Source organism: Lissotriton vulgaris, unplaced genomic scaffold (assembly GCF_964263255.1).
Source record: "Lissotriton vulgaris unplaced genomic scaffold, aLisVul1.2 SCAFFOLD_5210, whole genome shotgun sequence".
Lineage (NCBI taxonomy): Eukaryota > Metazoa > Chordata > Amphibia > Caudata > Salamandridae > Lissotriton > Lissotriton vulgaris.
In genome coordinates this window covers 293-72,381 of record NW_028253113.1, presented here as the reverse complement: position 1 = coordinate 72,381, position 72,089 = coordinate 293, and the positions used below count along the sequence as shown (strand labels likewise).

General features: G+C 44.0%; 1 pseudogene; it reads right to left on the bottom strand.

Moving 5' to 3' along the window:
* Positions 1-25,017: 25,017 nt before the first annotated feature.
* LOC147661162 (uncharacterized) lies at positions 25,018-68,928 on the bottom strand (annotated as a pseudogene).
* Between the last annotated feature and the right edge of the window lie 3,161 nt (positions 68,929-72,089).

Genomic DNA, 72,089 nt, shown 5'->3' with positions numbered 1-72,089 from the left:
TCATCCAGATGCCGTTGTTTATCACCCCCCACCCTGCCCCTCCCCCGCCCCGCCTGTCCCACCGCAACTCCCTCCGCAGGCCGCGTCTGTGCTTGATAATATGCCCTTGTTAATTCCCATAGAAGCCCATGTTAACACCAGAACATGGGCTTCAATAAAAATTAACAAGGGCGTTATATCAAGACCATTTTCACCATTTTATCAGCAGTTTCCTGCCCATACAACATCGATAATTATAACACCGCTCCTTGATAATATGCCCGTCAGTGCCATATTATCAGTAAAGGACAATACATTATCGCCGCTTTTATTGGCAGGAAACTGCCGCTAAAGCGGCGATAATGGTCCTGATAATAGGCCCTTGTAAATTCCCATAGCAGCCCAGGTTCTAGCGTGAACCTGGGCTTCTGAGGCAATTCACAAGAGTATGTTATCAAGACCATTATCACCGCTTTACCTACAGTTTCCTGACGATAAAAGCGGCAATAATGTATATCCCTTTTTTCATACTATGGCCCATAATCCCATAATGTACAGAGATGCACAAACTGATATTAAACAAAAAAACATAACAGCATGCATTATAGCAAAAGACATTTACTACTATAAAACGTTTAACAACGGACGAATATAGGGGCATAGAGGGGCATATTATCAAGACAGGCGATAACATTATTGCCGCATTATCGGCAGTTTTCTAACAATAAAGCGGTAACAATATTATCGCGTGTCTTGATATACCCCATATTTCCTTAATGTAAATGATGCACCACACACACTCCCATACAACTTATCAACTCACCTTTCAAATTGATTTGTAGATTAAGAAGAATACCAATCACACAGTGGATATTCTTGTACAGAATCTCTCTAGTTCCGTGATTGCAGCAGAACCATCAAATGGAACATTTTCCCTCTCATTTTACCCTTACATACATATAAATAACCAATTAAAATCCTGCACACATTAATTCAAAACAAAACACACATTTCTATTGATTTAACATTCCAAACATTTCCAACTGACATAACTTTCCACCCTACCCCCAACAGATCATGCAAAAGTCAACTGTCAACAGAGGTCAAAAGTTCAGCACTGTATAAAACACTGCTCCTCAACTAATTTAGACTATGCATAAGCACTTGCTTATAAGTACCAATAAAAAAAACGTCTCATTACAAGCAACAAAGATATAAGCACATAAACTTGATAAATATCTGTAAAAGATGTATTTCATTTTTCTTGCTTACGTACGCTTATAGAACAACTTTCAAAATTTGCACTGTACGCGCACAATAAATATACCGTAAAAAAAAAAAATAGCATACAGCACTCATTTTTTACAATCACTGGACACCCCATCCACCAAGCCTCAAATATAAGGTTCAAGTACCGTAGGTAGAGCCCCAAATCCACCCCGGTACCAGCCGGCTCCCTGCATCATTCGGGAGCCGGAATTTCTTTTGGTCAGAGAAACTACCTTACATACCGCCCTACCATACCAAACAGCAGACTCCCATGAATAGGCACCCTATAACACTACAAGAGCTGACCCTTGGAGACGGTGCTTCACAGGGCCATCAAAGGCTCAACAAAGCCCATCAAAGATTTTGAACTTGGACATCATTGTAAATCCCCCTAAGCAGTCCTACGGGATCAGAAAGTCCTATAGCAAATAGCAAACTTTTCCGATCAAACTACACACTCAATCTACACACATATACAAATAAATCAAAAATCACATTTATTCCCACATTTAGGGGCCGATTATGATTGCGGTTTTTCCGCATCCTCGGGGCCGGCGGAAGCCACCGCCGGCCCAGAGGATGCGGAAAAACCGCAGCGGACTGACCAAGGACCCACCGCCACATTAGGATGGCTGGTGGGTACTGGTTTCCGTCCGCAGCTTTTCCGCTGCGGTCGGCTTACAACCGCGGCGGAAAAGCTCTGATATGGTGACGGTGTCTCTCAGACACCGTCCGCCATATCAGGATGGGCTTTAAAAAGTGCTTTTACGCGGCGGGTTTTCCGCCGTGGAAAAGCATACGGATCTTCACTGCGGGGGCCCGTTGCGGGCCCCCTAGGTGAAGGGGGGGTGGGGGGTGCACATGGGGGGTACCTATGGTACCCCCCTGCATTTGCATGCAGAAAGCAGCAGGCACCGCGCGGTGCCTGCCTCTTTCTGCATGTAAATGCAATGCGTGCATTTTTAACATTGCCACGGGTGCAGCTTGAAGCTGCGCCCGCTGCAATGTTAAAAATAGAGGATGTGACCGCCAGGGTGGCGGTCACATCCTAATTGCACAGGAGGGAACTCTGCATGCCATGCAGAGGTTCCCTCCTGCTCTGGGGTCGCGGACGGACGCAAGTCCGTCCGCGATCCTAATCGACCCCTAAATTCAAAACGAAACACACATTTATATTGCTTGAACTTTTGCACCCTTTCCAACTGACAAAACTTTCAACCCTTCCTCCATTCCACAGTCTGGCAGTTACCATAGAAACACTTCAGGGAACACCTAACTCAGCACACAGATGGAATGTTCATCATACATTGTTGCAAATTAAAACAGCAAGTATGCTTCACTTGAGAATATATCAGCTTATTTTATGTAATGCTCTTTGCTAACACTTATTCTTAACCAATAAAAATCAGCCTTTTAAAACACAGAAACATTCATCGTAGCTTAGTGCAGAATGTTCTCGAACAACTAATCAATCCTTTTCTTTTTTCAAAACTGCATGTTGTCCACCATTTTAGAAAAAAATCTCACTTTTCAAACTGCCATTTCAATTACAGAGACCTTCAGAGTGCATCCAGACCTCTCTTCAAGATGCTTACAGTGTGTATTGTGGGACACAGCTATATTTTCTGGAGTCAAAGGTACGCAGACCAGAAAGGAATTCACAAAGACCTACGTTTACCAAATGTAGACATTAAATGGATTGAACAGAGAGGGTCAAAGTGGCACCAATTGATTCTCTTGGTGAAATCCTTTTTGCATCTCCAACACCCTGACCTCATAATTGTGCATTGTGGTGGCAATGACCTAGGCACTTTGACAGGGGGAGGTCTGGAAATGCTTATGAAGGACACCTTTGGACAATTGATGACACTGTTCCCCAAAACTGCCTTTGTATATTCCAATATATGCCAAAGGGAGAAATGGCACTGGTCCAACCACTATTGTCAACGGATTGAAAAAGCTAGGAAACATGTGAATAAATCTGTTTCTGCCTTTCTCCGAGACTATCAAATGGGGTCCATTTACAACAACAATCTGCGTTACAATATGCATGACATCTATAGGAGAGACAGTGTAGATTTTACAGATGAGGGGAACATAGTCTTCCTCATAAACTTAAGACTCTGTATCGGTACTTACTTGTAGGTACTGAAATCTCCCAATAAAGACAACAGCTCTTTTTATAGCCACACAACACATAAACAAATACACTTCATAAATATCTAAAAAAAAAAAAAAAATGTTTTTGCTTAGGTACGCTTACAGGACGACTTCTAATATTCCAGCTGCACGTCGTCCATAAGTGCTTGGTACACGTAGGATAAATCTACCATGAAGAAAAAAAGCCTTTATCACGAATATTCTATAATTCCTGAGGACCCCATCCCCCGGGGCTCAAATCTAACGCTGCGGACCGTGGGAACAGCCGCAAGGCCTCCACGATCCCATCTGGCTCCCCACTCCTTGCGGGAGCCGGCATTGCTATTCCTCACAGAGAGCAGCTTACATGCTTACATTCTAATTTCAAACATGATTTCAACAGTTTGTTATACATTTTATAAAATAATATAGTACTGCTCGCTAATGCAGAAAAGTCAGCACAATTATGATAGAATACAAAATAGAAAAAATATATATATACTTCTACACTCAACAAATTCGTAACCAGAGTACACAGTTTATTTTAAAAAACACCCTACCACAACTAGTTTTTCAAACGCAAATTTACAATAAAATGCGTCAAAATATAGGTTACATACATGGTGAGTCTATAACGTCACTTAGAAAAAAGAAGGCCACTCTTAGGCTACCAGGAAAACACAACAAAAGTACAAGGCCCAAACTTCCATTGTAGTGATTTCTTAGTTGCAGATCTAGTTGTCAGATGGACACACACACTCCCTCATGGCTGGTATACACCCACACCACACCTGTTCAGCGCATCCGTCACTACACACGTGACACTATCTATAAAAAAAGACGAAGCGCAAGTGTTGTACGCCATTTTAGAGTTGTTCCCAAAGCACCGAACATACGCCCACTACCACATGAGTGGCCTCTTTGGTCACTGAGTTAGTGGTGCACGAAGCACTGAGCGGGTGAAGAACCTGCAATGATGACAATGATGGGAGCACGAGTATGTCGTGAGCCATAGAGGTATCAAGACTCTGCAACAAGTATGAGACTTCTTTGTTGAAGATTGTGACTACATCATGAAGAAACTAATTTCCATAAAAGGAGAGCAGTGACACTTGAGTACGCATCAGAAGGAGTCAAAGGGTTGTAGATGACTACATACAAAAATGCGACTTAATATTTTAGAGAAACGCACTCCTATATAATGTATTAATTTACATTTTTTTTCCCAATAGCAGTAATGTTTTTATAATCGCTGAAATGTCCCGAATATATTTACAATACAAACAGACATATTATCAAGGACCAGTGTTCAAATTATCGCCGTTTTATCGGCAGGAAACTGGGACGATAATGGGCTTGATAATATGCCCTTTTGAATTCCCATAGCACCCCCGATTCTTGTGTTAACCAGAGCTGCTATAGGAATTCACAAAGGCATACTACCAAGCCCAATATCGCTGCTTTATTGGCAGTTTCCTGTCGATAGAAGTGGCGATAACAGCTGCGGCCGGTAGGTGGGAGTACCGGCCGGGCGGTGATGTGGGGAAGGGGAGGGGCAGGGTGGGGGGTAGTAATGTATGAAATACGGACTTTAAGAGGTAAGTAAACATAAAAATAAATAAAACAAATCTTGTTGCTTGCACTGCATCGCATTTGGTGATGCAGTGTGCGCAATGAAATTTGTTTTATTTATTATTATGCTTACTTACCTGTTAAAGTCCATATTCCATACATTACTACCCCCCACCCTGCCCCTCCCCCTCCCCACGTCACTGCCCGGCCGGTACTCCTACTACCGGCCGTGGCTGGAGCTGCAACAGTCTAACTACGGAATATTAAGAACCCACATTAAAATTCACTTTTGACAGTAGCTACGCAACTCAGTTTACAATGACTAATCAAAATGTCCTTTTGTTTCCTTCACCAAACATCCTTCAGAAGCAACCACGGCCTATCGAGCAACAGCAATGGAATTGTCTGCAACGTACTGAATATACTTTGACGTATAGAAGCAGAGTTAAAGTCGAGTTGTGAACTCCGGTGGCTACACTGTTTATACAAGGTAAGCACAGCAGCCTACATATACAATGCCTTCATAGCAATGCATTAGAAATAAATCGGCATATTTACAATGCCGTTATGCCACTTTTGCATCAGTAACGCAGTAGGCACTTCCAAATAGATACCACTTGAACGTGGCACTATAACAAGTGAAATGTTACAGGTACACTGCACTCATAAAACTATAGTGTTACCTTTATTTGTGAAAGGAGAGAGGGCCATATTATCAAGCCTTGGCGACAAAATTATCGCCACTTTATCGGCAGGAAAGTGCCGCTAAAGTGGCGATAATGGGTTTGATAATATGCTCTATGGAATTCCAATCGAAGCTCATGTTAGATGAGAAGGACATCTAACATGAGCTTCGATCAGAATTCCATAGAGCATACTTCTTTATTTTGTGGGGGAGGGGTATAACGGTCCACAATAAAAATAATGTTGAAATACTATAGTAAGATATTCAAGACTAGGATTGAAAACTACTTAGTTCTAAGTAACAGATATAATAAAAATAACAGTAAAAATCTACTAAAATGGCAGTGGACGGAGGTCGTAATCAACATTTGGCGCCTCGGCACTACCTTTCAAATAAATATAGAAAAAATATGATTATTAATATATTACAAAAGTACAGCAGCAGATATAACACACGACCAGGGAAAAGAAAGCAACACATTTACTACCTGAAATAAAGAAAGGTTTGCTTGTTGAACTTGAAGAAAAAGAAAAAAACGTGGGCTTCGAGAGTACAACTGCTACACAAAAAAATAGAAAGTTTTACATACTATCATAGAAATGAAGGGGCATATTATCAACAAAATGCGATACATTATCGCCGCTTTTATCGGCAGGAAACTGCCGATAAAGCGGCGATAATGGGCTTGATAATAGGCCCTTGTAAATTCCCATAGCAGCCCAGGTTCTGATGTTAACCTGGGCTCCTATGGTTATTCACAAGGGCATATTATCAAGCCTATTATCGCTGCTTTATAGGCAGTTTCCTGCCGATAAAAGCGGCGATAATGTATCGCCTTTTGTTGATAATATGGCCCATTGCTCTTTTTTTTTTACCAGAAAACTTAGTTGCATATTATCAAGAACCGATGTTAAAATTATTGCTGTTTTATTGTCAGGAAACTGCCGATAAAACGGCGATAATGAGCTTGATAATACGGCCTTGTTATTTCCCATAAAACCCCAGACAATGCAGGTACCCGGATCTGTAAGGTCATTTTACGCAATACTGCCCTAGAAAGGTGGCGTTCCCCGCAACGTGTACTGGGAGAGAGAGAGAGAGAGAGCTCAAAACATATTTTTTTTTAAAAGACCCGAGGGGTGCCGCTCCCCGAGACTGCGGGGAGTAGGACCGTAACCCCCCCCGCATACTTCAAAATAAAACCAGAGGAGTGCCGTTTTCCAGTGCTCAGGGCACCTTACAAGCCCCCATTATGCAAAAAAATTGCCCCCATAATATGCCCCCTTGGGACCTAATGAATAAAATGGACTTCTAGGTTTTTTTCACCTTTTCCACAGCGTACAAGTACTGCACGAGTACCCCACCATTTATTATTTAAAAAAAAATAAAAATTGAGCCTAAAGATTCGTGTACCACTCCCTGACCAAGACTATAGGGTCAGAATGTTTCTACCCAGCCCCCTTTCCTTATTTCTCAACTTTGTTTTACTGTTATCTTGTGACTTTGCTCTCCCAACAAACAAGATGGCTGCCAACACTTCCTGGTTTGGAGTATTGACAGCCAATCAGCATGCAGCTCCTGCTTGTAATTGTACGTATTTCCATAGGCGTTCGCCGCGATTTTTCTTTAAAAAAAATAGAGCCTAAACATCCATGTACGACCACCTGAGCAAGCCTAGAGGTTCAGAATGTTTCTAACCTGCCCCCTTCCCTTATTTCTCAACTTTGTTTTACTGTTTTCTTGTGACTCGGTTCTCCAAGACCAAGTTCCCCTCCTAAGGAAAAGAACAAGCCACACCAGTTCAGCAGGTCAAAATCGCACTTTATTCAGAATTTCGTGTATTTTCTTGCCCTTAGGTGTGGTATTATTTGAAAAGTAACTGGTTATATTTATTTTATTAATTTCACTTCTTTGAAAACGGAGGCACATATAAGTAGAGATGCGGCGTTTTCGCTGAGGTCTAGTTTAGTTGTCTCTAATCATGGATTGAGACATGAGGCACTCAAGAGAGTTCTCGTGCAGTGGTTGTCTGCATTCCCCTTCGAGTGATGCAAGCAGTTTTTAGCCGTAGTCTGATTTCTATGTTCATGCCAAAATGCTGCGGTCACGTGGGGCGTGACGTACTCAGCTCCCTATAGAGGAAGTACGGGTGTGTGTTGGTCTAGTTGATCCCGACCATGATGGCGGCCCCGTGCGTTGTTGATTAGAGGATCCACACGTATAGCTGAGGTAAAGTAAGCGCGTTGACGTGCTCTATATTTCATCTAAGCTTTGGTGTATTCCTGATTCTCTACGGTGGAAATATGAGACTCACCTTTATGGTGGGATTTGTATTATTTATTTATTTGTAGTAACCTTTGGAAAGTTTACAGTTTAGAGAAGAGACGGACTAGGATGCGAATGAAAACGCACCACAGCCAGGTGTTCAAAAGGTAGGAGACTCTGAACATGTTTTATGTGTTTGCACATGGGAACTTTTACAAAGTGTGGGTTGGAACAGGACAACTAGGTGTTTGTGCTAGTGCTTTCTGGCTTGTTCGCATTGCCTTACAGAAGTAGTGGTTGTACCCTAAGGGACTGGTTTCTTGCTGGTGCCAGATTGAGCTTGTTTGTAAGTACATTGGTGTATAAGATTTGCATGTCATTGGTGTGACAGTGAATTGCACTAATTTTGTTTTTTTCATTCACTTTGTGGGTGTTTTTTGTTTCTCTACAAGCATGTAGAATTGGTGATTGGGTCACTTGCTCATTCAGCTTTATTGTGTGAGCCGGTTGGGATTTAGTGAAGATAAGTTGAATTTCTCATTCTTCTTTCTTTTATCTGCTGTGTTTTTGTTCTGTTCTGGACACATGCTGCTCTATGTTTAACTCCCAGGGCACAGTGGGTGCTGGATATGGATCGTGTAAGGAGGGTTAGAGGGCACAGAGTATATGACCGGATCTTTAAATCTAGACTTTTACATTGGATTATATGTAATTTTAGGTTCTTTATCGCCCTGTCCTGAAGAGGCCAGACTTACTGGAAGGCCGAAATGCGACCGCGTCGACACTTTCCATATGGAAGAGTCCTTGTATGAAAATTGATTTTCGAAATTAATGCCTTGTGAAACAATTTTTGATTTCCAGCTTGAAATTCATGGAAGTGTCTAGCCATGGGGTATGCCTGGTTGTTGTTTTTAATAGCTTGGATATGCTGTAGGATCTGTTGGTGTACTGGTAGGATCATACTACCTATGTACATCTTAGAATAGCTACAACGCAGAATGTACACCACAAATTGACTTTTACAAGTAAGAGGCTTCAGGATCTGCCACTTTGTGTCAGAAAATGGCAAGGGCACCTGCGTGATATTCTCTTCGTAATTGCACGCCTTGCATTTCAGGCATTTCCTGAAGCCTTTACTCTCTCCAAGCCATGTTGTTGGTTGTGGCAAGCCAAGGGTCTTGGTAGCGAGAGCCTGTTGCAATGATCTCGCTGTGCAAAAAGTAATAAGCGGCCCATTACCCAATTTTTGACCAAGGATTGCATCTCCCCGTAGAAGATGCCAATGTTTTTGCATAATACTCCATATGTTCTTATGGTGTCTGTTGTACCCATTAATGAATCACAATTGCGGTTTCACATCAGAAATCTCCCTGGGCCTTGCACCTGCTTTAGTTCTAGCTGTCTTCAGGACCTGTGGACTTTATCCCCTCTGTTTAAATCTCTGATCTAGCTCTTCCTGCTCCTGATGTAATTGTTTAGGGTAGCTATAGTTACACTTCATTTTTAAGTTCTCAGCATAAGGTATGATGTTCACCAGTCTCTGAGGGTGGAAACTTTGCGCATGGAGAATGGGGTTCCCTGCTGTTTTTTTTCTAAAAAAAATTGTGTTGATCTCTCCTCCTTCAATGTACGCTGTCAAATCCAAGAATTGGTCCTCTTTTCCACTTATGTGTGATGTAAACCTTCAGATTTAATCATTGTTATTCAAGTCAAAGTCAAGAAGATCTTTATTTCGGCAGTGTGCCATAAAAGAAGCAAATATATAAAAACAGTGCAAAATAGATGACAATCAAAGTTCAAAATGTAAATACCAATTGCAGCAAAATTTTTCCACATAAACAATTGTTCAGATTTCATTAATATTAAACACAGTTAAAATTGTTAAAACAATAAATAGATTTCATATACCACTTTAAGAACATGTACAAAACAAAACAATGTGCCACAGGCTAAAAATGCAGGCTTATGTTCATGCAATGAATACCCTGCCTTTAGGTCACATAGCAGCCAAATATTTTGAGACGGCAAATACAATCGGACCAGTTGTGTCAGTTTTTAGTATTCTGAATGCCTGCATGCATTGTCGAAAGCCTGCGTTTTTACATAAGGGAACAAGCCAATAGTTCCTAGCCTTATGGTATCCTGAACAAAAAAACTGTACGTGTAGTTCAGTTTCGGTATCATATTTACATGCTGGGCAATTTTTCGAGGCAGAGGGTGACCTCCTGCTGGTGAGCGCTCGCAGTGGTAATACACCATGCCTCCATTGGACATATAGTTTTTTTGCTGGGAGAGGGTAGATGTCATCAAAAATTGCTCAAATAGATACATATCTTTGACCAAGAGGAAAGAGGCTGTTGTAGACCCAATTTGTGGATTGCATTGTACAGCATTACGTCTGTCGGTATGGAATATGTTCGTGAGCTGGGTGTGCTAGAGTTTTTTACAGCCCCGGTCTGGATCAGACCATAGGTCGTAGATTTCTAACCTCATAAATTCTTTCCTTATATATGCAAGCCATGGAAAGTCAGGATCTCCTTAAGTTCTTCTCTATATTGCGACAACTCCGGGGTAACCCAGAGCCTGCACCAAAATCTCAGGGGTTTTAGTGCTAACTCTTCATTAATCGGTCTAATGCCAAGATCAAGCCTTAAACGGACAAGTGGGGTACTAGACGGTAATGCTACTAACCCTTGTAGGAATGTATTTTCAGTTGCTGTGATTTCGGGCCTAACGGAGTAACCACAGAGTTCACCCCCATACATAATGGCACCTCTAGCTTGTGCGCTTGTAGACCTCCATAGGGGGGCCCAGATGTTTAATTGTGGATTTGTTGGATAGTTTAAGAATGCCGCCCGAGAGTTGGCCCAGTTTTAACTGTGACTTAATCTGCTGGGGGCCCCATGTAAGATTTTTAATAATTGTGACCCTGAGATTGTCAAACGTGGTTACCCTTTCCAAAAATGTGGCCCCTAGGCTAGGGTTTGGCCGAGTAGTTCTCGGAGGGTTGAAGATCATAAATTTAGTTTTTAAAGAATTTATCTCCAAACCTCAAATAGTACAGAATTCCTGAAAACCATCCAATATTCTCTGTACCCCCATGGAGGTTTAGACAGCAAAAGGGTATAGTCGGCAAACATAATTGCTGGGACCCTATTGCCTGCCAACTTTGGGGCATCATTATGAGAAACTCCATTAAGGTGCTTGATGACTCCATTGACATAGAGGCAGAACAGGGTTGGTGCGAGCACACAACCCTGCCTTACCCCCCTGTCAACTGGGAATCTGGATGAGAGTGTGCCGTTTGTCCCACATCTTACTTGGCCAAAATTGGCCTCACGAAGCCTCATAAAAATAGACAAAAGGTCCATGGGAATACCCAGATCGTGAAGGACTGCCCAGAGTTTACCCCTGGGAACAAGGTCAAAGGCGGAGCGGAGGTCGACGAATACCATATAGAGGCTGCCACCCTCTATTCTCACTGTTTTCCAAAAAAGAAGTTGTAGACGAAAGATTTGGTCCACAGTGGAGGTATTCATCCTAAACCCCGCCTGGTAGGGGCTAAGAATTGCAGACTCCTCTATCCACTTCTGCAACCAGTCCAGAATCAGTCTAGCAACAATCTTTCGAGGGACATCAATGAGGCTGATCGGTCTGTAGTAGGATGGGAGCAGAGGAGAGCCCTTTTTAAATATGGGCACTATCTCTGCGCCCAGCCAAGTACGAGGGACCGCCATGCCTCTCAAAATCGCATTGAACAAGATCTGGAAATATGGGCCCCAGATTTTCGGTTTCTGCTTAAAGAGAAGTTTGTCCAAGCCTGGAGCTTTACCTGAGGCAAGTTTGGAGATGAGATTACAGACTTCTGGTACCGTGAACTCAATCATCTCATGACGCAATGTCGATGCAACCTGGGCGACTGAGTCCTGAATATGGTCAGTGAGTACCTCAGTAGAATATAAAGCACGATAATGACCTTCCCAAACTTCTGGGGCTAAGTTTGATTCTATTGCTTGTTTCAGCTCGCTGCTATCGTTGTTTATTATAGTCTAGAATTTACGGGAATCTCTCACTTTAAGCGCCTGGGATAAGCTAGACCATTTTTCGTGGTCCCACTCTTCCTTGGCACAGTTATTCAGCCGTTTATATTGCACCCTCCTAATTTTTATTCTGGTCCTGTTGTTTTCTTTCATGGCCTGCAATAGCTCTTTTTTGGCTTTCCTGCAAGCTGGATTATACCAAGAGCAGTGCGGCCCCTTTTTCTCCTCCCCGACACCCGAAGATTGAGTAGCTCAGCCAGGTTTAGCAGGACGCCCTCGTTGTATGCCTCCAGTTCAGATAGATAGTCATATGATGGTGGTTGGCTAATCAGAATTTCAATCTCACTGAACAAGGAAATTATTGAGCTGTAAAGTTTCCCCAGTTGTTCCGGGTGTTCAACTAGTTTGTGCCAACTGACTCTGCGCCTAACGTTAGAGACGGTAAGATTGCCGTCATTGGCGTCAGAGGATAGGACATCACTCCCACTACTATAGGGTATACCCAGTTTTAGAATAAGGACATTATGGTCACTGTCTGCTCTTATAACAACATTGAAGTCAATGACCAGTGGCCATAGCCTTGTCTCAGCCAAAATATAGTCAAGAAGAGACGTTTGTCCTGGTTTGTTATAGGTGCATTTGGCTGGGATATCGGAAGGAGTACGGCCGTTGCATGCTCGTGAAGAGTGGTTTAACGTAAGTGCCATAATTTGAATGGTCAACGGGGACCATGCCTTGGGAGCAGGAGCCTGGGTCACGGGAATAGACCAATGTTCATCCTCTGCGGTTAGTGCTTCATTGTTAAGGCCCTTGAGGGGTTCGTAGTGGCAGTTTAGGTCACCGCCCATCAGCAAGTGGGTGCCAGTCAGGATTGTTGGAATAAAGAGGGATAAGTCCTCAATGGTACTCGACTCGCAGGTTGGGCTTACAGGGTGGTAATATACAATAATCAAGGCAAGTTTAAACACGTTAGGCCAAGTAAGAACCACACACTGTATGTCTTTAGAATGAGTATTTAAAACTTTAGTTGTTGCAGCCAAGGTGGGTACCAACCCAAATAGTAAGGCCCCCAGATGGGTGCCCTTTCCCTCCCAAAACAGCCGGTATATAAAATGTAGCAAAGCCTGTCCGATGTAGCTCAGTGCGGGCCCATGTCTCCTGAAAGAGGCAAACATCACTTTCGTCCACAAAGGATCCCCAGTCAGAACAGGTCAGTTTACTTGGGAGCCCTGCCATATTCCACGATAGTATTTTAAATGAATCTGGCCCAGGACCTCCACCATTGGCCTTGGATGGAACCATGCTGCCTATGTTTGTCTGGGTCACTATGTGCACTAGGGGCAACAATGGATTATTAGCCTCAACTACGGAAGCACTAGACTTGCAGGTTCTGTCAGTGGGGAGACGGCTATTACTAGGAATGGATTGTGTTAGTGTAACCTCCCTAGTTCTTCCCACCATCGTAGCCTCACTGCCAGCCATATCAGTGTCAATCACTTCCCTCTGTATGGGCCACCGTCAATCCACCTGGTCCAAACTACTAAATCTGTTATGTAGGCTTATTGCCACTGGATCTGGAGAATCTCTGTACCTTCACTGGCTAATTCCGTCCGCCGTACGGCACCCTACCAAATTCCAGGGTTGCTCAAAACCTTTGCTGGAACACAAATGCCCGGAGGATAAAAGTAGGACACGGGGAGGGACTGTATAGCTGTGGCAGAGTGAGACTGACCCCATTGGCAAATGTGAGACACCGTCCGTGTGTCTCTAAAATGTATTAGTACACAGTCCCCAATTAGGTCCTTTACCCTATTGCCCACCCATGGCACCCTACGGACAAATAGGATTTCACTGGTCACAGTTGGCGGGAGTGAAGTGTGTGACTCCTCACTTTCATTGTTCAATACAGAGACCCCAGCAAGAACCACCACGTAGGGGCTAGATTTGTGTGGTAAATTAATTTGGATGAGCCTTAAATGTAGATGTGTTTGGATCATTGCGAGGTAAGGGTTTGTGTCGTGGATTTAGGCCCTGGCCAGCGGTGGGAGCATCCGCGGAACACCCTGTAGTGCCCATTGCCGCGCTGCCTGACCCTTGTGATTTTGGGTCAAATAGGGCTGTCCCGGTCGCACCTGCAGCACCAGCTGATTCGGTCGGACCCATAATATTTGAGCCGTTTTGGATAACAAGAGGATATTTGTCATTGACCCTTGGTCGTAACACTACAGCCCCTTCAAGCCGATTGGAAGCTTTAGTTAAAATTAATAGGTTGGCTTCAATTGCAGCTAGTCTGTGCTTAAGAGGAGACAGGACATCAGAAAAAAGAGCCCCCACTTTTGTCCAAAAGTCATTGTTCATAATAGGGTCTTGGACGTTTTGTGTGTCGATAGCAGTAAGTTCTACATCAGGTGGCATTTGTACGGGCTCTTCGTGGGGTTCCAGCACTTGTGGCTCAGCCTTCTCCAGCCTTCTTCTCTTTGGTTTGGTGAGGGACCTTTTCATTGGATAGCTCGTGTCCCTTTTCTTTTTAATGGCTCCTTGTGCCTTTGGTGAGTGAACATTTTTGCTCATTAGGGGGACAGTCATTGACCTTGTTTTCGGGTAGGATAGCTCAGCTGATGACCTTGACACTATTATGGGGCCTGTCAGATCGCTTGTCACCATATGGGTAGCCCTACGGGGGAGCAGTTACCACATGCCGAGCCCTGTGCATCTGAATTGGCCGGTATATGTCCATCACCCAGCTGACCAAAATGAGCGAGCGCATCAATTGATAACCGCTGTTCTGTTACTGCTATCTCTTGCGCAAGCACGTTTGACGCTTTGGTAAAAAAATAGTCCAATGTTCCCATCATGCCCCCACTTTTCATGCACATCTTGTCCTTGATGGGACCCTGCGCCATCTCTAGTAAACGGAAGATTTAAACCCCCTAATAGAAAAACTCAGGTGCTTGACTTACCAAACAGAGTTAAATGTCCATTTCTGAGGCCAGGAGTTAGAAAGTGGGCCCAGCCTGGCCTTCTACGGCCTTAAACGGGCTCAAACGGGCCCGCCCTTGGCCCGGGCTACACCCGGCACACGCCCGCGCGTGTCCCGCGTAGCGGTGGGTGTAGCCAGCAATATGGGCTGCCCGAAACAGGAGGAGGAGCGCGTTGGTGGTAAGTGCAGGGACTCCTGGGCAATGGAGTCCCGCTCTCTTCCTCACTCCCGTCCGGTCTCTGGTATCCAAAACAGTCACTACAAGCAGCCCCCGCAGAGCGGGGGCCATGAGCAGTTTTGAAGGTGCAGGGGGAGGAGCGCATTGCTGGTAAGTATGGGAACTCTTGGGCAATGGAGTCCCGCTGTCTCCCTCACTCCTGTCCGGTCTCTGGTATCCCAAACAGCCGCTGCGAGCGGCGCCCGTGGATTGGGGGCCGCGAGCGGTTTTGAAGGAGAAGGGGGAGGAGCGCATTGGTGGTAAGTGCGGGGACTCCTGGGCAATGGAGTCCCGCTGTCTCCCTCACTTCCGTCCAGTCTCTGATATCCCAAACAGCCGCTGCAAGCGGCTCCTGCGGAGCGGGCCGTGAGTGGTTTTGAAGGTGCAGGGGGAGGAGCGCGTTGGTGGTAAGTGCGGGGACTCCTGGGCAATGGAGTCCCGCTGTCTCCCTCACTCCCATCTGGTCTCTGGTATCCCAAACAGCCGCTGCGGGCCGTGAGGGTATTTGAAGGTGCCGGGGGAGGAGCGCGTTGGTGGTAAGTGCGGGGACTCCTGGGCAATGGACTCCCGCTGTCTCCCTCACTCCCGTCCAGTCTCTGGTATCCCAAACAGCAGCTACGAGTGGCCCCCGGGGAGCGGGGGCCGTGAGCGGCTTTGAAGGTGCAGGGGGAGGAGCGAGTTGGTGGTAAGTGCGGGGACTCCTGGGCAATGGAGTCCCGCTGTCTCCCTCACTCCCATCCGGTCTCTGGTATCCCAAACAGCAGCTGCTCAGTAAATGATTCTGCAAAAGCCACATCACCCCCCCAGATGATAAAAAGGTTGTCAATATAACGAGTCAAAAGGACTATGTTATCTGACAGTTCCTTGGCAAATTTGACCGCAAGCACCTGCTCCTTCCACCATCCCGTATGCAAATTAGCATAGCTGGGGATGAAGCAGATGCCCATTGCTGTCCCTTGAAGCTGCTGTACTAGGTCCTTACCAAACAGAAAGATGTTGTTCCTGAGACAGCATTGTAGCATCTCAATCAGCATCTCTGTGCCGGTACAATGTGAGGGGGCGTGATTGTAAATAATAATGCACCACCCTGACTCCCTGCTCATGTAAAATACTAGTGTACAGGGAGAAGACGTCTAAGGTTATCATAAAATAACCCTCCTCCAACATGATGTAATGGACTTTTATTTAGGAAGTCTCCAGTGTCTTTAATATAGGATGACAAATTCCTAACATAGTCCTGCAGGAAGTCATCCAAGAACCTTAAAGTGTTCTCAAATACACTCCCAATTGCAGAAATGATTGATCTGCCTTGTGGTTTTAAAATATTCTTGTGCACTTTAGGTACTAAATATAATACCAGTGTTACTGGTGAATCTTGTTATAGAAACTTGAATTCTGCCTGCGATATGAAATCAACCGATCTCCACTGGTCCATCAGGCTATTATTGGTAGAAATGGTGGTCAACAGTGCTTTTTCATCAACCTTTTTATAGCACTGTTTGTCACTGAGTTGCATTTGGGCCTCCTCTTGATACATTGCAAGTGGCCAAAGGACAATGTTCCCGCCCTTATCTGCTTGTCTGGCAATTAAGCATGGGCGAATTTTGCAAATCTGGCGTTCGCGAATTTGCGTATTTGCGAACTCGCAATCCGCAAAATCCGCGAATTCTCGCAAATTTGAGATTTTTTTTGTTTTTATATTGTTCGCAAGGGTTTCTGCCAGTTTGCGAGGATTTTTTACCAGTTCGCAATTGCGAACTTACTTGTCGGCACGCAACGGTCGCGACTATGTTGTTTCTACGTCTGGTTCATCATCACAGGTTCACGGCACCCTCTGTTTCAACACTGCCACTCTGTTTCACCCATGCCACCCTCTGGTACATCAATGCCACTCTGGTTCATCATCATCACTGTAGATTATGGGGGTAAAAATCAAGCACACCTGCCCTGCTTCAACTGACATGAATTAATTTGGGGTTGATTTATTAATGTGTCACTGTTTTAAAATTCCAGTCTGGCACCTGCTTCCTTATCTGTAATCTGCTTTCTGTTGCAGTGCAATTTTTCCAGGACCTTTGTGGCCTACTTGTAGCTATTCTATGATCCAGCTGTGAGGGTCAGAGCAGGGTCATACAATTGTTGCAACTAGCAACTGAACTCTGGAGGGGCCCCAGTCAGGAAGCACTACAGGGAATGGTTACTAATGATGAATTTGAACTTTTGCACCTGCTGAGTGCTTTCAGTTTAGCAAAACTCGTTTTTCTGCAGAATAGCAAATGTAATGCCCCAAACAAACTTACTTGTGAAAGTTGATTTCTAATCCAAAAGTGATCCAAAGAAAGTCAAAAGGCCTCAAATCCAAAAAAGGGCAGGCAAATGTCAACCTGAGGAGTTATTCTGATAAAAATCATCATTTTCAGAAGGTCTATGCTGCTTGCTAGTGGATTCCTTGTGCAGAATTGCAAATGTTGTAATTTCGCGAGTGCGAGATTGTTGCTGCCCGCCGCACCTACATATTCGCAATTGCGAACTTACGCCGCACGCCGCAAAATTGTATCACCAAGAAAAAAAAATCCGCTGCGTGCGTATTTGCGGATTTTCGGTAAATTCGCGAGCGTTCGCGGATCGCGAATTTACCGAAAATCCGCAAAATACGAGAGCGGAACGGATTTTCCGCCCATGCTTACTGACAATATCCTGCCGCCATTGCAAATTCTCAATCAACTTATCATAGCCAATATATTTTACTGTTGTAATTCTTTTGGCCTGCTGCTCTGTGTACAACTTTCTTAAATCAAGACAACCAACGTATTAAAAACTTCTATTGCGCCTTAAGGGACCATGGGCGTAAATACTGAACGGGGTTTGAACGGAGTACTGGGCCTACTGTAAACACTGAGACCCTGTACCATCAATACAATATAATCCATATTTGCTTGATTTCCACCCCTTTCTTAACTGTCTATGTCCCTTAAAGTGTCCACATTTGAAATCTGTAATGTTGTTGAGGCACCCACTTATCTCACAGCTTGTTGTTGATCCGGTCTACCTATTGCATTATATTTGGCCAATCTCAGTTTGCGTGTACATTTGAAGCAATCAATACGTGTTTGCTCATAGTCCATATCCTCGAGACAAGATATTAGTTTCTTCTGCATCTAATGTTAAATTGAAAAGATTGATAATACTGATTTTATTATCCATTATCTGTTCTTTTCGTTGGCCACTCTCTTTGCCATCTGGTCTACTTGCTCTCCGTGATGTAAGGCCTTTCCTCTTCCTCTTCCTCCCCCTTCAGACGGTTTTCCTTGTCCCCGTAAGGGCCTCAAATTTGTGCTTCTGTCCCGGAGCAAAAAACGCAATTCGTCTCCTACAGTGGGTATGCTGCTGGGCTGCCGTGTTTCCGTCTCTGAGCTGAGGTCTGATTCAGACTCCATAGTCCATTGTTTACCACTGCTCTTGGTACCTGATGTCATCTTCTGTTGTCTGATGTTCTCAAACCTTTTGGAGAATGTAAAAAGCTGATCTCTCTGGTAGTCCAACTTATCCCGCCTGAACTTAATTGCTTTCCGATCTTTATGATTTGTTCGTATTTCTTGATCCTCCCATGCATTTCAGCCTGTAGTTTCTTTATGTTGTCTTGATCAGGCAGTTTGCTTAGTTGTTCCGAGAGTATATACATTTCTCTGAGAATGGCCTTCCTATGTATGTTGGCATGTTTGATTAAAATGGCCAACATACGCTTAGACAAATCAGCGTTATTCATTGCCCATTCTCGCAAAATGTCCGGGTTTGGGTTTTCATATGTGGGCACAATTAAAAAACGAAGGCCCCTCAGGACCCTTCCCACCTCCAAATATCATACCAAGGACTAGCTCTCCCACCACTTAGAGGTTTCTCTCTTAATTAGTTTCTCCAAAGCCTTTAAGATCCTTTTGTAATCATTGTTATTCACAGATGTTCCTTTCTTCGTGATACATGTCTGTTCATTATTTATTTCAGCATCGCTGAACAATTAGTCTGCTGCGCTCCCCCTCTCTCTCAGCCACTCCATGTTAAAAATACTGCAGCTGCATGCGCACTTCCAATTCAGCGCCATGCTATGTAGAACTAATGCTGCTATCCTCCCTCCCTGCTGCGTTATCAAGCCGCTTGCCTCTTACCGCTTCCACTGGACGGTGCCCTTCAGTTACGGTTTGCGTTTGCAGCTGGCAGTTGCTTTTGGTTGTAGTTGTTGCAGCAAGGGGGTTCCGCGCCGTGTACCTCATACAGCATTTCTCCTTTTCACCCGATAGTCACAGTACTCGTGAGCGAGAGGGCATGCCGGAATTCGGCACCAGCTTTGAACTGAAATCTTAGTTACATCATCTGCTTAATGATTTAATACAGAATCCAACATGCTCGGGGTTATTTCAATGCGCGTTTATTCAACCACAAACAAGTAGTTGACGCGTTTCAACAGCCTCCGGTGTCTTTTTCAAACCTAAAGTCGCCGCCATTTTTTTCTCTCGATATACTAGTAACAATATTAAAGTGACAGTGCAATTTTAACAGCAAAGAGATACTTTTTTTTTTAAAACAAAAGTGACAGTGCAAAACACTTTTTTCCAATCATTACAGCTGCAGTAAACTTTAGCAAACAATCTCAATGTTATTAAACCCTTCCATGCGTTCGCCGGCCGACGGCTATCGCAAGCACTACCTCCGTAGTGCTGCACACATCCGTTGGCAGACGCGGCCCGCCCACTCCATTAAACAAAATAAAAACAGTGGTTCTGTCGGGAGTAACTTATAGTTAGTTTCTAATGTACTTAATACGTGTCATGAATATTACAATAATCATCGAATGGAGAAAAAGCACATACACACAAAACGATAAACTGAGTTCAGAGAATGAGCTACTTTTTACTCTTTAAATAAATCAGAAAAAATATATATGGCTGTCCAACACAATAATGGACGTGGACTGTGAAGCAATTAGTGTCTGATCGTGTTTAGTGACATGGTGCTGTACAACAATAACATATATAACTCATATTTACACATATGGATGGAATTTTACACAGATGTTCAACATTAGATACACATACCACAGCAGGATATAGTATTCTCTAGCATTGAATCTTTCATAGATTCCCTTGCTCCTATCTTCCCTGTCATCATGGTGGGAGTCTCCCGATAAAAAAAATAACCATAGCAGTAAAAGAAAAAACTGCCTGGAAACCATAGAGGAACATAACATTAGGCAACCTCTCCTCCTCATTATGTGGTCTAAAAATCAGCCAATCAGCTGCCAGCCCCAAGTTACACCATCCCCAGCAGAGCTACCATACCTCAGATTTCCAACCACCTTCATGTGAGAAGGAGTCTCCCTGAGCTGAGCTCAGTTTGTACTTTGCTGAACTTTTGACCTTCTACAGTTGGAAGTGAGGTACTGATTTTCCATCTTTTTTCTTTTAATCTATCTGAAGGCTCTGAAAAGAGACTTTTCAGATCTTGCAGATCCTCTGGAAAAGCCAGATTATTTTCTGAAGACCCACATAAGGAATGCTTGTACTGCTTGTATCCCAAGCATGTTCCAAAGGACTGCAAACATTGTTGTACCTTCTCTGCTAAAACACTTAAGGACAGCGAAGCACGCCTATTACTATGGCTTAAAAGAAGAACACCATAGACTCTGAGTACGATGGAGATACTAGAAAACACAAGAGAGAGTCCTCTGAGGAGAAAGGAGATCAAAAGAGACAGAAATCATGAAAAATCAAAGAAGGTGAACCTTCTTCTTCTTCTCTTCCTCAAACCCCTCACAAGTCTACCTTAGAAAAGAAGACTCCGTCATCATTGCCGCCGTCGAAAACGAAGGAAGTTCCTTCGATTATGATGACGACTCCGTCGACGGTGACTGTTAGGCCTTCGTCGACGTCATCATCTACGTCGACGACGATCCCGTCTACGATCCCGTCGGCAACGATCCCGTTGGCGATTCCGTCGACGAGCAAATCATGGACGGTGACAGTTTTTAGATCTCCAACGACAAAGCAGAATTTTAAACTCCTAAAATGTCTCCACTTCTGCTGTCCACAATTCTAGTTTGCCAAGAATATGAGGATGAAGGTTCTTATGGAGCAGCCGATAGACCCTCTCAACTTCACATTAAAAGTCAGGAATCAGAAGATGAGAATTTTAAGGAAGTTCAGGAACAATTTTCTTTTAAAGATCAACCAGTGCAAGGCTCAAAACGTTATGAATCATTCCATCAGGCATATAAGGAGGAAGAAGTGAGTCCTAATATTCAGGAAGAGGCTATGTTGGTGCCTTTATCCTTAATCTCTGATTTGAGGCACATGATCAACAGTTATTATTGCCGTTTCCCGGAAGATAAGGCTCTAGCCTCTGTTCCTGCAAGTATTTCTCAAACTTTATCTGAAACTCCAGTGGTTCAATCTCCGCCTCCAGTGCAAAGAATAGACACTGTGAAAATCATAACTATTAGGGATGACCTAATGGAGAGTGATCATGAAGACCAAGCAGAAGAAGGTGAGACTCCGCATGATGACACAGTTGGGAATGAATGGGATCAATACATTGTTCCAACTCAGCCTTTGTCTCCGTTACCTCAAGCGAGTTCTCCACCAGAGGACATAGCCAGTTTCCATGACCTGATTGAAAAAGCCGCGAAGATATTTGAACCTACAATGCCTGTAAAAGAAAGTGAATGTTTTCTTTATGATTTTAAAGAGTCATATCGAAAATCAGTAAAAGCTATCCCGATAATCCAGCATATATATCGGATGAAGGACTGAAATTAATGAATAATCCGGCCTCAGTTCCAGCCTCAATTCCAAAAATTTAAAAGAAATACCGTGCTCCTGAGACAGCCCCAGTGTGCCTGAGTGGACATCCGCGTCCTGAGTCAGTGGTTACACAAGCGGAACAGAGGCGTTCCAAAAAAAATGGCTGACTGCATGTTTGCCCCCCCCCTGATAAAGAAGGTAAAAGAATAGATAGTTTAGGAAAACGCTTTGCTGTTATGGTGGCAGCTTCTATCAAGGCAGCAAATGCACTGGCGCTAACTAGTAGATTCAATAGTCAGATGTGGTCGGACATCGCTCCAATTCTGTCCTATCTACCAGAGGTAAAAAAAAAGAGGAAGTGACTACAATTCTTCAAGATGGAGCCAAAGCAGCATCAGAGTACATTGATGTAGTGATGGATATCGTGTCAGTGGGATTCAGGCAAATGGCTGGAGTAGTGGCTCTTCTTAGGCAGGGATGGCTAAAGTCTACATCTTTTAACCACATCGATGCTAGTGTTATTTTCCTCCTGTGCTGGCTTTGCTTTTTTCCCATTGTTCATGACGAGCTCAGCTCGTCATGAGTGTATGGAGGTCTACAGCATGACGAGCTGAGCTCGTCATGAGCGTCCAAGGAGTTAAACCTGAGGTCCATGCTAAAATCATGGACATGCCTTTCGTTGGAGAGAGTCTGTTCGGGAAGCACATTGATGAGGCGCTTCAGGGAATAAAAGCAGACACTGACACAGCTACAGCTCTGCAGTCTTTACAACAAGGCCGTTTTCAAACTTTTCGTGGCAGAGGATCGAGAGGACAATTCCATCAACGCTCCTCCTTTCAATCAAATAGGTACCAACCTTATCATCAACAGGGGTACCGTCAGTTCTCCAACAATCAGCAGTATCGGTCCTCTAACACATCATATCAACTGCAAGGAAGGAGAAAATCTGCTGCAAGAGGAAAGACCCAAGACTCTGGTAGAAGACAATGATGTTCTTCAGGTGCCACCGACCCTGTCTCATCTCAAACAGTTCCATTACCTCTCTCATTTTCTAAATTATTGGCAATCAATAACATCAGACAAATGGGTGTTAAGATATCATAAAACAAGGCCACACGCTGGAATTCTCAGAAAAACCTCAAAAACCTATTTACAGAAGACAAAACCATCTATCAGCCCTCAAGACGGAAATTTTAACTCTCATTATGAAAGGGGCATTAGAAGAAGTTCCTCCAGAACAACAAGGGACAGGATTCTATTCCCACTTTTTCCTAATAAAGAAAAAGCAGTCTACCAAATGCAGGCAGGTAATGGACCTCAGAGATCTGAACAAATACATAAATAAAATGTTGTTCCGCATGCTGTCCTTACAGTAAATCCTCCTTCTACTTCGCAAGGGAGAATACATGGTTTCTTCAGACCTCTCGGATGCATATTTCCATATCCCAATTGACAAAAAAAAACAGTATCTGTGGTTCATGGTGGCGGGGCCCCATTACCAGTTCAAAGTATTGCCCTTCGGCCTCAAATCTGCCCCAAGGGTTTTCACAAAATGTGTGGCGCCAATTGCAGCACATTTAAGGCAACAAGGTCTCCAGATTTTTCCATATATGGACGACTGGCTGATAAAAGGCGCATCGTAGCAAGAGAAGCAACAGTCTCTAAGAATTTGTAAGGATCTTTTCAGAAAATTAGGTCTTCGGATAAATAGAAAAGTCTTTCCTTACTCCGACACAGTCACTGCAATTCCTCTGGAACTATTAAAAACTCAGGAAGCAAAAGCATTTCCATCGGAGGAACGCATAGGAAAGATTTTAAGTTTGACAACATCAATAAAATCAAAAAGGTCCACTTCAATCAGGATATTCAAGTCTTTACTGGGGATGATGTCATCCTACATCCCATTAATTCCCAACTGCCGTTTGCGCATGAGACCACTGCAAGAATCCCTTGACAAGCAATGGGTTTAAGCCTTAGGTTCATTCAAAGACAAACTCATCATCAACACTCAGATCAAATATGCAATGTCATAATGGGGTATCAGGAGCAACTTGACAAAGGGTCTTCTGTTCGAACCGTAACCTCCCAATTACGTCATGACATCAGACCCTTCATTACAAGGTTGGGTAGTGCAACTGCAAGACCTAGAAATTCAAGGTCATTGGTCATCTCGAGCGGCAAAACTTCACATCAATCTTTTGGAATTGAAAGCAGTTTTCCTGGGTCTTCAAGCCTTTCTTCCCAGAATTCTTGCATCTTCGGTCCTACGAACGACCGACAGTACAACAACAATGTTTTAACTCCTAAAACAGGGTGGCAAGAACTCAAAGCCCCCGTCTGCTCAAGCCCAGAAAATTTGGAATTGGCTTTTGTATCACAACATTACTCTACAGGTGGAACATGTTCCGGAAGTGGACAACACAAGGGCAGATTTGTAAAGCAGATCTCTGCCATTTGCCACACGTGGGAGCTGAATCAAGACCAACTTCTTTGAATATTCAATCTATGGGGCAAGCAAAATTTGAACTTGTTTGTGAATCGAAGCAACAAGAAATGCAAACATTTCGCAAGCATATTCCCACAAAAAGGATCGAGGGGAAATGCCCTACATCTTCGCTGGACAGGGATGTTTGCTTATGCGTTTCCACCATTCCCTCTAATTCCAAAGATATTGAGAAAGATGAGATCAGAACCATAACACATAATTTTAATAGCCCATGCTTGGCCGAGGCAGTTTTGGTACACTGAACTTCTCCAATTGTCTGTGGAGCCCAGGATACAGTTTCCAATAATTCAGAATTGAATTTCCATGAACCAAGGCCACATTCTTCACCCACCATTGACCTTTCTAAGATTATCAGCTTGGAACCTTATGAACATGAATTTCAGCCACTAGATATTCCTCAAGAATGTCGTGAAATACCGGCAAGTTCTACAGCAATCTCTACTAACAAGACATACACAGCAAAATGGAAGAGATTTTGTAACTGGTGTGTTTCAAATAATGTACATCCTTTTAATTCTTCTCCAGTCCAAATTCTCCCATATCTTTTTCAGCTAGCCAGATCTGTACTTTCTCATACTTCAATCAAAGTAAATTTAGCTGCAATTTCCAGATACCGCAGACTGTCCATGGCTTTGGTCTCACAGGCTAATTAAAGAATTTCTAAAAGGTTTATTCAGGAAATTTCCTACAATCAAACATACACCGCCTCTTTGGCAGCTCAACACGTTCTTGTCGCAGCTCATGAGAGCTCCTTTCGAACCAATTCACAAAGCTGAGTTGCAGTTTATTTCCTGGAAAGTAGCCTTACTTCTTGCTCTCACTTCAGCAAGGTGAGCCAGCGAGATCCATGCCTTCTCCATTCTGGATCCATTCCTACAGTTCAGATCCGATAAGGTAATTCTCAGAACAAATCTTTATCCCTAAAATTCCTTCCTCTTTTCATCTCAATGAACCTGTGATCCTGCCTACATATTTCAAGAACCCTTCCACCACAGCAGAAAAGTCTCTACACACTTTGGACATTGGGAGATGTCTAAAATTTTACATAGAGAAGACAAAGTCATTTTGTAAATCAAATTAATTGCTCATAGCTTATTCGGGGCCAAGGAAAGGTTTCGCTCTTTCAAGAACCTCCATTTCTAGATGGATTGCTTCCACCATTGTCTTCTGTCATAAAAAAGCGGGAAAGCCCTTATGCACAAGAGTGCGTGCTCATTCTACTCGAACGATGGCAACTTCAACAGCGTTACTAGCAGGTGTCTTGCTACCAGACATTTGCAGAGCAGCAACATGGTCAAACGAGCATACATTTACCAGACATTATTGTCTGGACACAGAGTGGAAGGCAGATTCAACAGTGGGTCAAGCAGTTCTGCTGCACCTGTTTCACTAAGGTACTTGTTTTAATCACTTTACAATTCGTTAATTATGTAAATGTGTGTATAGATAGATATTTGCAATTGTGAATAGATGTTGCAAAATTCTTAATAACTCCTTTCTTTAAAAAAATAAAAAGAGACACAGCAGAACCCTGAGAAAAAAGGGTCTAGCCTAGAAACGCTCTTTGGAAAAAGGACTGCTATCTATTCTGATACAAGCATGTGAATTTATGAAAGATTCAATACTGGAATAAAAACGAGTAACTTACCTGTACACTATGGTTCTCCCGTATTATCTTTCATAGATTAAAATGAGCCCGCCCACCTACCCGCCTTTATCTCTGGTTTCTTTCGTAGCTCACTATGGGGCTGTTGGAAATCTGAGATATGGTGGCTCTGCTGGGGATGGTGTATCTTGGGGCTGACAGCTGATTGGTTGAGGTTTGGACCACATAATGAGGAGGAGAGATTGCCTAATGTTATGTTCCTCTATGGTTTCCAGGCAGCTTTTCTTTTACTGCTATGGTTATTCTTTTGACCGGGAGAATCCCACCATGACGACGGGGAAGATGCAAGCATGTGAATCTATGAAAGATAATACTGGAGAACCATAGTGTACAGGTAAGTAACTAGTTGTTTCCTTATTCTAGATGTGGGATTGTGTGGACAAGTTGAACTGACAACGTCGATGTTTTGACTCTAAGATGTAGTGCAGATTCGTAAGCATCTATGGCTGGTATTCATCAGGACAGAGAAGGTTATGACAGCCTAGACGGACACGGACATCTTTTCCCTGATTCTCTCAACCCTTGGTGATCGCTACGGCGGCACCCAACCCTATCCCACCGGCTGGTGATGAAAAGTTAAAAGTGTCTGTAAAGAACAGACGATCCTGAAGGTTGTTGGCTGACACCTCCCCGAGTAGGATAAAAAAATGCAAAGCACTACACTTCTGTGCCACTAGGCTGTTATATCCTTCCTTGTCCTGATGAAGACCCGCCATAGATGCTTACAAATCTGCACTACATCTTAGGGTCGAAATGTCAACATTGTTAGTTCAACTTGTCCACGCAATCCCACAACTAGAATAAGGAATACTATATCCTGCTGCGGTCTATGTATCTAATGTTGGACATCTGTGTAAAATTCCGTCCATATGTGTAAATATGTGTTATTGTTGTTATTTTTGTTATTGTTGTACAGCACCATGTCACTAAACACGATCAGTCACTAATTGCTTCACAGTCCACATGTTTTATTGTGTTGGACAGCCGTATATATTTTTTCTGGTTTATATAAAGAGTGAAAAGGAACTCTTTCTCTGAACTCAGTTTATCGTTTTGTGTGTATGTGTTTTTTCCTCATTTGATGATTAATGAAATATTCATGACACATATTAAGTACATTAGGAACTAGGTATACGTGACTCCCATCAGTACCACTATTTTTGTTTTGCAGACATACCCAGGTTCTGAGGGTTACTGGGTTGCCCCATTATCTCTAATCACTCCTCTAAACAGCTGCAGCACAGCAGAATTGCAGCCGCGGTAAGCAGTTAAATATAGCATGGTGATTAATTTAAGCATTTGAAACCTGCAATGCAATCACAAGTTTTATGTCAATTTGGGCAATAAATTACTTAAAACAATTAAGTTTACAACATTATTGTTCGATCTTTGTTTACAAATAGGTACAGGAGTCTAAAAGCATATCAGAACAGTAATGTAACACTGAATGACATAGCCTGCTAGCAAGGGGCAGGGGCAGGGTGATCATTTAACACTCACATGAAGGAATCATATAGAATGACGGGGGTAGAAATAGCCAGTCTTCAAGAATATAGACTGTAATCATATGTCGCTGTACTCTTTAAAATACTCCTGGCACCGTGATAAAAATTGCTGATATATTGCAGTGATGATGTAGTCAGTCAGTCAGTCAGTCAAAATCAATTTATTTGGTTATTCAAAACCATAAAAGCATGTTAAAATACCCATCACATAGAACCAAGAATTACAATAATCCATCATAGATAAAATACATGTGTAAAATGTCATTAAAAAAATGTAAATACATATTATAAAAGGGAGAGTCAAGTTACACTCTAAAAAATATGATACCACAAATGTCTGATTTAACAAAATACAAATAGAATAAGACAGAATATTACAACATTATGAGATAAATATACATGGTGAAAAGTCGAAACCCATAGGCCTTCATTCTTTTAATATTTCCTTCTTTTCCTTGCTGTAACTGCTGCTGCTAAAAAGCTGGCAATATTAAAAGTTTCCCAAGGGCTATTCAACATCTGCAGATAGGTAAGAGCCGGCCTAACCTGCAGGAAGCCTTTATCCTTTAAAATCGGGAAAATAAAACACTTGCAAACCTGCAGATAATAGTCGCAAAACATAACAAAGTGCAAGGTACCTTGCCTTGAGAAGTTATCACAAGGGCATTGTCCCAGGTCCTCTATCTTACTCCAGCCCAAAGGTTCAGCTAATAAAAAATGTAAAAGGCTAAACCTCAGTCTTACAAAGAGAAAACTTTAACTGTGGCCAGACAAGATTCCATTAAATAAGAGGTTTTTAAAATCTCGTGAGCGCGGGCGGTAGGTTTCGATAATTCAGTGGCCTCTCTTTCTGTGGATGCTAAACGTAAGAATGAGGTCTTGGCCCACGCCAGATCTTTTTTACATATACTATCTGGGTTATCAAATACCTCTGGGCGACCAAGCACCCTTGGAATACCTTTCACATGACTCAGTCATGGGATGTTGCTAGCCCTATCTAGGGCCATACAATCTCGGATGATATCTTGATTTAACACTAATTCCGGATTACACCAGATCGAGATCCATTTGAGGAGAAGGGACATTTTAATTAGATAGACCACATAGCCAATACCCACTTCCTCATGAATTATGTACGAAGATGTAGATTGGGGGACTGAAAGCAGGCTTCTTAAAATTGTATTTTCCACAGTTTGAAGCTATATGCAATTTTTATAACCCCAATCATCTGAGCCATAATTCGCAATAGCAATAATTAACATGTATGCACATGTTTGCGACCCAACCTTCAAGCGAAATCCAGGGTGCCTCTACCCTTCCTAAAACCATATTGAAGGTTTAACAATACGCCACGCTCGTTGATCCACCCGGTCAGTTTGCTGAGAATCACTCTCCCCAGCACCTGGAACATTGAATCAATCAACGATACTGGCCTATATCACCCTGGTTCGCCCTTCTATCCTTTTTTAAAGACCGGGATAATACTTGATGTTGACCAGGACTTTGGCATTCCCTGTAGGCATGCTGCATTTAAGACGTTGGCCAATATCTTTGCCCAAAAAGGAATATCAGCTTTAAAAAGGTCAACTGGTATCCTGTCTGGGCCCGGGGATTTGTTGCTAGTCATTTGGGCTATGGCCACTTCTTGTACAGAAAAGTTCAGACTATATGCAGCAGTTAAACACATAGGGGCATATTATCAAGGGGGTTTATCTCTGCTTTTTTGGCTTTAAAAGCCAAGAAAGCGGAGATAACATTATCTCCCTATTACCTAGCTGTCGCTAACACCAGTTAGCGCCAGCTAGTAGGAGATAGCGACCATCTTGGGCGCCGCTTTGCATGTCAGTGATATTTATCACTACTGGCATGCAAAGTGGGCGTGCCTAGATGTTAGCGACTGGAAACAGTTGCTAACATCGCTATCTCCTATTACCAACTTTTGGAGATATTCGCGCTAAGAGCGAATATCTCCAAAAGCTAACACCTGCCCCTGAGCAGTTCTTAGCCATGTTATCCAATGGTAGGTGGATAACATGGCTAAGAGCATTAGCTCGGTAATGCATGAATATCGCTGACTTTTCAGCTACAATCATGCATTTCGGCCGATTTTTATCGCTTAGGAGATATACCTTGATAATAGCAAGGTTCCTAAGCGATAAAAAGCGCCGCAGCTCGGCGATAAAAATATCGCCGCTAAACCAACATAGCGATAATTATCGCTAGTTGTTGGTAATATGCCCCATAGTCCCTGTATTAACTTGATCAGACAGGTCACCATAAATATGTTTAACATGTTTAAACCAGAGCTCTTCAGGGATATTGCACTCCGCCGTGTTGCCCTCATTCCCAGAAAAGAAAGGTCTATTGACAATGTTTTAAACTTTGGCACTATTCTTTATCACGTCGACAGTCAACAAATCTTCCCAGGCTTCTTGTTTAATTTCCAATTTGCGTGTGTCCCGGACGCGATTATACTCTGACCTTGCCGCCACTATTATATTTCTGTCCTGTGGTTTTTGTTTCAAGGCATGAAATAACTTCTGATGGGCAAATGTGCAGTTGCGGTCAAACCATCTCTCTTCCTTGAAAGCACCTTCTTTATAAGGCGGAGAGAGGGCACTTGCTGCCTGCTTACAAGTCCTGTAAAACGTTTCAACAATCCCTGCTGCCCCATATGTGCCATCTTGACAGATGGCAATAACGGTGCCTATGGTTATTACAGGTCTTTCAAGAAAAGATCTGGAACCACCTTAGCCCATTTTAATCTACACCCTTGGTCCCTAGTTTTTAAAGTAGGTTCTATAACCCCAAACTCCACCACACCTGGATACTTTAACACCCCCATATGTTAATAGAAATAGGGTTATGATTACTATAATGCAACTATATCCCCCAGTAAACCTGGACAAGGGGAATTAAAGTTGTACTGACAGATATATAGTCAATGGTGGAAAACAGTCCCCTGCCCTTAAACGAGGTGATACCCAACCCAGCTTCTTCAGTAGTTGAGAGAGCCAATCCAAAATCAGCTAGAACATCCTCTAAAAATCTGCCTTGAGTGGAATGTTCAAATTGAGTCGCAAAGTTTTCTCCTGGCCGTAGACCATCAGACATTTTTTGTTGCAAAAATTATTATTAAAATCACCAAGTGAAATAATCAAAAACTGGTTAACTTGCTTCTCCCTGTATGAATCTAAAAAGAGATTAAGGCTGCATAAGTGTTCATTTATTGATACCTTATTAAATGAATTATAAAAATTAAGAACACGTATTTTCTGAACCTGTGGGGGATTAACCTCGACCGCTAAACAATTAACAGACCCTGTGTCTAATTTATAATGACTGCCCCTTACTTTTACGGAAATCAATGTTAGTAGGCCACCTCTTGAGCGGCCAGCGACCGAGAGTGATGCGGCCTCAGAATAAGTTGTATACCCGTCCAGCCAAAATACATTAACGGATTCCACGTTTCTTGAAAACCCAGAAAATCATGTTCCCTCACCAGATCGAGACACCCTCGGTCATCACACCTATTCTTGAGATCAGCTAAATTCCAACTTAAGATTTTTAGAGTTTCTGCCCCTCTTTCAGCAACACTTATGGGGGAACTGGGACTAAGGGCAATCTGACCTGAATGGGTCCCTGCCGGTATGGGAGAATGACCGGATAGAAATCAGTGTTAGTAGGCCACCTCTTGAGCGGCCAGCGACCGAGAGTCATGCAGCCTTAGAATTAGTTGTATACCCGTCCAGCCAAAATACATTATCGGATTCCCACGTTTCTTGAAAACCCAGAATATCATGTTCCCTCACCAGGTCGAGCCACCCTCGGTCATCACACTTATTCTTGAGACCAGCTAAATTCCAACTTAAGATTTTCAGAGTTTCTGCCCCTCTTACAGCAACATGTATGGGGGAACTCGGACTAAGGGCAATCTGACCCGAATGGGTCTGTGCCGGTATGGGCGAATGACCGGATAGATATCAGTGTTAGTAGGCCACATCTTGAACGGCCAGTGACCGAAAGTCATGCGGCCTCAGAATACGTTGTATACCCTTCTAGCCAAAATACATTATCGGCTTCCCAAGTTTCTTGAAAACCCAGTATATCATGTTCCCTCACCAGGTCAAGCCACCCTGGGTCATCACACTTATTCTTGAGACCAGCTAAATTCCAATTTAAGACTTTCGGAGTTTCTGCCCCTCTTTCAGCAACACTTATGTGGAAACTCGGACTAGGGGGAATCTGACCCAAATGGGTCTGTGCCGGTATGTGGAATAACAGGATAGTCAGTCATTGGCATCCAACTGGCACAGAGGAGAAAATCTATTAGCTAGTTCTAATGGGTTCCCCAGTAGACTAGGCCCTGGGGTAATCCCAGCTGTTAACAAACTTGTGGGTTGTTGGTTTGGGGTTGGAATGGGCAGGTGAATATGCCTTAGCAGACACGTGAAGCCTTGCCCTGTATATGTCCTCTCTGTGGGATGACCATGCAAAGACATAAAATTCTTAGCAAGATTTCTCACAGGCGGGAAATTAAAAAAAACCCTAGAGATAAAGCTCTAATCTCTCCCCTCCAAGGTTCCTAGGCTCTCTAAACAATAGGCGAGCTACATTAGCCTGATTAAAATTAACAACAACACAGACTCCTTCGACGGTTTTTACCCCCTGTCCAACCCAACACACAAGCCTAGCCATAACAATGTGTGGGGCTGCTTCCACTCCAACCTCCGGCAGCCTTGAACACCAAACTTTGACTTTGCGGATTTATTCGACCGGGGACTCATTTATATTGTCTTCCAAGAATAGGGACCCCTACTAACATGGCTGACAGTGGTGTGGCCTTTGGGGGTAAATGGAGCCTATATTTATTTCCCTGTGTACGGGGGGGCTGATTGAACTGCACACTACAGCCAGTGGTTGGTATTTGTTTGGGCTTTAAAAGCAGCCCCGAAAGGGTAAACTGGACACCCAAGCCTGTCAGTATTGGGAGCTGAATTTTTAAGGTCAAATGTAGGGACTCTTGGATACGGGGCAGTATGTTAAGCCTCATTGGACGACCCCATGTGTGTATGGCCAATAACAACTTGGTCATCCAAGGTCTCTTTACGGTGACCAGCAACCTTATTCCTGTTTATACCACATTCATGCTCCCTCAGTTTGCCTAAATGCAGATCTATGGAGGTCAGTTTGATTAACATTGCTTCTAATGCATTTTTAACAGAGTTAGACAAGTCCTCTTTGAGTGGCCCCAGAAATCTCGCAAGATGCATTTGAATACAGTTTTCCACCTCCATGACATAAAGGGCGATAGGCCGGGTTTTGTGTCATGTGATCCTCTGCGCCCTGCCCCCAGCATTGAGTCAGCAGAATATGCCCCGCCTTCAGACCCTTTTTGCATTGCCTTTTATTTATAATCCCTGTCTAAGAGGCGTAAGCAAGGCCCTTCCGCCTTCCACCCGCGGCTGCTGCAACGGTTATCACTGGATCCTGGACAGTGGCCAAAATGTCTTATGTCGCCTCAATGGGAGTTCATTCTTCTGCCTGGGGAGCTGGATCAATGTTGGCAAAAGTTAAATTGGATTGTGCTCTTCTGCTAATTATCTCCCGGGCGCCGGGCTGTATGTTATTATCCGACCCAGAACCTCCCCCTAAACCCAGCTGCTCCTCTGCAACATGGATTTAATCATTTATCAAACTGACAGCAGTCGTCAGGTATGAAAAAATAGAAGCACAGTTTCTAGGTATCTTCGCTTTGACTTTCCCCCCATCGGAATTAGCGGGTTGTTTTCTCTTACCCATGGCAAGTTTTGGATGAAAGAGACCTGTCCCAGTCCAGCCACTGCCGGACGCTGATGGATGCACATGGTCCAGCCCTTGCCCAGGGTTTTACCGGGATGTGGCCCGGGCACGCCAGCCTTGTCCTGCGCCGCTGGAGTGCTGCAGCTCTTTTCTGCGCCTCCAGGCGCGAAAAACACACATTTGGCTGCCTCTCCTGCCGAAGGTACGGCTGGGCTCAGTAGTTTCCAGGCCCCCGCCCCCCCCTGTGAGTGTCTCGTTGTCATTACACAGTGTTCATGACAAAAAACAGGTACACAGCTACAAAGACCAACCAGTGATGATGTAATATTTCAGGACCCATCAGACCGATTTTCTTCATTTTGGTGTCAAAACATAGGTTTTGGGGGTCATATAGTTTTATAAAGACACAAAATAACTCCTCACAGCAACCCTTCCAACGTTTTCCAAATTTTACATCTCTATAATGAAGTTTTAGTCTTCATAGTGGTAATTTATTTTAATATTGTTTTTGTTTCAGGTTTTTCGTTGATTCAAATTTTAAAACATGAGCAACAGGTGGTGGCAGAAGATTATTTACCTCTTGAGTGTTTCTAACAAAAAAATCTAAGGGCTCTTTCAACAAAGAAAAATGTGTCATATACAAACTAATTAAAAAAACTAAGGGGCATATTACCAAGAATAAGTGATAATTATCGCTACCCTTGGTTTGCGGCTATAATTTTATTGCCGTGCTTCGCCTATTTTTATAGCTTTGAAACCTTGCTATTACCAAGGTTTATCTCCTAAGCGATAAAAATTGGCCGAAATACATGAATATCGCTGAAAAGTCAGCAATTTTCATGCATTACCGAGCTAATGCTCTTAGCCATGTTATCCACCTACCATTGGATAACATGGCTAAGAACTGCTCTGGGCACACGTTAGCTTTTGGAGATATTCGCGCTTATCGCGAATATTTCCAAAAGTAGGTAATAGGAGATAGCGATGTTAGCGACTGTTTCCAGTTGCTAACATCTTGGCACGTCCACTCTGCATGCCATTAGCGATAATTATCGCTGACATGCAAAGTGGGCCCCAAGATGATCGCTATCTCCTACTAGCTGTTGCTAACTGGTGTTAGCGACAGCTAGGTAATAGTGCAATAAAATTATCGCCGCTTTAGCGGGAAAAATTATCGCTAAAGCAGCGATAAGGCCCTTGGTAATATGCCCCTAAAGTCAACTGCAGCTGGACAGAAGAGAGTTTGAGATGCTGCAGAAATATGACAGGATGACATTTACAAAAGATTCAAATTGAAGGGAGAAGATGATCAAATATTTTATCATTGGTTTTTTTTCTGGAGTTTTACAGTGCGAACTTGACCCAAAAATACGGGGTATCAAAGCGCTTTCCATGAGCACTAGTAGCTTACACAAGGACACATTCATTTTTGTTAGGCAAGCGGAGATAAGTGATTTGCCCAGAATCACAAGATGTTAATCATCATTGCTGATGCTCGAACACGATTCCTCAGATTTGTGATTGACCACCCTAGCCAATAGGCTACATCCTCTCCCCAACAACAATTGCTACAAGGTGGATACAATAGGAGAAAGCCTGGAAAAATGTTGTCAAAAATTTGCAGAAACCAGTGAATCACTGGAAGATTCCGAGTCTTCTGAGAAAGCGATGACAATGAAGCCCAAAGCCCATCCACTTAGAAGATCGATGGCTACCACTTGTCCCCCACCAAAAACTGATCAGAAAGCAGAGGATCTTCAATGTGTTATCCGTAGTTTATAATAACAAACTGTGGTGAGAGGGTCAAAGGGATACGCAGTTTAAAGATGCTAGCCTAGCTTGAATCCCCAGCTACAACATATGAAAAACAAATGAGAACACAGGGGGTCTGTTAGCCAAGTATTATAGCTAGACTGTCTGTAAAGGTCAACAAATCCAGAAGGTACCCAAATCAACTCTGAATAGCCTTAAAACGGGAACCCACTAATAATTCATAGAAAGGCGGATCACTTAACATACAATAAATATACTCACAGTTGGTTTGCAAAATCCATACCATCTAATAGTGGAGTACCATCAAAAAGACTTATGTGATCAGTCATATCATCTGGCCATCCAGTTTGAAAATAGGCTGATCCCTTGATCGTAGGGACTTATAGCCACCAGATAGGTTGATAGTCTTGGATTGAGTCCATCATTGAGTATGAACCGCATTCGATAGCCAATCTTTGATGGTTGAGAGACTGTGAGAAAAGAACTCAGTGCAACATAAACCAAAAACGTGGTGAGTTTAAAATAGGATGATATAGCCTCAACAACAACTTTTTCCAAAAGCCGACCACATCCCCTATTTAAAAAACAGAACAGTGCAAAAAGGACAGTATCAGCAAATATATGTCCACAAACGGGCCAACATGTTTCTGCCTAACGGGCAAGTAATCCTTTGGCTTTCATCAGGGCCTCTGCTCTCTAGATGCTGCAACTGCTGGCAAATAATAATGTGAACAAATCAAAGTACTCCAGCGCGGCATCTGTGTGTCCTTGCACTGCACGCACTTTTTTTCCCCGTCAGTTACATTACCAACACTCCAATACCAACATACACTGACTAACAGGAAGGCTAATCTCTTTCTGTTAGAGAACAAGATCAGATACAGTGTTGGTCCTCGGAGCCCCAAATGATGAAGGGCGGTTCTGAGTGGTGACTGATGGGTGCCAGAGACCAGACACTAACTTGACCTGGCCCCTCTACTACCATTATAATTCCAGTTATATAGCTAGAGATAGCATTTCACTTTGTCTGTCCTTAATAGTTGCCTGCTAAATCACTACAAGCCATCAACACATCCAAGACTACCAGAAAGTTTCAAAATGACTCAGGGCATGAATCTTCTTCTACCTAATACTGCTGTCCACAAAGCTGATTTAACTAACTTTATCACATTGCTTATTTGGTGTGAACTGAAGGATGAAGACAAGCCAGTTCCTCCGTGGGCTGAAATTGATGATCCGATCTCTCAGAATACTGTCCCATTTGAGAAGGTTGGATTTTTACCAGTAATACCATCTCCAGTCACAAAGTATATCCACATTTCTACAAAATTTGTAAAATGTGCATGCTCAGCTTAAAGACCAGCCTATCCTACCAATTTTCTGTGATTAAGATGTTTTCCGTACTCTGGCTGATATTTTTATGAGCAATTCAGTAGAAGTTCATCTTTATCCAATGATGCGAATTTTCCATATGACAAAAATTGTGTTGTAGTTTGCAGAAAGTTATCTAAGTGAATGTGGCATAGACGATGCAGTTATTGAGGCTTAAATGTTTGGAAGCAAAAATGTCCAGTCAGTATTGAGCAGAACTCATTCTGTTAGCTTGTTACAAGGTATCATCATCAAACCTGAGGCTATAGAAATGAAAAATGGAATCCTTTCTGTAACAAGAATGAAAAAATTTTGTTCTATATATCTTATCTCAGAAGTAAGAAATGCACAGGGTGCACGTCATTCAAAAGACATCATGGAAAACCAGGCAAAGTTCGATACACTTAGTTCAAAATCAGAAAACCTGAAAACCAAGTATAAAGAGTTTGTTAAAGAATGTGAGGAAAAATCAGAAGTTTGCAAGCACTCGGGAAATGTTTTACACATGATAGCACTGGTGAAAATGTGGTACATGCTGATCAGGAAGGTGATTGGGAGCTGCATGTGAAGACTGTTGAGTCAATGATTACTGTGTTTTTCAAATGTTATTGCATAAACTACCTGAGATATGGGCCCTAGTATTTGGAAGGAGTGAAGAAGCTAGAGGTGGAAAAAACATACCTCTACAGAAAATTAATTTAAAGAAATCATGTGGTGAAAGACAGAGAAGGAATGTTCAGTGTTCTGGCTCCATATATGAAATAGGAACAGATGATCCAGAGATCACAGAAAATCTCCAAGGAAGTTGTTGGTCAGAACCCTCCCATATTCTAGTGTGGACAGGCAACCAAAAACCACATAATTGCTTGTTATGTACAATGCTGCATGGACTTGTGGAAACTGGCGCTCCATCATCAAACATCATACAGGTTTTAACTAGAGCATACAAAGCAAATTCGTATTAGGATAACAACATGACTTGTGCCAGTGAATCTAAATAAATGAAACCAGTGCATGAGAGCAATCTGACATGCTAGTGCATGGTTTATCTGTGCAGCGGGCACAGTGTGCAAAGACTACAGTGTGCACAAAAGCCAAACCTGCAAAATGTCATAAATGGCCTGCAATGCGCCAACGCATTTGCATAATAGAGACCAAACAAAACAGAATCACTATGGGTCTAAGAACAGCAAACATATGACTAATTGTATAAATTGCAGCGGCTCAAGTGCTAAAATTCCAACTACCCAGTGACGAAAAAGCTGAAAGCAATTACCTGCAACAGAGTATGCCGTAACCCTCAGCTGACAACGCGGCTCCAAACCGGTGGTTCTGCCAATCAAAAAAGCAATAGTGTAAGAGCCAATAAGTTAACCACGCCCTAAGGGTAATGAACGTGTGACAAAGCAAACAGAACTTACAAATACTCAAGAATCACTATCCTGAGCAAAGAAAGAGTCCATAATAAATTGATATGTCCACACAGTTTTTCTTCATACAATACGTCTTAGATCTTGCTTAACCCAAACTCTGTGAAAAAGTGATTATTTCGGCCATCAGCAAAACAATACTTAGCCAATTACTTCGGCCAACAGCAAGACAACTCTTAGCCAACACGTGTTTTGTCTCCGTGGAAGTATCCACTGACTTTTTCAGGGCAACTACTGCATATAGTCTGACAACATCAAGGGTAAAAAAAGGTCCTCATATTCAATTAGAAAACATCCCACGATATCATCTAAGCAAAATCCTTGAAAGCTCCGGTCCATTAGGCGAGTACTCCTCAGTGTTTACTCTTGAAAACATGATACTGGAGTACCAGAGGTCATACTTGGTATACGTCACACTAATGGAAAATGCTGGTGCTGGCATAGTGAAGGCAATTTTTGGTATACTAGCTAGGGATAGCAAATTATTGATACTGGAATACAAGAGAAAATTCTAGGCATAAAGTTCATCCATCTAAAAATGCAAGCCTGACATTAATGATGCAATTCTCGAAATGCTGGGCTGTCAATTTGGAGCTACGTGGAAAGACAACCGTTACATCTGAGAAGGAGGCAACCACCACATAATGCTAGTTCTGACATAACAGAGATGATTTTTTGACATATGGGCCATCCCATGGTATATGGACAGATGAATAGCACATTTCTGGCACTAGCATTTTGCACATCATTTTCAGCATATGAGGAACCCATGGCAAAAACTGGGCAGCTATGGCTAAATGTTGTCCCTGCACATCAGAGGAGATTGTTAATATATGGGTGTGCCCTTAACATGTTTTGAAACAAAATTGGTCATTACTTTGGGGGAAACAGGTTTCATTGGTTTGGCACATTCTGAAAGGACTTTAATATTGAATGAATGCTAATTTAAAGACTATAGCTTTTGAGAAAATGTATGTGAAAATTGAGTAATAAAGGGCACTATTTGACCCCATTTTTAATACTTTCTAGCAAAAGGACCCTCTTGATCCCTCCATGAAGAAGTCAGCCTCATTTGCTGGAATTCAAGCCTAGTATTATGCACCAGCTCTTTCAAAGATGACCAGCTGCACCTGCTTATATTGCATTTATATCAAAAGTGCTTTCTTGCAACTAATATATATTTTTAGAGTGAAAATGTTTGTCATTGTTTGTTTGTTAGCATGGAATTTTCATAATTTTATTCCAACATCTACCTATGTCATCTTGCCTTGTTAAATTACATGACCAATTGATGATGAGCTTTAGTAGCTACAGGCTAGAAATCACTGATCACATTAAATCAACAAACGTTTGCCTTTTGGCTTGTCTGGTATCACTCTTTAACCTGGTTTGAATTGCATCATGGTATGACAACATTGTGACATCAGCAATGCTACTACTAGACAACCATATCCTGACATTCGTCATTCACATACGGCAGTGCAGGCATACTTATAGAAACCCCAGTATTCTGACTTTCACATCCTGTTGAGACACTGACTCACACATATGCCAGAATGGACAAAGATATTCTAAATAGTAAGTAATCTCAAAGGGCAACGTAGATTTACTAGTTAGCTGTAAAAATACTTCACTTGATTGTTTACAGTTTTAAATCATTGAGGGCCCAACTCATCTTTGATCTTTCCAAGTTCAATATAAGTGCTGTTTTATATAGTGATATTAATATCAGAATTGTTTCTTTTACTTCCATTAAGTGTGTTTGTACGTTTTCCCAATTTAGTTGTTTATTTTTTTTCAAATCCCCTGCATCTACAAAAGCTTTGCATGAAACAGTGGATTTTCACTATTCTTCACCTCTAATCATAACACAAATATTATTACTGTGTGTGTGTGCGTGTTTGTGCACATGGGTGTGTGTGTGTGCAATAGTCTTGGATGTGGGTGTTTGGGTGTGTGTGTGTATTACAGTCTGATACTCTACCTCTGATCATAATCCAAACAAATAGTGTTTCTCAGTATGAATCAGGAGAGAGTTTGCCTACCAAGATAACATTTGTAGCATTTATAATTCATAACTTTTTCCAACAGTCTGAGTAGCAGTTCTTTACCTAATAATCTGTATGTTCTCAGAGCATGTCATCATTATCTTTGAATAACTATATATAAAAAGATAGTACACTTCAATTAATATTTTTTTTTAAATCTCACCTCTTTGGACATCAGGGCCTGCACTTTATTATGATTAAATAAGAATGCAATGCATGTTAAGATATGAATTTGACAAAACATACACTTTTAAGCAATGCAATACATATTTTTATGTGGGTTAAGTTAGCAAAAATGTATAGTAAACAAGGGTTGCCTTTTTGTGACAATCTGTTTGAGATGCTTGGTAGTGTTGTATGGAATGTTTTTACAAATAAACAACATTTGATAATGGTGGACTAGATTTTAAATAATATTGTTTTCTTTTTCAATAAGGAGTTGTACCATCAATTGCAGGGTACAGCTATGTGTGCTGGGGTTTTTCCCTTTTATGTTGATTTATTAAATGGGGTTGTACGAGACGGTGTATGAATGCACTAATGTAGCAGGTGAATGGATACTATACATCATAATTTGATGTTGTTACAGTGACCATGTGGTTATGTTGTGGACGGTGCTCTCAGTTACAAATAGAGAATAGATCCTTAGACACACCGAGCAAAATGGGCTTGCCGAATATATAGTGTACGAAAGGATTTGAAAAAAATAAAAGTTGATGCATTGCTCTTTGGTAACATTATTGTAATATAAAAGTTTGATTTTAGAATCCGCTATACAGAGGTCAGAATAGAAATTATAAGTAGGATAGAATATGTCATTTGTTCTGGCATTTGTATCATAGACTTGTGAAAATGGTGTAACATTTTAAGATCGCATTTGTGTTGGAAGCTGCAAGTGATGGGATGAGGTTTGACAAAATCTTAATTCTAGACGAATACAATTTTTGGTGAACAATTAATAGGATTGAATGTGGTGGATATTTACACCAAGTATATACCTTCACCGAAGAACTCAAGAGCTCCAAGAAGAACTGCCGAGCCGCCGAGAGAACCTGGCGCAGAGACCCAACACCGGACAACATGACTGCCCTCAAGCTCGCCACCCGAAAACACCACCAACTCATCCGCGCAACCAAGAAAACCGCATTCAAGGAACGACTCGACATCAACGGACATAACAGCAAGGAACTCTTCAACATCGTTAAAGAGCTCTCCAACCCCAACGCCGGAAACAACGACACCACCCCTTCGCAAGACCTCTGCAACTCCCTCGCCTCCTACTTCCACAACAAGATCACAGACATACACAACAGTTTCAGCACCCAACCGATGCACGCCACGACTGAACCAGCGCCCCCCACCACCACCCTCCGCGCCTCGACCCAGATCAGCACCGAAGACACCGTCCACACAATGAACTCCATCCACTCCGGATCTCCGACCGACCCATGCCCTCACCACGTCTTCAACAAGGCCGATGCTGTCATCGCACCCCACCTGCGGAACCTCATCAACACCTCCTTCGACACCGCTACCTTCCCGGAGAGCTGGAAGCACGCCGAACTCAGCGCTCTACTAAAGAAGCCATCAGCCGACCCCACCGACCTCAAGAACTACCGCCCCATCTCGCTACTCCCGTTCCCTGCAAAAGTCATCGAGAAGACCGTCCTTCCTCGAGATGAACGGATCCCTAGACCTCTCGCAGTCTGGCTTCCGGGCCAACCATATGTACCGAGACCGCCCTGATCGCAGCCACCGATGACATCCGAGCCCTGCTCGACAACGGAGAAACAGCGGCCCTCATCCTTCTGGACCTCTCCGCAGCCTTCGACACTGTCTGCCACCGTACCCTAGTACAGCACCTCAGCAACGTCGGAATCAAGGTAAAGGCACTGGAGTGGATCATCTCCTTCCTCGCCGGAAGGACACAGAGAGTCCGCATCCCCCCGTTCAGATCGGAGGCCACCGAAGTCATCTGCGGCGTTCCTCAAGGCTCCTCGCTCAGCCCAACACTATTCAACGTCTTCATGAGCCCCCTCGCAGCCATCGCACGCCAGCACAACCTCAACATCATCTCCTATGCCGACGACACCCAGCTGATCCTCTCCCTCACCAACGACCCCGCCACCGCCAGAGCCAACCTCCACGATGAAAGAGGTAGCCGAATGGATGAAGAACAGTCGCCTGAAACTGAACTCGGACAAGACGGAAGTCCTCATCCTGGGATCCTCACCCTCCGCCTGGGATGGCTCCTGGTGGCCCCCCGCCCTAGGCAGCGCACCCAAAGCAACAGACCACGCACGCAAACTAGACTTCATTCTGGACTCCTCCCACTCCATGACCAGACAAGTCAACGCCGTCTCCTCGTCGTGCTTCAACATCCTGCGCATGCTATGCAAGATCTTCCGGTGGATCCCCACCGAGACCAGGAAGACGGTAGCCCAGGCCCTCGTCACCAGCCGTCTGGACTACGGCAACTCCCTCTACGCAGGAACCACCGCCAAACTCCAGAAGAGACTTCAGCGGATCCAGAACGCCTCAGCACGACTCATCCTGGACATCCCCCGTCGCAGCCACATCTCCGAACACCTGAGAGACCTGCACTGGCTCCCAGTCAACAAGAGAATCACCTTCCGTCTCCTCACCCACGCTCACAAAGCCCTACACAACCAAGGACCAGGATACCTCAACAGCCGCCTCAACTTCTACGCCCCCAAATGCCAGCTTCGATCGACCGCCCACGCCCTCGCCGCCGTCCCCCGAATCCGAAGAGCCACCACAGGGGGACGGTCCTTCTCCTACCTCGCCGCCAAGACTTGGAACTCCCTCCCGACCCACCTCCGCCTGACCCAGGACCACCTCACCTTCAGGAAGCAGCTCAAGACCTGGCTGTTCGAGCAGTAGCGGACCCCCCTCCCCTAGCGCCTTGAGACCCTCTGGGTGAGTAGTGCGCTATATAAATGCTTTGATTGATTGATTGATTGACAGGTTTCAAATTTTTCTTCAAGTAGAAGACCCAACTGTGTATAGTTAAATTTTGCTGCATTCCAAAATGTCTGTGAAATATTTGGGAGTTTTTGCCATGATATCTGAATACAGCGTTGGATCAATAAGAAAACATATATGGTAATAATGTCTATCATCCCTGATGAATGCTGTTAAACAGAACTGAGATTAAAAAAGTCACTGTTTTTCCTGCTCATAAATATGCTTTTAGATAAGGAATGTGATTTCATCTACTAATATAGGCACTTCAATACAAACGATGGTCATCTTTGAATGTTTGAAAATCATTGCTATTTAATTTCTATTAGTTTTGGAAGTGTCTCATGTTCCAAGTATTGTGAGGATGGTGGTAATGAGTACATTTTTCGAGATTCTGAATGGTTTGTGACCAGTCACACTATGTGGTCTTTTATTTGTAAGAAGGACAATGGTATTGCAATATCACAAAGAGACCTTTGATAGTCACCCTGAAAAATGGTGACAGACTATATTCGAGGGCAGAGAGTTGTTATCTTTTTGTTCGTTCTTTCAACTTGTTGGAGATGAGGAGTGCTGCATGGGACCAAGGGGCATATTATCAAGAACGTTGATAAAATTATCGCCGCTTTAGGAACCTGCTGCTAAAGCGGTGATAATGGGCTTGATAATATGCTCTTGTGAATTCCCATAGCAGCCCAGGTTATGGTGTTAACCTGGGCTGCTATGGGAATTCACAAGGGCATATTATCAAGCCCATTATCGCTGCTTTAGCTGCAGTTTCCTGCCGCTAAAGCGGCGATAATTTTATCAACGTTCTTAATAATATGCCCCCTAGTTTGTCAGACGCAAGTATATTTTCACATATCTGAACTGTTGAAGGTTAGGAGTGTTCTAGGGACATTGGGGCATATTATCAAGGGAGTTTATCTCCGCTTTTTTGCCTTTAAAAGCCAAGAAAGCGGAGATAAAAATATCTCCCTATTACCTAGCTGTCGCTAACACCAGTTAGCGACAGCTAGTAGGAGATAGCGACCATCTTGCGCCCCACTTTGCATGTCAGTGATATTTATCACTAATGACATGCGAAGTGGGCGTGCCAAGATGTTAGCGACTGGAAACAGTCGCTAACATCGCTATCTCCTATTACCAACTTTTGGAGATATTTGCGCTAAGCGCAAATATCTCCAAAAGCTAACACCTGCCCTGAGCAGTTCTTAGCCATGTTATCCAATGGGAGGTGGATAACATGGCTAAGAGCATTAGCTCGGTAATGCATGAATATCGCTGACTTTTCAGCGATATTCATGCATTGCGGCCGATTTTTATCGCATTTGCGATAAACCTTGGTAATACCAAGGTTTATCTGCGATAAAAATCGCCGCAGCTCAGCTGTAAATTTTTGTCTCTAACCAAGCAATAGCGATAATTATCGCTATTGCTTGGTAATATGCCCCTAAGATTGTGAGATGTGAATATGTATTTGCCTTGTAAAATGACTTTTTGTTAGAATATGTTTATCTATTAGGTTAAGGGGAGTGTTTCCTCAATGTATTTGTTGTTGTGAGATAGTGGTTGTGATATGTATGGTGTTCTGAATGTCACACCATTTGCGGTCATTCATATTAGGTGTTTTGTTTTTATAAGAAGTAAGTCAGATTCCAACATCACTGTCAAATCGTTAGGTTATCACTGGCAAAGATGGTAAATGGCTTGGAACAGAGGCAGTAAGCAATTGCCCCTTTTTCTTTCAACTTGTCCCATGATAAGAGATTGCAAGTGCTACATTGGATGTTGTTTGTAAGACGCAGTATATATTTACTTTTTAAATGATATTATATGGATATATGTATATACATAAAGATTGTAGGGCAGCAGTGATATTTTTCTTTAGTCTACTTAAGGTTTTGGGATCTGTTGACAAATATTTTTGTGGTTTGAGGAAAGATTAGATTTTCTTTTGTTTGTTTGATGTGCAGAATGGATGAGGTAACTTGCGGATTGACTGGTTCTTGAATTTGAATGGTTTTTAAGTAAAACTGAATGCGGATTGACATTTATAGTTTTTCCAGTTCCTAAGACCACATGAGACATCTATTAAATGTGAATTTTGGTAAAATTTGCATTCTGTTTGTTGGATGCAGATATGAATTTTAAGGCTTATGAGAAGGGAGATAAATGAATCCTATAAACTGGGAATGGATTATTTTATATGAAATACTCCATATTCTACTCCTGACCACTGTAAAATCGTCATTGGTAATGAGATTTTAGATTTAATGTATTTGTAACATATGTACAAGTCCTTTTTCAGCCCCGATGAAGTTCCGAATGGTAACAAAATACATTTGAGAACTGACTCTACCCATTAATGATTAATGATACACATTGATGTGAGATTTGTTGTCACAATTATAATCCAGATTCACATGCAAGTAGTCTCATTTACAGTGGACCTTGTTAGAGCCCTGATAAAGTTCTTGTTGGGAAATACTCTGATTGGGCTTGTTGCTGTTTTTAATCATTTTGTACAAACACAATTAAATTATTGGATGAAGATAAATTTAGCATGATTCATGGACCTCATCGAATGGACTGATGAAAGGCCCTCCCCCCATGGAAATTGGAATACTATGGACCTAACTAGTCTAGATAATGGGGTTCTTTTGCTGTTTTCTTTTTTTTGGAAGTCTTACCTGCTGCCACCAGTCAGAGGGGACCACAACGCCGAAGCAACAAAATTCTCTACTCCAGCCCCCAGGACTACATTACTCAGCATTCCCTGTGTGGCGCATGTTCACGTGTGACAGGGAAGTTCCAGGAGGCGCTCTTAAGTGCGCAGGGGCTCCCGCAGCGCGGGTTCTTTTGCTGCTTTATTTTTTTGGAAGTCTTACCTGCCACCACTGCCTTCCTAGAGCCGGTCAGAGGGGACCGTAACGCCGAAGCCATAAAACCTGCTGCTCCCGCCCACAGGACTACATTACCCAGCATTCCCCATGTCGCGCTCGTTCACACATCACAGGGAAGTGCCAGAAGGCACTCTTAAGTGCAGAGGGGCTCCTGCAGCGCGGGTTCTTTGCTGCTTTCTGTTTTTTTGAAGTCTTACCTGCTGCCACTGCCTTCGGAGAACCGGTCAGAGGGAACCGCAACGCGAAAGCCACAAAACTCGCTGCTCCCACCCCCAGGACTACATTACCCAGCATTCCCCGTGTGACGCACGTTCACGCATCACAGGGAAGTACCAGGACGTGCTCTTAAGCGCACAGGGGCTCCCGCAGAACGGGTTTTTTTGCTGCTTTCTTTTTTTCGAAGTCTTATCTGCCGTCACTTCCGTCCTAAAACTGGTCAGAGGAGACCGCAACACCAAAGCCACAAAATTTGCTGCTCCCGCCACCAGGACTACATTACCCAGCATTCCCCATGTGGCTCACATTCATGCATCACGGGGAAGTGCCAGGAGGCACTCTTGAGCGGACTGGGGCTCCCGCGGCGCAGGTTCTTTTGCTGCTTTCTTTTTTTGGAAGTCTTACCTGCGCCACTGCCTTCCTAGAACCGGTCAGAGAAGACCGCAACGCCAAAGCCACAAAACTTGCTGCTCCCGCCCCAGGACTACATTACCCAGCATTCCCCCTGTGGGGCATGTTCACGCGTCACGGGGAAATACCAGGAGGCGCTCTTAAGCGCACAGGGGCTCCCGCAGAGAGGGTTCTTTTCCTGCTTTCTTTTTTGGAAGTCTTACCTGCCGCCACTGCCTTCGAAGAACCGGTCAGAGGGGACCGCAACGCCAAAGCCACAAAATTCGCTGCTCCCGCCCCCAGAACTACATTACCCAGCATTCCCCGTGTGGCGCACGTTTACGCGTCACGGGGAAGTGCCAGGGGGCACTCTTAAGCGCACAGGGGCTCCTGCAGCATGGGTTCTTTTGCTACTTTCTTTTTTTGGAAGTCTTACCAGCCGCCACTGCCTTCCTAGAACTGGTCAGAGGGGACGGCAACGCAGAAGCCACAAAACTTGCTGCTCCCGCCCCCAGGACTACTTTACCGAGCATTCCCTGTGTGGCGCACGTTCACGCGTCACTGGGAAGTGCCAGGAGGAGCTCTTAAGCGCACAGGGGGTCCCACAGCGCAGGACGCGCACTGGTGTGCTCGGGCCAAGGGCAGGCCCGTCCGCGTCTGTCAGCGGACGGAAGAGGCTGGACTGGGCCACTGCTCTTGGTTACTCCTTTCTGATAACCATCTGAAGGTACTGTGTACTATGCCCGAAGGGGGATCTTATTGAAGGACTCCTCTGCCAGCAAGGGTCCTTGGATTTGTGTGGGTTTGAGTGGTAGCTTTAACTGCTTGTATTAAGTGCAAAAGATCTTGTTCCTGTATAACTAATCTAATATGGGGAAACGAAAAACAGCAACTGTCCTGCCTAAAAAGAAGCAGGGAAAAACAGGGCAAGGGCCTTGTCTATCGCTAATGAAATATCTTACTGGTGCAATGTGTGCTATTGAGAAGCAAATATCAAATGTGTAAGAGACTAGGACCTCAGATAAATCTAATAGCATAGAGGCCCCTATTGTATCTACCAGTGTTAGCTGTAATACCTATATACTAATTGATCCCCAATTGGAAAAGTCAAGTAGTACAGTTGGATCTGTAGTTAGAAATGGTTGTGTGGTTAACATCTCCGACCACATTGATTGTACTGATTCAGAGAGTGACCCTCAGCCGTCTCCGAAACGATCCCGAAATCCTGATAATCCCCATAAGCAAGATATGGAACAAACAAAAGTAATAAAAAATGGCAGGACACTGGCGCAAAATAAAATCTGTGTGTGGGAGAAAGCCCTAGCCAAACAGCCTCCAAACATGGTAGAGCAAAGGGGGGCTGTGTACGTATATCTCAAATTTATTTAAATTTGAAAAAAACGATCTGGTGTGGGAGGACACTTTCTATCAAATCATTAGTATGAAGGTTGACATCATCAACTGTCTAGTAATACTTGTGAATTACTACAATAATATTCCCCATGATTCATGAGAAGAGGTCCTGAAGGCTATATGTCGACATCTGTATAATTTGCAGGACTTGGGGAATAAAGATGTGATTACGTTATGGGGTGGAGATTTTAATACTGCTCTTTGCCAACTTTCGGACAATGGGAATTGCGGTTTTACGTACGACATGGAGACTTTTCTCCCACATTTCCCACATACACTATATGGTGAATGTTTAAATGAATTAATATTTGAGCTTGATCTGGGTCTTGCTAACACCCTAAGTACTCCCCTGGTGCCTCTGGGCCCTAAGTTTAATGGGCATGGATCTTTTTCCACAATAGACTTCATTTTGCTTTCTAATCGCTATGGGTCTATTGTCGAAGATTTCTCTCAACACCAAATTGTGTTGAGTGACCATATTCCACAGGGTGTAAGAATGCTGCTATATAGACAAACCGTAGGCAAAGCTAACAGCCCAAATATCATTTTAGAAAAGATCACTTTAACTAGACAGAACGGTTATAGGCTGAGCTGGGAGAAGGTGATACCTTCAGATTTTATGGCTGGGGTGGTAACTAATAGTAATGAGGCAATTATAATATGTTTGGAGGAAAATGCTCCACCTAAGGATGTTATTGATAACTTTATCCTAATTACAGATTATTTTAAAAAAGGCTCTTACCATCAGCACAAAGCACAAGTACAACCATAAAAGGAAAAACGGCTGGTTTGATTCAATTTGTACTAGGACCTACAGAAACTTAAAATATGCTCTCCATAATAAAGTTAAAGATAGAGATAAAATCATAGGGGCACGGAAAGAGTACAAACGGCCCCTAAAAGATAGAAGAGAAAATTTGAAAGCAGAGGCTTGGATAGTACTCCATGAAGCCTCAATTGCTAAAGATCCCTGTGCATTCTGGAGGGCAGTAAACCAAAATTCCTTAATGATAAGGCGGTATCAACAATTGAGGTTGCTATCCTCGAGAATAGATGGAGAGAGCATTTTTCGCTTTTAGATGATGTAACAACTCCACAATCACTTGAGACCAGGTGCGTTGAGGGTGTGCACAATATCTTAAATCAGGAAGTCAGGGAGGATCGAGGTTTGTCGCTTGGGGACAATGGGAATTTAACATTATTCGAGCTTAGTGAGGTCAACTTAGCCGTTGCCTCAAGTTCGAGAGGGAAGGCTGCAGGGCTGGATGGTGTCCCAGTCAATATTTTTAAAACAAATATCGCTCATGGGGCCCTATACTCACGCAAGTATTTAATGCCTCAATCTCAACTACCTTTATTACGTGGTATATTCTTGTCCCAATATACAAAAAAAGGGGACAGGAATGACCCGGCCTGCTATCGACTTATATCATTACTAGATTCAACTGTGAAAATGATAGGTCGGGTTTTATTCAATAGTTTACAAGATTGGGCAGAAGAATGGTCAGTGATAAGCGACCTACAGTTTGGTTTTCGTAAAATGTTAGGCACCATAGATCAGGATTTAAACTTAAATATTCTATTGAATAAATATATTAAGGCAAAAAAGGGGCCCCTATATTTGGCATTTGTCGATTTATTATTGGCTTTCAATTGTGTAAATCACAAATAATTGTGGTTTGCTCTAGAGGAAATGGGTGTCGATTCATTTTAAATTTATTTTATAAGAGAGTTTTTATTAAGGCCAAGGGCACGGGTTCGATTTGGGACGGGTGGTGAATGCATGAGTCACTTTAAAGTTAAATGAGGTGTTGGGCAAGGGTGCGTCCTTGCACCCTTTCTTTTTACATTGGCCATAAACAATGTTGAAAAGGTTCTAGTTCAAGAATGTAAAGACCTATATGAGGCTGGTAAGCGGCTCATCCCCGCATTACTATACGCGGACGATGTGGTCTTAATGGCATGCACTCAGCTGGGATTGCAAAAGGTGGTCTCCAGCTTTGCAAACTTTATGTCAGATAGAGGTCTTGCTATAAATTCTTCAAAAAGATATGTAATGTACTGTGGGCAAGGATGTTCATAGAAAAAAATCTATTTTTATCGATAATAAGCAGATTGATACTACAAAGATACTGTTTGATTGTACAGGGTCATGGGTGCAGGCTGTAAAAGCAAGGAGGTTACTTTATATTAAGACTTTATCTGCTCTTTCCAACTTTAGCAGGAAACTTGGTAGACCTACCGCTGTGGAACTATTTGATATATATAAGGCGAAATGCGTTAGTGTAGCTACATATGGAGCAGGTATATGGGGATATGCGGATGTGGGTTCACTCCAGGTAGATGAAAATATGTTTTTAATATTTGTATTGATGGTCCCCAATAGTACCTCCTCTTTTGTGTGCCATACTGAATTAGGACTGACTTATATAGAAGATATTATAAAGATTCAACTGGTCGTATTATGGCACAGGATATGGACAACAGATGAGACACATTTTAATAGGGGAGTTTTGTTAGATAGTAGGGGCCTGGACGAGGCGATAAGGATTGGATGGTTGTCTTATGTAAAAACGTTCCTAAATAATTTAGGACTTCATGAATTTTATGATAATCCATCCACTATGGCTGAAATGAGTAGAAAAAATCTTAAGATTATTTGTCTGAATTTTTTGGCAGAACAAAGACAGTGTACCGAATTAAATAAAACCTGCCGATGAATGACTAGGACCGATTCCTGCTTACGCGGTTCCGCCTGGGTTCTTTACACAGAATAATTTGTTTTCCTGTAGCTAGCGATTGGACAAAACAGCTCTGCAAATGCACATGTGATGACACCTCTGACCAGTCTACAAAACATGTGCTATTCTTTTGTAAATGTTATTCCTCTCCGGGAAAAAAATGGATCGTCCATGTTTTAAAAGAATCAGAAATGAGGTTTTGTCACCCTGCTCTTGTGGTACTACAGCAATTGGAGACAATTCTTGTTGTATTTTCCATCACAGTTTAAAAAAAAATGTTTTTAGACTGAGAAAAACGATTATAATGTGATACAGTTTTATGGTGTCTCTTTTATAAATATATTTTAATTATAATACATCATTATATTGTATGTGTTTTTATGGGTATATATTTGTGTAACCGAATAAAGTATTATTCAATTGAATTGAATAGATAATGTGCTCTTGAGTGCTCCACCCTTAAGGGTTTTCTATAAACAAAATTGATGATGATTACTTGTCTTTCTTTAGAAAAAGAGAAGAAGGTGTTGTGTGTTGATTTAGATACCGTATGTAGGTTTCCCGATTTATATCCATGTATAGGCACAATTCGCATTGCCCATATTTAGGCATAGACATCCTACCCTTATTTAGGCATTATCCAAGCTAATCAAATTCATGAATGGCCACCTACAACCGTCCATCCACATCACACTGAGTTCTTGGAAAACCAAACTCTTAAACCTGTATGACCTTGATTGGATTATTGATTTATCCAAGAACTCATTTATTATGCATGAACATCTATTCCTTAGGGGTTCATTCATTAAGGTTATCCGCCCGACTTTTATGTCAATACTGGCATTCCTAATCACCTTCAAGGTATAAATATACCTTCACTTGCCATGACAAACCACGGTTCAGCTGCATACTTGTACGACACAGCTTGCCACGGCAAGTTCCGAAGGAAGTCGAGTCCCCGCCTGACGCACTGACCAGACGCTGTCATCCTCCTTGCAGAGAATCCAGCTCCAGTGTTTCTGACTCCCCTTGCTGGGTGTTAGAGATCGAGACCCAGAAAGAGATTCCAACCTCTCTCATTCTAAGGTATGGAGCGGACTAGAACCTAAAGGGACTTTTGGCAAATCTTGGCCCCACCAATGTAAACTATAGCTAAACCAGACTTTAACAAAACAGCTGCTACTTTTTACCTCGTACTACACTTAGGTTAGGTGCACTGGGGTAGAACTAGCTAAAAGCACCGGATGAGTATTCACATTTTAGCCTGTGTTCTTTATGTATGTATTTTTATGAATATATGTCATAGCTACAAAACATGTTATTGCATTATTATTTTATCTTACTGCTAACGCTGTACGTATTATACTTCGCATTCTTTTTTTCGATTGTAGCAGTTTATATCTCTTGCACGAGAAATAAGTCTGTTCAATATGTAAACTCTTAGAAATGAAGCATGCACGATTGACTGAGTAAAAATGTTATCTATTGTTTCCACGATTCTGAGAATGTTCCGATTCTAAAAGGGAAACAAAGTTGTCATGTTTATACGGTTGTCAGAGCCCTTCTTGTTCATTCGAGAAGTGTCTAGAGAACTATGAGTTAGCTGACACACACAAGTAATTAAGTTTAATGGAGTGGAGTGGTGTGGCTCACTGGTTAGAGGCAGCAGACCCGAGAGCAGAGGACGGCCCGGGACCAGGGTTCAATTCCCGACGCGGGAGGGTCGTAGACCAGGGTCAGCAGACTCGATAGTTCTCATCTCGGTGCCTACTCTAACCAGGGACCACACTCGGCAACTCTGGGCATTAGCTTGCCTCATCTCCACAACGGCCCCCCACATACGCCGGGGTTGCCTGGTTTCACCTTGGAGATGCCCAATAGGGACCATCTCACAGGGAAAGCCAGGACGGGTTCCCCAGCGGTCTACTGTGCAGAGATACTCCTTCGGGAGTCGATTCTAGCGCATTACAAACCCACAATTAATGTACTCGATAGAGACATACTGACCTCAATCCTATGTCAAAACTATAGTGTATATTATTCCAATGCTCAGAGCCTATCAGGGATATAGGAGCAACATTACAAGGGAGTAGTGAATTCTGATGCAAAGAAAGAAAAGTCATAAAAAGAGCAGGTGAGTGTTTATCTAAGATCTTGAGAGGATCAAAGTATTGTTATATTGTCATTCAGAAAGAGACGCTAGTGTGTTGGTAAATGAAAAAACATTTTCAGATGTTCAATTGAGGTAAGGAAATTGACGTAAGTACTTATAACAAACCTTTAGTAAAAGTGTTTGCTACAACGGATGGAGAGATGCTCATGCCCAGTTGAGGAAAGAGGTTTTATTGCTTACATAATCCTACTTTGGTATTAAAATTTGTAGAACAGTATCACAACATCAGTGCTGATTGCTCATCAAGAATTCCGATAAGTGGAGGAGTTTCAAGCTGACATTTCAGTAGCTGGAAAAGCGTCCAGTAACAATGGGCTACCAATAGAATTTTATAAAAAATGTTGCCAAAGAATTAACACCTTTTTTGGTGGAGCTTTCTAATTATGTAAAATAGGGTGCTCTGGTTCCTTCAGCTTTTAAGGAATCTATTATTGTCAGTTTTGTAAAGAAAGGGAAGAACTTCAGAAATATCAATTTATATAGACCTAACAGCTTACTTAACTCAGATTCCATCACCTCCACGTACTACATTCAACTCAGGGATCTGAACTTCCACCTCGACAACAGCAACGACCCAAACTCCAACCTAGGACTGAAGCAACACATCAACACGCCCACCCACAGAGCGGGTCACACCCTCAACCACATCTTCGCGGGAGGAACTAACATCCAGGTTAGCCACACCACCCAGCCCAACTGGACACACCACTGCATCCACTTCACCTTCAACACCACTGCCGCAGCCAAGCCCACCCATGCCCACCACCACAGAACTGGAGCAAGATCACAGAGGAACACATCAACACCACCCTCCATCAAAACCCTGCGCCACGACGGACACCAACTCTGCAGCAGGGGAATTTCACCACTGAGTGTCCTGCTGCGCAGACAAGCTGGCGCCCTCTGCCACCCCGCCAAACAACGTCCCCTGAAGGCAGCTTGGTTCACCACAGAACTTCAAGATTCAAGACGCACCTGCAGATGCCTAGAGAAAACCTGTTGAAACCATAAAACCACTGAATCACGGAACAACCTCAAGAGTGCCCTGAAGGAATACCACCAGCGCATAAGAGACGCCAAACGGACCTTCATAAGAGAAAAAGTCCAGACCAACACAACTAACATCAAGGAACTGTACAGCAGTTCGCAAAACCCTCCTGTGAAGCCACAGACGTCACACCTTCCCAGGAACTCTGTTACAAGCTCAGCTCCTACTTCCATTTGAAGATCAAGGCCATCTATGACAACTTCAAGGAACCATCACCGGACACTACCCCCGTACCTACCGCCTCTGATAAGCCAACCATCACGTTCTGGGATCCCGCAACCATCGAACTCATCACCGCGACCATAAAGAGCCCCAAAGGACCCCTGCCCACTGTATATCTTCCACAGGGCCGCCGCTGTCATCGCACCCGAACTAGGACAGATGATCAACACCTCCCTCAGATCTGGCATCTGCTTAGATGACTGGAAATGGGCAGAGGTAAAACCCCTCCTCAAGAAACCAATGACCGAACCAACGGACCTAAAAAACTACCGGCCCATCTCTCTCCTCCCCTTCGCGGCCAAAGTCACAGGTAGCTGACCGCCTTCATCGTCTTGCACACATCTAACCTGGGCTTCTATTAGAATTCTATAATGCATATTAGCAAGCCCATTATCGCTGTTTTAGCGGCAGTTTCCTGCAGCTAAAACGGCGATAATTTTAACGAGGTTCTTGCTAATATGCCCCGTAGTTAGTTGCAGATACACATAGTAGTGGTGCAATGACCAAGGAAGAAAGGTAAAAAGAGATCGCACAGATTCAGGAGTCAAGATTTTGAAAACATTTAAGGTAGGGATAGACAAACAGATAGCTGCATGTGCATAGAATTACAAGTTGATGTTCACTGAAATAAACAAAATTGTAATACGCTGCAGTTGGAGAGCAGAGTTATAACAGCAATGAAGACGAAAGCTTGAATGTATTTCTTGTTGCTGAGAAAGGATAAATGAATAATTGAGGGATCTGCAAGAGTATTTCTTGTGCTGTAAGTTCAAATTTCAAGCAGCACATGAGATATCAGTCAGTACCCTATCAAAGCATGGCGGAAACAAGGTTTTGATATTTGTGACCTTTTTTAAGGTAGAGGTGTATTAAGCTAATTTGCTTCGGTAAAGACTGATTTTTATGGAGTAAGGTAAAACGTGTGAAAGATAAAAAAATTGCAAGAAAAGGTGAATGTTTAGTTCAAGTTTGCAAGTGAAGGCTGTTCTGAAAAAAAGAGATAATGGACAGCAGCCCATTATTAGTTTCAATTTCAATGGAACATTTTGTTTAAGTCTGGAATTAGGCGTCATAAAATTGCCTTCTACCATCCACAGGAAAATATGGAAAATTGTTTGGTTGTTCTTTTTAATCAAGCTTTAGGAGAGAATGTGCAGCTGAGCTTTCATAGTAGGCAGAGGAGGAAAGCAGATATTACGAAGATGATATGCAAATAAAGAATGACTGTTCATTCAAGTACCGGTGAATTGAGTTTTTTTGGCTGACGAAGAGAACTTCAAGCGTAGTCATATTTCCAGAATGAATAGCAAGAAGTGTAAGGCTAAGTATAAGCAGGAAGAATTTCAAGAAACTGATGCAAGGAAAACAGCTTGCAAGTCGTGGGTGTTCAGAGCAAATGATTGGAAGTAAATAAATAAAAGAGTTTGAAAAAGGTTACATCGAAGTTGTAACGAACCAAGTGAGCGTAGTAAGAGTCAAATGTGTTTTCTGTTACTTATGCCAATAAAACACAAAATGTAATAAAGATATTTCCAAAAACAAAGAGTTTCGTAAGAGTGTATTGCAATGCTTTTGTTGTGGAAGGAGGTGGAGTGTGGAATGTGAGAAGTGTAGCATGGGTGTATGACAGAGGCACGATTGAATAAAACACACGTGCCTCTATCACGCATCCTGAACCACAAATGTGTCTAAACCTTTCATTCCTTTAACACGCATGCGTTTACAGCGTATTTTTGTGGTAAAGGCATGAATGGTAAAAGGGTATGTGCGGCTAAGATTGCAACCCCTCTCCCCCGTACTAAGCTACAAACTCCCCTGACCTCTCCCAACCCCCATGCTGTCCATAACCCTTAAACACTACCTCGACCCCCTCCCACCCCCTTGTGCTGTTCCTACTACCACCCCAACCCCTTCCACTGCCCTTAGGCAAACCCCTACTTTGAAAAACGACCAGAACCCCCAGCTCTAAAAATTACACCACCCTCCCCAAAGCCCTAAAAACTACCCTGACTACCCATTCCCCTCCTCCTGCCCTAAGGCCAAAAACACTGTCCCTTAACCTGACCCAACCCAGCACTGACCCAGCCCTAAAAACTACCCGACTCTCCCCTAGTCCTAAAAACTGCTCCAAACCCCCAGCCCTGAAAACTACCCCTGACCCACCCTGCCCTTAAAAATACCCTGATCCCCCAGCACTGAAAACAAACCCCAAACCCCAGCCCTGAAAACTACCTCCAAAGCGTAAACCCTGAAAACCACCTACAACCCCCAGCCTTGAAAACTAGCCAGAACCCTCTAGCTCTGAAACTCCAGCCCAGAAAACTAGCCCGACCCCAAGCCCTGAAAACCACCCACCCGCAGACCAGAAAACTACCCTGATCCATCCACCAGCCCAAAAACTACCCCGACCCCCAGCCTAGAAAACTAACCCCAACCAACCCCAGCCCTCAAAACTACCCCTGACCCACCTCCAGCTCAGAAAACAACCCTCGACCCCCAACCCAGAAAACTACCCGACTCACCACCAGCCCAGAAAACTACCCGATCCCCCAAGCCCATAATACTACCACCGACCACTTGATCCAGGAAAAGTCCCCCTGACTAACCCGAGCCCAGAAAACGACCACCAACCCACCCCAGCCCAGAAAACTACCCCCACCCACCTCAGCCCAAAAGGCTACCCTGACCCGAACCAAGCACACAAATCTGCCCCGACCCCCAGCCCACAAAACTACCCGACCTCCACTGCCCGAAAAACTACCCCATACACCAAAATGACCCCAACCCCCCTCAGCCCATAAAACCACCCACACCCCCCAACCCAGAAACCTATCCCTAGCCCAGAAAACTACAGTCCCAGTTACCTGCAGATCTCTTCCTGCGAGGTCTTCCTGCTTCCATCCGCCAGCAGCTAGACCGTGAATTGCCTTAACCACGCATATGTGTGCGTATGCTTCGTTAAGGCAAGTGTGGTTTAGCTTGCAGAATCAGAAAACTCGCGGTTAAGACATCCGGGTTCCGACTGATTCCCTTGTAGCACAGTGCTATGCCTCATAAGTAAGAAGTGAAGAATGCATTGGTGATAATAGACATGAGGATGAGAGACCACCTTCATGGCATATGCAAAGGAGCCGTTTGTGGCATAAGGACTTTGGATGATGCTCGAGTTTAAACTTAAGTGGTAATTTGTTAATTACTGGTAAGGGCACATTTAAAAAAAATATATATTTTATTGACAATTTTATTGTTTTTATTAATGTTGTCCATGAAATAGAATTTTGATTATGGTGTTTACAGTGAGGCTTTTCTAAGTAGCATCTGTAATTTGGAATACAGATTATTGTCAACTGTGAAGTTTATAGATGCAGGCATTTGCGTGCTGACAGACATGTACTTTTATTCTCTAGAGAATAATTATTTTAGCTCGTCCTATATCCGAATTGTGACAAAAAAGCATATGCCATCTTGTTGGGAAATAGGGCAGCAACATCATCATACTCAAGACAAACAGGCTTCAATTCTTTCAGATTTTGAATTGATGGTTCCTCTACCTCTCGAAAAGAAAACATGAGAGAGGCTCTTTTCCAGCATGATTGAAAATAGTTGTGACATAACTGCAAATACTCGGGGCATACTGCACCCTTGCAGCAGATAGGGGAGCATCTACAGTCATTTGGCAGCCTACAGGTAGCTGAGTAAAAATATTTTTTTTGTAAGAAATAAAGGGGCATATTTACAATTACTGGCGCATCCCTGCAAATTAGCAGGGATGCGCCAGTAATTGTGTGCCATGCCTTCGCCACCCATGATGCGCTGCATTTACAATGCAGCGCACCATGGGGCAAAAAAGGCACAGATGCGTCACGCATCTGTGCCGTAAAGGTGTTGCATTGCTGGAGTTGCTTCGCATGCGCGCCGCAGCTCCAGCAATGCTCCGGGGGTCGCATTCTTCTAATGCTGCGTCAAGCCTTATGCCTGCTTCAAGCAGGCGCAGGGTTTTGACGTAGCACTGGCCTAAAAGTAACTGAGTGAAATCTTGTAGATTTCACTAAGGCACTTTTAGGAGGCGTTCCTGTGCCGGAACGCCCTCCCCTGCACCGGAACGCCTCCTTAAGGCCCAGGGCTTTACAACGCTACGCATCTCCCAGATGCGTCACGTTGTAAATAGCCCGCACTATGGCGCATCTTTTGCGCCGCCGCTGCGTCACAAAAGTGACGCAACAGCAGCACAAAAGAGGCGCTAGGGGCTTGTAAATCCGCCCCACAGTATTCAATGCATCACCTTTCTCTATGGATAAAGCTAAACATAGCAGGATGATTGTGGGTTAGTGAAAGTCCTTCGATCTCCAGCCTAGTTCAGATGTCCACAAGGTCACAAATTCAGTTAAGGAGTTATGGAAAGTTCCTATTTCTATGAGGTGCAAGTTTATCATATACATTGAAAATTAAACACACAAAAGGTGATTAAATGAATGCTTGCAAAAAGTCTAACCACTAGCAATCACTCGGAATAGCCTTCCAGCCCATCATTATTCACCCACTGTGCAACTCTAGACAAAGGTCCTCCATATGCAACTCAGTTATGATCTTTTTTTTCATGGGAACTGTCCATCGCAAACCGCCAGATGAAGCCCTCTCCAGAAAGGAACACAAGCAAACGGATGGTTTCTGCCTTACGAGGCTTCTTCTGAGAGGTGTAGCTTGGATCATATGTCACAGTGAGCAAGCCACAATAAAATAATTAAATATTTATTTATTGGTTAAGAGATTATCCTCAATAGAGTGCTGTTAAACGTTTCAGCATTGGTGTGGTCTAACCCCAAACATGTTACCTTTACCCCTTCCTGTCTTCTTAATTTCATTTTTGTTGACGTTAAAAATCACTTTACCTCTACCAACTAGTGCTAAAGTGCTTGTATTCTCTCTCTAAAACATGATGCAATTGTTCCACACCTGATTTACACATTTAGTTTACTTATAAATTCCTAGCATATGCTACTACATGCACCCATAGCCTGTAAATTAAATAATCCTAGTGGGCCTGAAGCCCTCATTGTACCACCCACGTAGGTAGCACTTTAAAACATGTCTCATGCCTGCCTCTGCAACCCATAGGGCAGTTTTAAAATGCAATTTCGACCAGAAGAAATACTCTGGTTGCCAAGCCTAAACCTTCCTTTATAAAACATATAAGTCACACCTAATGGAGGCATAAATAGCCAATAGGGCATCATGATTGTATTAAAAAAAAGTAGGACATGTGTTTTTAAGTTATCCATGTCCTGGTAGTGAAAACATCCCAAATCTTTTTTTCACTACTGTTAGGCCTATCTAACCCTCTTTAATGATCATGATTTTGAAAATGCCACTGTTCTTGTCCTGGCCATTTGCTGCCCGCTGTCTGTGTCCTCAGTCACATGACTCTGAATCGCTTGACAGTTTGCCTTTATGGATTACTCCCAGACAGTGAGACAAAGGGAGACTATGTGTTGGCAGATTGGGTCATCCTGGCAAAATAGGTTGGGCAGAGCAGTTACCTGCCCCATCTACTTTATAAAGGTCTGTCCCCAGCATACATTCATGGGAACATGGCAACAGTCTTTTGCCAACCAAGACATCTTGGAGCCTTGACAGCGGAAAAGAAGAACTTTCCAGAACCAGTTGTGGGGGAGTCCCCCCATTAAATGCTGGCACCAAGTATGAATATTGGATATCCTGATCTACTGTTTCAGTACACTCCTAGACCCATGGACCCATGGACTGCAGAATAACAGCTGCCTTGTTTCGCGGGTGACATCCCTTCTGCCTGAAGCCTGTCATGTTTTCGGGAGGACTGCCCTGCTGCTAGAGGCATGTTCTGCTCTCTATGAGAAGTTAAACTGGATCTGCTCTCATCAGCCCAAGCTGGGTGTTTTCAAGGGTCAGTTAGCTGACCTCCTGTTGTGAGCTACAGGGCACAACAAGCTCCAGAGGCCTCCTTAAAACTGCCCAGCTGGCCTGATTCAACATTACCCTACCTGGATCTGCAATAGGACCTGCCTGAATCCTGAGGCTGTCTGCTACAGTGAGTCCATGATCCCTACCGTAGTGCTGCCCCAGGTCCCTGACACTTGGCTGACATTAGAGTGCACTCATCTGTGAAGGAGAAATTCTGAGGTTTTTGGGCTCTTTGTGAACAAGAACAGGGCTGTTTGTGCTGAGACAGCCAATGCTAAACACCAGTGAAGTCGACTCTTTGCCCTACAGGGACTGCCAGCAACAACTGGTAATGTGAGTTCTGCCCTTTGCTCTGCAGCAACAGCCACCAGCTTGAAGCTAAAGCAATGACGGTTGACAAAGCCCAATCAGATCTTCACAATACAGCCATGACCTTGGACAGGCTCTCCTTGCTCTTGGTGGCCTACCCCTCCACAAACTGGAATCTTCACTCTTAATTTAGATAAGGTGTTTGTTAGAAAGGGGGGTCTCTAGTTGGCAGTGGCACCCTGTCCAAGTAGGGAGCCTTCCTTCTAGTCAGGATAAGGGAGTTACACACACAACATAACCTCTGCTCACCCCCTGGTAACTTGGCACGAGCAATCAGGCTTATCGCGGAGGCAATGTGTAAATCATTTGCACAACACAAAGTAATACAGTGAAAACACTACAAATAAAAATATTGCCAATATTTATCAGTGTAAAACAATACCAAAACAATAAAGATCCAACATACAGTAGTAAACATTTGACTTATGCAAAAATAGTACCTGTGCTATCACAGTGTTTGGAACGAACAAATCCAACAGTTCAGGATGACCGCAACGTCACAGGACAGCTACGGTGTTGGGCAGACCCGCAAAACGAACCTTGAAAATGCACGGCATATTGGACCTTGCGATGAGCTCCGAAGAGGCAGCGCTGTAGGCATCAATTCCAGAGGTTGATGCTGGAGTCGTGGGACTCTTGAAGTCACATGTGTGGCAGAACGAACTCCATAAGTTTGAAGTAAGGAGCGCACGCATCAATGGCATCGGGACTGTGATACCAGGGTGGCAGTGTGAAGCATTGTGCTGTGCCCATAGGTCACTTTGCAAGCAGTGACTTGATGATGGTGTCAGGCACTGAAGTAGGGGAGACCAGGATTACTGTGCGAGGTAGCCGATGCGCTGTGTGGTGCCTTGAGGTCACAGCCAGCATTGGCGTCATTGATGGCTTCAACTTTGTTTTTCTTCTGTTGCAACATCAAATACAAAGTTCCAACTGCTAGATGCAGATTAAACTGAACTCTTGATTTTCCTGAGACGTCCAAAAGAAGGAAACTCTACTTCAAGCACGTGGAGAAACTCGGGGAATAAGGTCCAGAAAGTTCAGTCCAGTCCTTTCACTGCCGAAGACAGAAAGTACAAATGCGGGCCAACCCAACAAAGCAATGCACAGCAAAGGGGCTGGTATTCCTCCTGGCAGCTCTTCCAGATCTTCTTACTGGCAGGTCCCTTAGTCCAAAAGAGTTCTAAAGTTCTGTTGTATTTGGTCTAAAACTTATACCTCTTTTTCCCGTTGAAGTCTTTGTTTAAAAAGTCTCTGTTGCACTGTAAAACCAGTTCTGTCCTCTCTGGTCCAGTCACACTACTTGGGTGGAGACAATATTGTGCTGGGCCATTTGTTTATTATGCTGAATGATATTTCATTGTTTTTCATTTCGAATGATACAAATTGTATTTATAAAATTGTGTATGTATTGTTTTGTTTATTTATATCAAGCTTTAATTGTATTTTTTTATAGGTGGCTTTTTTATTGTAGTCGTCTGGCTAGGGTTTCAAGTTAGGGTAGATCTTGAATATTAGATAATAGACCCACTTTGCTTGTTGAAATTTGGTACATTTGTTAAGTTTGCGCTTTTATTTTTGTTTTTTTCAGTTAGGGACATGTACTCTTAGCTATTGGCAGCATTGTTTTGTTTTTTGTTTTTTATTGAGCAGAATTTCAAAAACTGAAACACCTGATTCATCAATTATGATTACAAATCACAAATCACAGAATGGAGTAAACATGGAAAATATAAACCAATAAAAAACATTAGCCTTCAGAAAAAGACATTTTGAACCCATGAATAAAAGCAGGATATCTAAAAAGACATTTTAAACCCCATTAAATGAATGCAGGATATCTGAAAAACTAAAATGAACTAGTAAGGTTTTCAAAAAATGCAATCGCCCTGGATTAGATCAGCTCAGGCCATTGCATAATAAAGAAGAACGTGACCCTACCCTCAACGATATAACAATTATTAACTACCTGAAATTCCGAATAACTATAATAAAGTGCGTGAGCAAAACAAAATGGTGACCAAAAGTCATATCAACTATAAAGTGCATAAGCCAGTAATTATATTTAACATCTCACTAGATTGAGTTTAACCTTCGCTCTGTAACATAATAGAAAACTGCTATCAGCCTTTTATAAAAGACCTTTAAGGAAATCACAAACTATGCAACACCCCCAAGCCCTGGTTTTCAATCAAGCCGAAATAATGTCAGGAGGCACTAAATTGCTTTAAGCCCTTGACCCTCTTTGCAAAGGTTTCCTCAAATTGCTTTATTCTGATCATATTATTCAACCATTCTTGATAGACAGTAACCTTACAGGTTTGGAAAAAAAAATCTGATGAAAACCCAGAAAAAGTTGGGGCCCATCCTCTCCACACCGAGCCAAAATCTCAACCCTTGTCATCCATATACCTGGAAGAAGAAAATGCCCCAACTCTCTGAATGGCCAGAATGACCCCAAAGACTAAGTTCAGCCGGGGAAATAGTTGAACAAAATGCCCTAATTCCTGAAGTGTGAGAAATATTCAGTCTGAGGAAACATTATGAGAATGATATATACTCAGGAACCAATCTCGGTCGGGCAGCTCCCCGAGAGCTGTCCGTAGCCTTACCTTACGGCTGAATCGTACCAGGAGCGGGTCCATCAGGGCAAGGAAGTACGATGCGGAAAAGTGCCAAATTCCCGACCGACACATACGCTCCAACTCCGTCCACATTATCTACACGAGTTTGACCTGTAAACACACAATTCGCATCACACTGCAATTTCTGGTCAGTCAAGTACGATGCGTGCTTCGTACACGCCGGACAGGTCGCCACCTACAGCACGTCACAGCATCCGGTAAAGCAGCATAACATGAACGATTTGCACCAGAACACAATGCACAGTTATGAGACGGACCAGCTAGCAATGGGTAAAAGAAGGAGCGACATGAATCCCATTGAGCAGGTCATACCAGTCCTGTACATCTATGACCGGATCAGGAACAGACGCGGATGGCGCAGACGGAAGTTGGACACCCACCATTCAAACAAACGACAGGTACCCACCAAATTTCACATACAACCAGGGTGTCCAGACCCTGTCCACTAGCAACAGGCCTCCATAAGGGTCACATGGCCATCACCACTGCTATCCCCAACCATAGGGGCATGTTGTCTATAACTACTGCCCCCCCCCACCCATCGGGGCATGTTCCCCACCACTATGGCCTCCCCCACCCATAGGGGCATGTTGTCTATCACTACTGCCCCCCACCCTTAGGGGCATGTTGTCTATCACTACTGCCACCCACCCATATGTGTCATGTTGTCCATCACTACTGCCACTCCCACCCATAGGGGAATGTTGCCCACCACTACGGCCACCCCCATTCATATGTGTCATGTTGTCTATCACTACTGCGCCCCCCAACCACAGGGGCATGTTGCTCACCACTACTGCCCCCTCACCCATAGGGGCATGTTGCCCACCACTACTGCCACCCCCACTCATATATGTCAAGTTGTCTATCACTACTGCCCCCACCCATAGGGGCATGTTGTCTATCACTACTGCCCCTCACCCATAGGGGTATGTTGCCCACCACTACTGCCACGCCCACCCATATATGTCATGTTATCCATCACTACTGCCACCCTCACCCATAGGGGCATGTTGCTCCCCACTACTGCCCCCACCCAGAGGGGCATGTTGCCCACCACTACTGCCACCCCCACCCATATGTGTCATGTTGTCTATCACTACTGCCACCCTCACCCATAGGGGCATGTTGCTCCCTACTACTGCCACCCACCCATAGGGTCATGTTGCCCACCACTACAGCCACACCCACCCATATGTGTCATGTTATCCATCACTACTGCCACCCTCACCCATAGGGGCATGTTGCTCACCACTACTGCCCCCCACCCATAGGGACATGTTGCCGACCACTACTGCCACCCCTACCCATATGTGTCATGTTGTCTATCACTACTTCCCCCCCCCACCCATAGGGGCATGTTGTCTATCACGACTGCCCCCAAGCCATAGGGGCATGTTGCTCACCACTACTGCCACCCCCACCCATATGTGTCATGTTGTCCATCACTACTGCCACCCCCACTCATAGGGGCATGTTGCCCACCACTACTGCCACCCACACCCATATGTATCATGTTGTCTATCACTACTGCCCCCGACCCCTAGGGGCATGTTGCTCACGACTACTGCCCCCCCACCCATAGGGGCATTTTGCCCACCACTACTGCCACCCACCCATAAGTGTCATGTTGTCTATCACTACTGCCACCCCACCCATATGTGCCATGTTGTCTATCACTAGTGCCCCCTACCCATAGGGGCATGTTGCCCACCACCTCCGCCACCCCCACCCATGTGTGTCATGTTGTCTATCACTACTGCCCCCCACCCATAGGGGCATGTTGGTCACCACTACTACCCCCACCCATAGGGGCATGTTGCCCACTACTACTGCCACCCCCAGTCATAGGGGGCTGTGTGACTATCAATATCACCACCCCCACCCATAGGATGGGTCATGCGCCACACATCCATCATACATCAACCTCAGGTTTTGTCTGCAAAATACATGCCCCATAACATAATAACAAAAGTGTGTAGGGTCTGACAAATACCCCCAACAGTGAATATGAGTTAGAACACACAATGTAACTGCCATCACATGTGTAACCAACACCAGAGTGTGGACCACTCAAGTCAAGCATCACAATGGCACTGTGCCAATGTGCTCTAACCCCCCCCCCATCACTGTGTAGATCCAATGTAGATTGTGTGGTCACAAACTGCAGCAAAAGTTGAACATTGTGGTAATGGGGCTAAATCCCCCATCATCACAGTGACCTAAAGGTAAGTGTCATCATGGTAAAAGCAGCAAATGCCAAACAGCATGTATGATTCCTGGTCTCAGCAAATGAAACATATTGTGGCAAAGTAGTGGTTGTGTCACATACCCACAGAGATGTGGTGAGGCAAACAGTGCTATGAAAATACAACATTCTCTCGGCCATGTGCAGAAAAGCAAGACCCATGACGCCTGACATTGCATACAGTGTACAATGACACAAAAGCAGAGGTGATCATCATAATGCATACACACATCTCTAAAATAGACACACAAAGCAATACATCCTGTGTAGACTGTAGGTTTCAGGTCAAAAAATCCCCCTCCATAGCAGTAATGGGACCCGACAACCAGGATCAATGTGCTGAGTGATGACATATGACTCCCGGGGACAGCAGCGAAAATCAATAAACCAAATCCAGACAGTTGTCCACAACAGCAATACCAATGCACTGCTGTAGATGCACAAACACAAACAGGCAACCTCACACTGCACATCTCACATAGCATGTCTTTGTGTGTGTTTCTGTAACCCCAGGCAACTATACAACACATGAGGGGGACTGAACCACAATGACACAGATGTGGACACAGGGCCCTACAAAAGTGAGCCGTCAATTGTGCACCCGTTAGTGGGCAATCAGGAATTGTAAGATGAGAGGGATACAAACAGACATCTGTGACACAAGCTGGAATGAACAGTAACTGAAACAGCATGAGACAGACCCACAACAGCACTACCCCCAGGGACCATAAATTGGGTTGACACAAGCCTGCATGAAAGGTCCACTGTGATGCCAAAGGGAGATGTCTAGCAAACTGGGAAACACAGACATGTGTCCTGAGCCACAAACGTACATCACACCTACACAAACACAAATCACTCAGCATGGCCCATCAACCAGGGACAAAAGGGAGGTAGGGGGCCAGCCATGAAAACATACACATCTGTCTACCCTCAAGACCACACACCCTAAACTGCACTGATGTGCATCAGTGAAGCCCACATGGACTGGTAACATGATAAACACAGTAATGTTGTGCGGATCTAAGGTGCACAGACTCATCATACAAGTACAGTCTACAACCACGGTGAATGACAGACATACTGCACAGTATGCGATGCATGGCCATGATGTCAAATCTCCATTAACCTGTGGAATCCCTGACACAGTCCAGGACAATGCAGAAGCCATGGAGAACCCCACATGCTTGAAACCTGCCAACATTGCACCTCTGAACCTGACAGGTGGGAGCAGTCACACACACATACACATGTCTCAATCACTGAGAGGTACCACCTATGGACATCTACATGATAGTGTGAAAAAACAAGTGCCCAGGCAAGCCTTGAATGTGTACCATCTCCGTTTGACTACATCATCACCACTCAGAACTGATAAATCATAGTGATGACACACAAATGAACAGTAGTGTCTCATGCTCACACATATCTGGAAGCCACGGACAAAGATGTGTGATGAACACAGGACAACTCAGCAAGCAGCACCAATGCAAACATATTAGGGGAACACAGCCTGGGAGCAAATCAGGATGGGAACACACACAGACAGGCCCACACAACACACACCATGAGCCCAGGCAATGTCACGGAACAACACAGGTCCAGCAGGTCACAGTCATGTCAGCACAACACTTGTTCATTCAACAATCAAATGCCACCCAATGTAGGCCCTAGTTACATCAGCCTGGGTACGGTAGTGTCCTTAAGTCATCTGCACATATTCAATACATTTGTCTAGCTTGTTGCACAGAGGACACAGTTGACCTGTAAAACCAATGATGCCCACACCTGCATGCCCAGTGGAGATGGGCCCACAATCAGGAAAATCGACCAATTGGATAATGTGCATGGGTGCAAGTCACAGATGTGACCATGCAAATGAAATGTTGACAACACTGTGCAAAATTACTTAATGATGACACACCCAGTTAGCTGCAAAGGACGACATGGATACCAAAAAGAACAGGATACATATCACATGGACCACATGGAGTACATCACATCAACACCTCAGGATTAAACATTGGAAAACCAGCATCATAACGGCAAGATCAAGGCAAACATCATCAACATAATGTACATCAAAATCAAAGTCACAAGGACAACAAAAAAGGCTTTATTAAGCAAAGTGAAAACTGAAACTTATAGTCCATAATGAAATAAAGGCCAATGTCCAGTCCATAGAGTAAGTCCAAATTGCGTGTGCGTGACACCTATCACCTGTTGCTTGCCTGCACTATGAACAACAGGGGACATCCATTCTGAGGGGCATACATGGGGGCATGCCAGGCACCCCTGGGAGAGGATCAGGGCTCTGCAGAAGGAGGCAGTGAAGGGGTGGTGGATGCAGGAGAGTCACTGGCAAATGCAGTGGAGGTGTTTGTCATGATATGTGCCATCGCAACTGTGGGGCATAACTCTGATGGGGGTGGGTGCCGGCACAACTGTAGTGGGCAGGTCAGATGAAGTGGACTGGGTCCCCACTGCAGTGCCCAAGTCAGATGGGGTGGTCGTGGACTCCACTGCAGTGACAAACTCCATGGGAGCGTAATGGGGTTCAGGTGAGGTTGGCAGGACAGAGTGGGGCCACGGTCCCCACACCAGTTGCACAAACAGGCTATCCAGGGGTGGTGGTAGTGGAAGAGCAAGTGGTAGGGGGGAGGTCCTGAGCATTTTGGGGATGATGTATCTGTACGTGGGGGAACCTGGGGGATGGAGGAAGGAGACTGTGCAGTGGAGTCACACAGGAAGAGCTTCTTTGGAGATGGGGTTGCAGGTGAGGCAAGGTAAGGGCTCTTGGAGAGAGAGGGATCAGAGGACTGCGGAGTGGTTGCGGATGCCTGTGTGTGTGGTTGCAAACCATCCCCTGTGAGTGTGGTATCAGTCCCCTGACTTTGCTTGCGGGCATGTTTTGACTTTGGTTTGGGTGTTTGTGTGCTATCCGTGTCTGTGTGTGTGGGTGACTGTGCTGGTGTGTGTGTGCTGGGTACAGGTAGGATGCTAGGAATTGTGGATGGGGCAGAGGCAGGAGGGGTGAGGGACTGTTGGAGGAGGGACGCTGCTGCTGCCAGGGAGGAGGCCATAGACTGATTGGTCCTCTGTAGGGCAGACATGCCCGATGAGATGCCCTCCATGAATGACACCAGTTGTGTCAACAGACTGGTGTGTGCATGGAGGACACTAAGCATTGATGTCTGCCCTACATGGATCTGTTTAGGCAAGTCCACAGACTCCACACTCAGAGCAGCAGGGGACACAGGGGCAGGGGGTGCGGTGCCTGGCATAAAGGAGACATGCTCCCGAAGACGGGAGCAGCCACAGACCTCTGGGATGGGAGCCGATGGGAGGGTGGTGGTGGCAGGAACAGCCTCGCTAGCTGTAGTTTGCGGGCTGCTGATACCTGCCCCCACAAGGGAGTCATACTCTGAGCTGCTGTGATCGTCAGCAGAGGTGGATGGTGCTGTGGACTCCTCGGTGTGGCTCCCCTCACCCTCCGTGACACTGGGTCCCTCCAACTCCTCGGTTGCTGGCCTAGTCTGGCTCTGCGGCTCATCCTGTTCCGTGGCACTGTCCCCTCCTGTGCCATTTGGCGATCTGGATAGAATTTGGAAAACAAGACCCACATTAGTCACCTGCACTGACTGCACACAGCACTGTGATTACAGCACATCACAGGGGAAACTCTCGCATCGTCAGCTGATAATTGCTCAAACTGCCCACAATGGTTTACCAAGGGAAATTGCCAGTCTGAGCATCAACCATGACACCCATATTCCACCCATATGTTTGTTGCATGTTGGCTGCTAATACCCTAATGTGCACACATGCACCCCCTACACAGTTATTGAACATGCAAGTGACCGTGTAGAAGTTTGTTACTATACACACACATCACATCACATGCCACTCACTAATTACAGATGTCAGGATGAATGGATGCCCAGAGTCCCATTTCACATTCTTGTGATGCCTAGTAGCACCACCTATAATGATATCCTCACGCCTAAGCATGGGCGAATTTTGCGGATCTCGCGTTCGCGAATTTTGCGGATTTGCGAACTCGCAATCCGCAAAATCCGCGAATTCCCGCAAATTTGCGGATTTTTTTTTTTTGTGTTCGCCCGTGTTTCTGCCAGTTCGCGAGGGTTTTTACAATTTCGCAATTTGCGAACTTACCTGTCGGGTCGCAAGTTTTGCGAACTTGTTGTTTCTACGTGTCCAGCCTGTTTGGGACACTCTTCTTCATCACTGCCACTCTCTGTCACCACTGCCACTCTCTGACTACTCATGCCACCCTCTGGCCCACCCATGCCACCCTCTGTTTCATCACCACACCCTCTGGTTGTCCAGTGTACATTATTTTCGGCAAAGCAAAGCACACCTTCCCTGCCTCAAGTGACCTGAATTAATTTGGGGCTGATTAATGTGTCACAGAATATTTTTTTAGCTGGCACCTGCTTCCTTAGTGCGCCCTGATTAGTGATCTTTTGCACTTGCTAAGTGCTTTCATTGTTGCAAAATTAGTTACAACACCTGCCCTGCCCCAACTGACAATAATGAATTAGGGGCTGATTAATGGATTTTAACTTCCAGCCTGGCTCCTGCTTGTCTCCCTTAGCTGTAATTCAGGACCTTTGTGGCATATGTGTAACTATTCTGAGGTTCAGAGCAGGGTCACATAATAGTTGCAACTGGCAACTGAACTCTGGAGGGGCCCCTCAGGAAGCACTACAGGAAATGGCTACTAATGATGAGCCTGAACTTTTGAACCTGGTAAGTAGTTTCAGTTTTGCTAAGATCGTATTTCTGCAATTTAGCACTTATTCGCGGGGCGCGAAGTTGTACTGGGAAGCCGCGAACTCACGCGAACAGTGCGAGCAGTGTGAGCAAAATCCGCTGCTCGCGGATTTTGCGGGAGATTCGCGAATCTCGCGGATTGCGAATTTCCCGAAAATCCGCAAAATCCGCGAGCGGAACGGATTTTCCGCCCATACCTACTCACGCCCTGATAGTCAATGACACAATGGGGTGCATGGAGCACCTTTGACTCCAATGCAGGATCCCTCTTAGCAAAATCAATGCCCTGGCACAGACATGCATGGTAAGTCAATCATCACTGCCACATGTCATAGGGGTAGGGAATCCGGAGAACAACAGTCTGCACTGTGTCACAATCATAGGTCATGCCCATAGCAAACTCTGCAGTTGACAAGTGCACTTGTCTGCCCCCTGCCCAAAAAATATTCTGGACTATAATGAACCCACATCACAAAAATCAGAAATGTGAGTGACTGCAAACACAACTACATGAACATGAGCACCTCACAGTCTGCTGTGAATGAAACACAGCTGCATGAAATTCACTGTTGCATACAGGATTATGCACAGTCAAGTGATCACACACCTACATGGTGCACAGGTATGTTCCTCATAGTCACATCTCAGATCTCCTGCTGACACTAAAATTATGCACACACTAATTGTCACAAAAACGAAGCCACACCACAATGATATAGAGTAAGACACCTGATGGCACATTTCACTCAGCACAATCAGTAGGTTGATACACGGGAGTGTGAGTACATAGTCTCCCAATAACCTGGAGTGGGCATGACTGCCCAGGTAAACCTGAAACAGTACATAGGCATGGACAGTAGACAGGTGTCTGGGCGAGTGTGACACACTTGATATACATACTCCTGAGGTCACTAAATGGACTCACCTGCTGCATGGGTGTGTTTTAAATACCCCAGACACTTGTGGCGAGTCAGACCAGCAATTGGAACAAATATGAAAGGCACACACAGAACACATGTCAGAGATCAGGTATTGTGCAAACAATTGACCCACCCATGAAGCAAACATCAGAGTCCCAGTAACATATGCTGTCCAGGACCTAAAGCATAGCTGACTGCAGAGACACAGTGCCCAAGAGAAACAAGTTAGACTGTAGGGGCCACAACTGTGGATCAGATGGGGAGCGTGACTTACAAAATTGAGGGACAAGAGTCCAGGACTACAAGACCTACGTTATGTGGAAGTATGACCAGGCCAAAAGACTGCGAATAGCATGTCAGACATAGTTCCCAAATTGGGCATGGACTCACCCTCCCCTTGCTGCTGTCTGGCCTTCAGTTGCCTATCCGGGTCCGGGAAGACCACCGCCAGAACCTGGAGCATGTGGAGGGTCAGGGTCCGGTGTCCGCCCCTAGGGCGAGGAAGCAACAGCTTTAGCTGGACCCTTCCGATCCTTCAGGTCCTGCCCCGAAGGTCCTGCCACCTCTTCTGGCAATTGCGGATCCGGCGCTTGTAGACCCCCACTAATCTTACTGCCCAGGTGATGGTCAGCCAGATCTCCTGCTTCTGGTGGGCATCAACCTGTGAGGATGCCACATATTTGTGCTGCACACAGTTGGAAATACATGTAGTCATCACAAAGCTAAAAGAGGTACACAGGTAGTGCACCCATGGAAATGGACAATTGTGCTGCATGTCTGACATGGTAACATTGCCTGGGAATTAAAGACTAGCACTACTGCACTTTTTCAGCAGGACACCTGATCATCACATGTACCTACACACTTTGGGTGCAGAAAGTACTCAGTGCATATGCTTCCCACCGCTGTGCACACTTCTATTACTGCTAGTCTGACAACTTTCACAATTGGTCGGCAGTGGACTCACCTGCTTCCCTGGTTTCCCATACAGCTTGCTGTGCTCTCGGAGGACCCCATCCAGCAGAGCTTGGTTCTCCT